Raw genomic sequence first — 65197 nt, forward strand, 5'->3', positions numbered from 1 at the left:
GGAGTTGGTTTCAACTGAGTTCCCATGATACAACTAGGCTTGAACCTCAATATAGTCACAGCTTCGCAAGAATAGATGACATCTCCTACACCAGAACTCCGCAAGCCAAAATAAGGAAGAGATAAAGGAGAAATCTGGAGAGTCAGAAATTTGTATCTCTAAAAGACGGAATAAGGAAAAGATTTATAGATTTCTTAGAAAGATCAAAACGGTTTATGATAAATGATATTAATGGCAGATTGAAATAAGGATGAAAAAGGTCCTAAATGGTCACCCACCTTTGACTGTACTCAAAGGCCTTTAAAACCGTCTAACAGTCACAATGCACCATAAAAGCATATTAAAACCTTTTAAAAGGCCAAACAATCCGAAAACGAAAGGTCAAAACGGGCCTTTGCACCTCATATGCACCTCGTGAAGTGTGTCATCAAAATGCCACATTGTGCCTCAAGCGCCCTTGCGCACAGACGCGTGCGCGCATGTGTGTGAACGATGTGTTCGTTCCTGCACGATGCGCAACAACATCCGCAAGCCATCCCAAGACACATAGATTACCAAAGTAAAGAATAAAGAACAAACCCTCTATTTAAACCACTCGAAAAACTTATTTCTCTTAGATATGTAACTAAACTTATTAAAGCACTTTTGGTAGAAACAAAATCACCAATTTTAAAACTTTTTTAACAATCCCCCACTAGTTTTAAAATATATTTGGCTTGCATAGAAACTTATGCATCAGTGAGAGTGTCTGCAAGACTTGAACTCCCACTTATTGAAAGAAAACCTAAATTAACCAAGGTGCTAAGTGGACTTACCTTGAACTTAGCTCCTTAAATTGTTAACGGAGTTTTCAATCATACATAGGTCTCCAAAAGTTCAATTGTGTGGATTTCACGTTGGCACATTTAGAGCCTTATGCTTTCCTGGATTCATGAGTGCTCTAGAGAATTGCCAATTCTCATAAGAAGCGGCTCACACTTCTACACTCACATAGGTGAGTTTGTTTAGGTGTGTGTACTGTAACACACACCCTAGCCTTAAGGCTTACAAACTCATTAAGAGCTATTAACTCAACCCTCACATGGTTACAACTCATGAGCACATATCAGTAATGGGATTACATAAATATGCTCAATATCTGTCATTCACCAATTCGTTTTTCATTGAAACTAGGCATGTGGGATCTCCAACGCTCTAGGTTGGGTATCCTTAGGTGATGACTTAATTGCCTTAATTCCCATTCACCTCGATGTTTTATTGATGACATCTCTCGAAAGGCCTTTCGTAAATGGGTCTGCCAAATTTTGACATGACTTCACATATTTCAATGATATAATATTGTCATCAATCACTTATAAAACTGTGTCTTAGACTAATATGTCTAGACTTCCCATTGTATTTCATATTACCTGCTTTATATATAGCTGATTGGCTATCACAAAACATTGAAATAGCAGGTATAGGCTTCTCACCTAGTGGAATATCTACTAGCATATTCTTAAGTCATTCAGCTTCTCTACAGGCAGAAGCCAAAGCAATAAACTCATATTCCATTGTAGAATGAGTTATACAAGTTTGTTTCTTAGATCCCCATGCAACTGCTCCTCCACCAAGGGTAAAAACCCAACCACTTGTAAACTTGGAATCTTCAAAGTCGGTATTCCAACTTGCATCACTATACCCTTCAATAATAGCATGAAACTCAGTATAGTGAATTTCATAGTCTAAAGTATGCTTAAGATATCTAATAATCTTGTTCACTGCATTTCAGTGTTGATGACCAGGATTATTACTGTATCTAACACTTTACTCATTGCATAGGCAATATCAGGCCTTGTGCAGTTCATTGCATACATAAGGCTACCTATAACACTGGCATATTTTAATTGTTGAGCACTTGCACTAACATTAGGAGTCAATTTCATATTTGGATCATATGGGGTGCATGCTGGTGAACTATTAAGATATCCATACTTTGTAAGAATTTTTTTAATATAATGTGATTGACATAATACAATGCCATTATTATTTCTTACAATTTTGATTCCTAAAATAACATCTGCAACACCCAAGTCTTTCATACAAAATAAGAAAGACAAAAATCTTTTTGTTTAATTTATGCATTCACTATTGTTACCCAAAATAAGCATATCATCAACATATAAACAAGTAATAATAATTGAGCTACTATCTACTTTACTGTAGACACATTTGTCAGCATCATGAATTTTAAAACCATTATGTACCAGAGAACTATCAAAATTTTCATGTCATTGCTTAGGGGCTTACTTTAATCTATATAAAAATTTCTCAAGTTTGTAAACTTTGCGCTCTTGTCCTAGCACTACAAAACCTTCAGGTTGCTTCATATATATCTCTTCATCTAATTCTCCATTCAAAAAGGTCGTTTTCACGTACATTTGATGGATTTGAAGCTTATATATGGCAGTCATGGCAATCAAAATTCTAATAATAGATATTCTGGTTACAGGAGCAAAAATATCAAAATAATCAATACCTTCTTTTTGTTTAAAACCTTTTGCAACCAAACGAGTTTTAAATTTATCGATTATACCATCAGCTTTTAATTTCTTTTTGAAAATTCATTTGCAGCGAATAGTTTTGCAACAAACAGGTAAACCCACTAATTTTCAAACATTATTAGACATAATTGATTCTATTTCATCATTAATAGCTTCTTTCCAAAAGGCAGCATCTTGAGAAGACATCGCCTCTTGAAAAGACACAAGATCATTCTCAATTAGAAATGTATAAAAATTAGAACCAAAATTGGTTGTTTTTCTAATGCGTTTACTGTGCCTAACTTCAGTTTCTGGTTCAATAGCAAATTCATTAGAATATTCAATCATGTCATTAACAGGATGTTCATCTACTATAATACGACTGCCATTGAGAAGAGAATCAAATGCATTTTTATGTTCTGTGAAAGATGCATCTTTAGATTCAACAATAACATCATTAACAATGTCTAGAAATCTATATGCTTTACTATGTTCAACATATCCGACAAATGCATATTTAAATGCTTTAGGTTCAACCTTCTTTTTTTTATTTTCTGGAATTTTAACATATGCTAAACAATCTCAAACATGAAAATAACTAAGATTAGGTTTCTTACCAAAGCACAATTCATAAGGTGATTTTTCAGATTTGGAATAAGGAACTCGGTTAAGAATATAGCAAACAGTAAGTATAGCCTCGCCCCACAAGTTGGAATGCAAATCCGTATTAAGAAGCATAGCATTCATCATTTTTATAAGTGTTCTGTTTTTTCTTTCTGCTACTCCATTTTGTTCAGGAGTTCTAGGTGCTGAAGTTTGATGGATAATACCATTATCTCCACAAAATTTATCAAATTCTCCACCTAAGTATTCACATTCTCTATCTGTTCTTAAATCTATAATCTTTGTTTTAAACTTATTTTGTACTTCAACTAGATAAAAAAGAAATTTGGAAAATTCTTTAGATTTATGTTTCATCAAATAAACATAACAGAATTTCGAGTAATCATCTATAAAGGTAATAAAGTACTTATTGCCGCCACGACTCAAAACATTATCCATTGTACACACGTCAGAATGCACTAATTCAAGCAATTTATAATTCTTTTCTACACTATGAAACACAAGTCTAGTTAGCTTTGTTTGAATGCATGTCTCACACTTATGATTATATTCTATTCTAACATAATAAGGAAGAAGACCAAAGTTATTCATATTATGAATGCAATGAGAATTTATATGTCCTAATCGTGAATGCCAAAGAAAATAGGAGACAACCATATAATCAGAAGTAATAGCTTCATTTATGCTCATCTTGAATATACCACCAGTGGCAAACCCTTTTCCTACAAAGATTTTTTCTTTGGTCACAGTTGCAATCCCAGACTAAATACCAATTTTAAAACCATTTCATGACAGTAGATCTGCAGAGATTAATTTTTTTTGAACTTTTGGAGCATAGTGGACATTCTCAAGTGTTAGGACTTTTCCGGAGGTGAACTTAATTTCCACACTTCCTTTTCTCAGCACTTTAGTGGAGGAAGAGTTTCCCATAAAGAGATTGCATCCCTCTCCCACTACTTCATACGACTTGAACAAGTTCCTGGCGTTAGCCATATGAACAATGCTTCCAGTATCTAGGTACCCGTCCTTATTAGCAGCCACCATGAAGGTTTCAGAGATTACAACAACAAGCCTCTCCTCTGTCTCATTTGGCTTAGGACCAGTCCTCTTCCTTTCTCTGCATTCTCTAGCAAAATGGTCAAACTTACCACAAACATAACAACTAATTTTCTTTTTATCAGTTGACTTTTTCCCTTTCACGAAATTCTTTTTGATTTTCTGAGTTTTCATGATTTTGCCACCCTTGTTACTAACAAAATTCACTTTAGGATAACCCTCTTTAGGACTCAAATTCTTTTTTTCACGAAGACGTATCTCCTCCTCAATTCGGACGTCCTTAAGAAGATTATCTAAAGTGATTTTCTCATTTTTATGTTTTAGGTGATTCCTATATTCTTTCTAGGAATCCGGTAGTTTCCCAATGATGACAGCAACTTGGAGGTCATCATCAAGATACATACCTTCTCCTTTGATCTTATAGGTCAAAATTTGCATATCATGAATTTGAGCAAGTATAGGCTTATCATCAACAATAGAAAAAATAACATACTGATCTACGATAAACCTTTTGTTATCAGCATTTTCTGCATTGTACTTGATCTCGAGAGCATTCCACAACTCTCTAGCCGACTCTAATAGAGAATATAAGTCAAAGAGAGAATCAACTAAAGTGTTCAGGATATGCCCTTTGCATCGGTAGTTGTCAGTATGCCACTTCTCTCGCTCTTTCTTTTGTTCTTCTGTCTCAACTTCTTCAACAACGACAATGGGACATGCCTTTTTGAGAACATAGTCGGTATGCAGCTCGGACAACAAGAAAGAGACCTTTGATTGCCACCGCTTGAAGTTTGACCCATCAAATCGATCTAGTTTTTCAAGGTCACGGCTAAGCAGATTGATGGAGTTGGATGTTGAACCAGAGGCCATATTGAAGTTATAAAATTGTTATTGTTATTCCAACCTTGTGATAAAATGGATTTAGGAAAAGAGATCTCAAGCCTAGAGGCATGTTCTTAAGATCGCTATCTTTAGAACTTCAATCGCTTCACTCTAGGAATTTCGAAGATGCGAAAAAGGGGTTAGTTTTGACTGAGTTCCCAAGATACAACTAGGCTTGAACCTCAAGATAGTCACTGCTTCACAAGAACAGATGACCTCTCCTATACCAGAACTCTGCAAGCCAAAATCGGGAAGAGATAAAGGAGAAATCTGGAGAGTCAGAAATTCGTATCTCTAAATGACAAAAGAAGGAAGAGATTTATAGATTTCTTAGAAAGATCAAAATGGTTTACGATAAATGTGATTAATGGTCATAAATCTGACGTTTTGAAATAAGGACGAAAAAGGTCCTAAACGGTCACCCACCTTTGACTGTGCTCAAAGGCCTTTAAAATCGTCCATCAGTCACAATGCACCATAAAAGCATATTAAAACCTTTTAAAAGGCCAGACAATCCAAAAACCGAAAGGTCAAAACAGGCCTTTGCACCTCATACGCACCTCGCACCGCTGCGAGCGTGCAAAGTGCACCATCAAAATGCCACATTGTGCCTCAAGCGCCCTTGCACACACATGCGTGCGTGCGTGTGCGCTAATGGTGCATCCATTCTTGCACGATACACATCAACGTCCACAAGCCACCCCAAGACACATAGATTACCAAAGTAAATAATAAAGAACAAACCCTCTATTTAAACCACTCGAAAACTTATTTCTCTTAGATATGGGATTAAACTTATTAAAGCACTTTTGGTAGGAACAAAATCACCAATTTTAAAACTTTTCTAACAAAGACAATTATATAGTTAGATTAAAGTAGGCTTAATCTAGATCCACACTCAACAAGACATGTTATCTATCATTTTTAGTGCGGTTAAATCTCATTTTGATTCCTTCATGCTTGAGATGAAGAATAGTATAACCTGGTTTTACCTCGTCTCGTCAAAAGATGCCTTCCATAAGCTTGTCACTGAAGGTGGACACCAGGCTTGTCTAGGTCTTCTCAATCTAAGGCAAGTTTGATGGCGACGAAATGAACATTTGTTACACATTTTGTAACAATGTTGAATGTGGAGGATGCTTGGAATGTCGTCTGCCGCGCTAATATTTCAGTGTAATTTTATTTTTCGCTCCACCCACCCTCCTGACCGGGTGGGGACAAAAAAAAATGTAAAATATTGCCCCCCACCCGTCAATTTTCCCTCTCATTCTTACTACCTCTCTCCCCGAACCCTCTTGCTCTCACTGCTTCCCTTTCGACTTTGGCGATCGACTACCGCTACTCCTTTGTCACCGTCGGATCTCTCATCCACCGATCTGGATGCCATTTCTTCATCATCCATAGACAAAATGAATACGAAAAGATAAAACAAAAAATGATCCAAGAAAGAAAATTTTAAAATTTTCAAAAATATCTTAGTTCGGTTTTTGTATGTTTTGGTATTTGGATCTAATTTGAGATCTATGTTGAAAAAAAAAATCATGATTTTAGACTTACCTTTATAATTGAATTTAATATCTATTATAACGTTTGCTGCACAGTTGTTTTATATGTTTTGGTATTTGAATCCAATTCAAGATTCATATTTAAAAAAAAAATCATATTGAAGGTAAAAATTTATGATTTTAAATACACTTTCATAATCAGATCTCTATCCGAGCTAAAAATCAATAACAAACCTATTAAAAGGTGTAAAATGGTGAATGAATCGAGTCATACTATTCAAAATGAAGTAATTCAGCACATTATCCATGACTGTACATGTTGTCTGCACAGACAACCGTGTCCAAACAAACTTTGAATCCCGTACCATTGTTAGGGAATGAACAGTTTATTTTTTTTTTTTTTCATTTCTTCCTTGCGATCAAGCATGCTCTTACGACTTGATAGGTTGATCCAGGTCTGCCAAGACTAGTGTTGGGACCTCATTAATCCATTTACATGTGCCAGAAACGACGTGTCAGGGAGATTTTCTAATCTCTCGTAGTCTTTTTCCTTTCTTCCGTCACAGAACATCACGTCTCTTGCTTATTGGTTCATCAGTTTATTAACATTTCTTTCTCTCTATGTTTGTCAAACAACGTTCGCTCCACTCTGTTTCCATCTCTCTCACACATTCCCTCTCAACAACCACCTTTTTCTCGTCCGCGCCCAGCCAATTCCCTTTGCCTCTCTCTCTCTCTCTCTATATATATATATATATATATATATATCATAATTTTTATCACATTCCGCATTTCCTTACCATTAAACTTCTTTGCATCTGCATCCTCCCCATTCCACCCTCTCTCTCTCTCTCTACGGACACTTAGCTCGACCACCATTAACCTAATCTCCGTCCTCCTGATCGAGCACGATCCTCACAAGGTAAGAACTCGATTCGTTCTGACTCTTTTTTATCCATTTTGCCGTCGCTGCTGCTGTCATTTAGAACATTTGGATCTCTTGGGTTTATGCTTTGTTTTATTTTCATGGTCCTCATTTATTGTTTACTGATATCTTGCAGAAAATCTGATATATTTAAAGCAAAATTTTCCTTTTGGTTTTGTTTTTGAAGTGTTAGAAGAAGTCGGTGGAGATGCGTTCAATCTCTTTTGTATATTTTCTGTATTTTACTTTTATTATCGTAAAAGAATTAATTGTGATCTGTGTGTGTGTGTTCGGCGGTAAATAACGGCGAATTTGAAGGCAAATTGGGTTTCTTCATTCTTTTCATAAATATCTCAAAAACAGCAAATTAATTTAAGTAGGACGTAAATCAGGTTTCTTCATTCTTGCCACTGTTACCATTTGGTTCCCTGCAAGGAAATAAATTTAAGAAATCGTTTTCTTAGAGTCCCGAAAAAAAGAAAAAAGGGGAAAGGATATCGTTAATTTCTCAAAGCTAACATTTGATATATTCTTGGACATGTCCTGTTCTTAATTTGGTCATATTCTAAGATTTAAAGGGGATAAAAAAAACTGACTTTTGGTGCTCTGTCTTTTGAAGTCCTTGAAATCTGGTGTTATATGTGAACAAAATGGAATAGCCGAACGAATCTGCACTGCTGATTATGTTATCTTGAGAGGAAAACTAAAATCCCTTGATACTGAAAATTATTGAGAATTTCCAGACATGGCCGCGAGATTGGGAGACTTTTCTGTGTTAGCGTCACTCGTTCACATTTGGTTGAGTTCAGTTTAATCATCTAAGTTTGTGGAATTGGGCTCAACTGTTCAGGCTCTGCTGGGAGAGTTCCCGTTTGATGTGGACATGAGGGGCTCTTGGGGTCATTTGTCCTTTAAAAAATTAGGGAGAAGTCCACCTTTAAATTGGTTTCTTCTGTTCATCATTGTCCTTCTGGCATTGTCTATTGTACTGGGTTCCTCACATTTGAGTTCGTCGTTTCCCACGTCTCCTGTCTCTGCTTCATCCGACATTTATGGAAACTACAGAAGGCTCAGGGAACAGGCAGTGGCTGACCTAACAGAAATACGGTCTCTCTCTCTGGGCATGTTGCGTCCCCAAGAATTCGAGCTATGTGGAAAGGAATTTGAAAATTATGTCCCTTGCTACAATGTTACTGCAAATCAATTAGCAGGATTTCACAATGGGGAGGAATTTGATAGGCATTGTGACGTTTCTGGAGTGGGTCCACATTGTTTGATTCGTCCACCAAAGGACTATAAGATTCCTCTCAGATGGCCTGCTGGTCGAGATGTCATATGGAGTGGCAACGTGAAGATCACCAAAGATCAGTTTCTTTCTTCTGGAAGTATGACAAAAAGGTAATGCTTCTGAAACCTGGCATGTTAATAGGATTTTCATTTATCTACTACATTTCCTGTAGAATATGGTTTCCCACGAAACCAAATAAGAAAGGGAAGCTATTATTAGTTATTGCATTCAAGTCATTCCCTAGGTGTTAGTGAAATTCTCTTTCCTTGTTTCTTTACAATTATTTCATATTTTAATGTGTAAAAATCTCATTGATGAAGTGTTTAGGGAATGCCTTTTTTCTTATGAATATTCTATTCATTTCCTTCCAACATGATCTGGAACTGTTTAGGTTGATGTTATTGGAGGAGAATCAAATAGCCTTCCACTCAGATGATGGAGCGATCTCTGATGGTGTCAAGGATTACTCCCGCCAAATTGCAGAAATGATTGGGGTTACCAGTGATAGTGAATTTTGTGAGGCTGGTGTAAGCCGCACCTCTCTCTGATGCTAAAATCTGATCCCTTATTCATTCTCAATTTTTTCTTTTTTTTTCTAATGTTTTGAGAGGCTGATTTGCGTAGTAAGCAAAACAACTACTAATGCTTGAACGCAATGTGGTGGGTAACCTGAGAAGATAATTGAGGGGCAGATAACATGAAATTCTTGATTGATTTTTGCATCAAACTTGTTAATTATAGCATCTGGGTTTATAAAATTTTGACACAGGTTTGGTGATTTCAGCATATGAACTTTATTGTTATTATTAGCAGTAGAAGATAGATACTTGGGTCATTTCAGTTTTCAAGCTGTTAAATGTTTTACGTGTGTCAAGAATATTTATCCTTTAATCACTACCCAGATCATGGACTATGATCATTTCTTAGATGGAACATGCTTCTGGGGAGCTGGGAGATGTTTTCAGAGTTCTATTTGCATGTATTTTGTGTGTTTCTATCTCACAGGTAGTGTAGACCTTATTTACTATACGCTGCTAAGATGGGAATGTTATGCTTAAGCATGAAACGTGTTGGGGTTCATAAGTAACTAAATATACACGTCTGCATCCATGCTTATGAAATATCTCACAGTGATGGTGTAGGAGCAGTAAATTGTGTTCAGAAGAGAATAATTTCCTCAGATCGCAGGCTCCTTTGTTTGAAAATTTCTGGCCATGTAATTTTCGTTAGGGGTGCTTGGTATCTATTTAGAGATTGTAATGATTTGTTTGGACTGTAACTGTATCTGTATCTGCTTTCCTTGGCAAGTGACTTTCTGTTGTCCTGTTCAAGTGGACCATTTACTTCCTGCTTAAACTTACCTATGCTTAAACATCTCTTGATGTGGAGATATTTGGTATGTACTTTTATCTAAGGTTAATGTTTCCTGATTCATTGTTTGCAGATTCGCACTGTGTTAGATATTGGGTGTGGATTTGGCAGCTTTGGAGCTCATCTATTTTCGGTGAAATTGACAACAGTTTGTCTTGCTGCTTATGAGATCTTTGGCAGTCAAGTGCAATTGGCTCTTGAGAGAGGCCTTCCAGCAATAATTGGAAATTTTATTTCGAGGCAACTTCCATATCCATCCGTGTCATTTGATGTAGTGCACTGTGCTCAGTGCGGAATCAACTGGCATGAGAAAGGTATATATACTGTAAATGGGAGTTTATCATTCCCAAGTTAGTTTTGAAGCTGCATGTTCGACAGCTGGATTGTTTTTATTTTGATGTGTATAGTTACCGTGATAACAAAATGGCTACTACCTTAAATTTGATGACCGCAAACTGTGCTTGACTTCATTTTAGAACCTGAAAAATCCACAATCTTATAGTTGAAATCTGTGGATTGACAAGGTTTGGACATTTGGTTCTTTAAGCAACTATGTTAAGTACTAATGGGAAATAATAAGACACCAAGGGCTTGCAACACATATTGACAAAACTATCCTTTAATATTAGTGCTAATAAAATGAGATGAAACTTTCAGCCTAGTTGTATGCTTTTTCTTTTTCATTCTACCTTATATTTTTTATTATCCAATAGTTTTAAGAATCATTGCGGCATTTTTCTTTTCAGCAAAAATTATTTACTGATTGCTGATGTCAAGTTTCCTACTTCCTGTCATTTGGTGTTTCTCCTAGACACGTCTCATTCTTCTCACTATAAAGATTTTTTGGCTGGAGATATGTACATTCTACCGTATCATATTGCGTTCTGGGTGTTATGTTCTTTCTATATTCTTGTGCATTCTTTTGTGGGTATTGTATTCATGTAACTTGTATTGATTTTTTTTGTTAGTGAAAACAGGCCTTTCCTCACTTTAGTGTATACTTTTGAAAACCATGTATTTTAAATATTTTTATGATGAGTGATTAAATAAGTAAAATTTTGATATTCATTAGAAACTTTTGAAGTGACAGATTATGTCTTTCCTTGGAACAAAATCAAGAAAAAAGAAAAAGAAGCTACAACTTCAAAAGAGTCTAAAATGAATGGGAGGAAATGAATATGAATATGTCATCATGACATGAAGCTGGATGTAGAATTTTCTGGACTTTATTGTTTTATGTTGATTCAGTTTTCTGCAAGGAAATGATTTTTCTTGGTCTCTTTTTTGGTGCATTCTTGAAGGTCAACTTCATTATCTTTCATTCTAACAGTTCCATGTCTTAACAGATGGTGCATATTTAATTGAGGCAGATAGAGTTCTCAGGCCAGGGGGCTACTTTGTCTTGACTTCACCATTAACAAAGTCACAGGGATCAACACTTAGCATGAAGAATCAAAATATGGTGACTTACATTGAAGAGTTTGCTGATAAAATATGTTGGAGCTTATTATCTCAGCAAGATGAGACATTCGTCTGGCAGAAGACAGCAGATCCCCATTGCTATGCGTTTCGGTGAGGATTTGCTAGATATAAGTACGGGATATTGTATTTGATTATGTCATTGTGCATAGAGATGCTTCTGTTATATATATATATATATATATATATATATATATATATATCTGTGTGTGTGTCACAGGGACTCGCCAACTAGGTGCCGCACCCGATGCGGTCAACCTGACCCTGGGTGCAGTCAATGCACCAGGGTCATTTATGTCCAACTTTTGGACTTTATATATATAATTTTTTATATTTTTGCCGCACCCCCGCACCCGCACCCATGTGACATATATATATATATATATATATATATATATGTGTGTGTGTGTGTGTGTGTGTGTGTGTGTATTTTACAACTTAAATTTGAACTGTTATGGTTTGATCTTTGATGTCTTATGATGATTCATTTGATCCTCTTCTGCAACTCTAATGCTTTCTGAATATGTTTGAAGACTGTGTATATCTTATTTGTGTGTGTGTGTGTGTGTGTGTGTGTGTTTTCTTCTGTAGCAAGCAAGGAGATGTGCCTCCCCTTTGTAAAGAAGAATCTGATGCGAATTCATATTATCAACCACTCGCATCATGTATAAGTGGAACTAATAGTGAGCGGTGGATCCCGATACAACAGAACAGGTCGCAATCTCGGCTGTTTGCAATTCATGGAAAGTATTGTTTCAACTGTTGTTTTTATGATTTACTGCATGTGCAGCCAAATTTTTTGTATAAGCAAATTTGTGAAAATGGATGAAACCTTATGTCACATAGACACGATCAATGGCACGAGATATGGCCAACAAACTTGGTACATGAAGTTAGTTTTGTGCAACTGGGGTACAAGGATGTGACTTTCTTTGGTTGAGTACTATCTTATCAATAACCAACAATTCTTAGCCATTTTGTACAGTAAACGGTGTGTATGCTTGATTGGGCCTAGATTAAAATAATTTTTTGAGAGAAAATTTCACATTTTGAATCATAAATTCAATATTTTATTTGTTTTAGTGACTTTGCACAGTGTTATCTGGGCAAGTGGGCATTCATTGGCTTGACTAATTCCTAAAGATGGTTGGTTTAGTTGGTCAAAATATAAATCTATCTTGAAAAGGATGGATTTGGTTGGCATGTCATTTACTTTGTCAAATACATTGTTGGCTATGTCCATCAAGTTATAGGTTCCCTATTTTTGTATTGATGTCCAGTCATGTTCACACTCAACACAAAGGCCAAATGACGTGTCCTTGTGACATAGATTGAGACATGTTCTTTGGCTTCTGATATTCAAATATGAACAGCACTAATTTCTATTATATACTTTCTGCAGGTATACAAAATGATGACTTTAACGATGACTCACATACCTGGAAGTCAGCTGTCAGTAATTATTGGTCGCTTCTGACACCTTTGATTTTCTCTGACCATCCAAAAAGGCCTGGTGATGAGGATCCTTTAACCCCATTCAACATGATACGTAATGTGATGGACATGAATGCTCACTATGGAGGGTTCAACAATGCCCTCATGGAAGAAGGGAAATCTCTCTGGGTGATCAATGTTGTACCAATCAGAACTCAAAATACACTTCCTCTGATAGTTGATCGAGGTTTTGCTGGCATCTTGCATGATTGGTAAACATCTTCTCGTGAACTTTCTTACTTGTATCCTTGACGAAGTGTAACCTTGGCAGAGTTCTGTCACTCTATTGATGAAATTTACAATGTATTTGTAAATATGCTGCAAGATCTTATGCTAAGATTGAAATGCAAGTATTGACTATATGTCGATCCCATTCCCAAGCATTTAATAAATGGGAATATGCATGGAACCATCTAACGTGTGTTAGATAGTCCCAACATATAAATGTTTGAATCATACACTTTCAATGTACATAGGTGCATCATATTCCCATTTAAACCAGGATAGATATTAACTTTGATTAGTTCCATTGACTTGAAATCAAATGGATTGATTTAAGTTTCAAAAGATTCACATTTCTCATGTTTAAGGCCTTATTATTTGTTCTTATATCCACCCAAACCTGTAACTTAGAAGAAAAATGAGTTGGATATTAGAAGATCGAAGAATTTCTTGTGCAGTTTTTCCTTGTGCTACACTTTTTCCTTTTAAACAAATCTCAAGTCTGTTCTGGAACAAGATCCTGTATTCCAGAACTATAATGTGGTAAAAGGCCTGATCGATGTAAGAGACTGTACAATCTAATTGGGTTAAAAGAAATTCTACCTCCTTTCTTTTCCTCTCAAACTCATGCTGCTGTTGCAGCTTTTCTGGCACACATACTACGCCAACTGCAAAGATTTTGGGAGTTGACTTCTCATTCTTTTTCATTCCTAGAACAAATTTCAGGAAATGAATAAGTGGAATGGTCCTGCCTGGCCCTACTTGTGGATAAAATTTTGCTTTAATATTATTTAGATTGGCTGATTGACCAGCTTGCAAAATGGAAAAAATAATCCAACTCTAGATGTGATATAGGATAACATTTATTCTGTGTTATCAATGTATTTAGATAAGAAATGTACTGAGAATAGTTTAATCCTTGTTTTATTTTGCAGGTGTGAACCATTTCCTACGTATCCCAGAACATATGACATGATTCATGCAGCGGATCTCCTTTCCCATCATATAAATTCTGAAGGATGTGATTTATCAGATTTGTTACTTGAGATTGATCGAATGCTACGGCCTGAGGTGAGTTGGTTGTTCATTAAGAAATGCACAACTCGAGTTTCCACCTCTGCTGAACTGGAAGCTATTTGTCAACTTTTGTGTGCTTAGATATACAAATCCTTGTCATCTTAACCAGGCGATCTTATGCTTGATTCCTATAATGGTGTATTCAAAGCAATAGAATTGTTTGGGCACCAGTTTTTCTCCTACTACCTCTTGTCTATCATGGACTGAATTTGGAATATCTTAGAAAACCAACATGAATTGATTCACGTAGGTGTCATATTAGGATGAGAAGATCTTCTTGAAACTGGAATAAAGTGACGTGATTGGACATCCACAATGATTTGGATTTGAACCAATTCAAGTGGAAACCCAAAGCAGTGTCCAAGATTTTAAGCTCCCATTTGTTTTAGAAGTCTCACACCAATTTCTCATGATCGCATTGCTTTTGTCCTTTTCCATCTTTTTTTCTTGAGAAACTTATTCAACTGCTTTTCCATATTGATGAACTGCTGAAAAGTTACAAACTTTCGGTTGCAGGGATGGGTTGTTCTTTCTGATAAAGTGGAAGTGATACAAAAGGCTCGCATAATCGCAACTCAGATTCGTTGGGATGCACGAGTTATTGAGCTTCAAAGCAACCATGACCTGAGGTTACTTGTTTGTCAGAAGCCAGTCTTGAAGAAGTGATAAATGTAAGCTTCACGGACTTTGCATTTAATGAAGTTCTCTTATTATGGTAATTGCCGACCTGATTCCTCCATGTGCTCTCTGTAGAACATGACATCTGAATACCTTAGGAAAGCAATGAAAAGTTAAACTGGCCTTCAAACTCTTTTTGTTGCCAACTGTAAGGAAACAAGGTCCTCCAAAATATATTCACTAAAACAACAAGAGTGGACACTCAAAGAGTTCCACCAAAGGAATACACAAGCCACAAAATGGGCTTACACACAAACACCCACTAAAGGAGCAAAGCACAAGGAATAAAATAATATTTTATTGATCAATCTATGCAAGAAGGCTTACATTTGAGAGGGGGGGTTTCACCCCTATTTATAAGCACATAAGAGTCTCTTAAGAGAGACATTGGGAGAGGTCCCAACGGCTTCCATAGAGCCATTGGGGTCTCTCTCCAATGCCTCTTTAGCAAAAAAGGTGGCTGAAACAGTAAAAAGATAAAAGCCAAAAAGAAATTAACCTAGTTAGACACTAACCTAGTTACTAGTTACTATTTACTAGTTAGGTACTAACCTAACACACACACACACACACACACATATATATATATATATATATATATATATATATATATATATATATATATACATTTTTAACACTCTCCTTCAAACTTACGATTAATTAACCGAAAGTTTGTCCAAAAGAAAGTGGAATCTAAGAGCAGTGAGATGTTTGGTAAAGAAGTCTCTTAATTGATATTCTGAAGTAACGTAGGGAAGATCAATAGTGTCATGTAAGTATTTCTCTTGGACATAGTGACAATCCGTCTCAATGTGTTTGGTTTGTTCACGAAAGGTTCGGTTGCTGGCAATATAGATGAAATTTTTGTTGTCACAACACAGTCGTGATGCTTCCATGCTTGGAATGCCCATGTCAACCAAGAATCTCCTTAACCAGACCACCTCCATGGTGGTTGTAGCCATGACTCGATATTCTGCTTCGGTTGATAAGAGGAAAACTTTTTGTTGCTTTTTGCACTTTCATGAGATCAATGAGTCACCTAAAACTTTTTGTTGTGTGAACGACATGCGTAATGTTAGGTCTCGTAATTGAGCGATATGACAGAGCTTCGACAAGTTGTCTGAATAGTGTTGGATTTTCAAGTGGTTCTCTATTATCAATCTTCATTTTGACATTTACAACTTCAGGAATGTTGACCTTCTTATCATCTAAAATATCTGACCTGACAACTATCCAATACAAATTTAGATTGAGTCACCAAATAACTTCTAAAAGAATAAGTAACTTTTATACCAATAAAATACTTTAAAACCCCAAATCAATCATTTCAAAATGTGTTTTGAGAAGTCTTTTAAAACACCTTGTTTGTTGCCTCCCTTGATGATCGTATCGTTCACATAAAGAAGAAAAATAATACTTGCATAAAAAATTTTAACAAATAAGGTTGTGTCAGGTAAATAAGATTGAAATCCAACATCAAATATAACTTGACTAAACCTATAATACCAAGCCTTTGAAGCTTGTTTAAGGCCATCAGAACCTTATCTAAACGAAGAGTCTTTCCCTTAGGAATAACTATACCAGTCGGTGCTTCCATATAGACTTCAACCAATTCACCATTGAGAAACACATTCTTAACATCCATTTGGTATATATGCCATTTATTTACAGAGGCAAGGGCTACTACGGTTCTAACTATGGTAATTTTAGCATAATATATTTCATACTCTTCGGAGTATCCCTTGGCAACTAACCTAGTTTGTACCTTTCAAAGGTTCCATCATTCTTGTTTTTTATCTTATAGACCCATCGACAACCTATGTTTTTTTTTTAGGAAAATATCTTAGATAGTTCAAGTATTCGCCTTTTCTAAATCATTTAATTTTATCTTCATGACTTCTACCCATTCAGAATGTTTCTTTGCTTCAGCATAGTTTGAGGGTTTTATGTATGAATGTATAAATGCAATATAAGTTTGATACTTAGGTGAAAAGAACTCATAGGACACAAATTTCTCAGGGGTTTTAATACTCACGATGACCTTCTAGTTTGTGTTTCTCCATGATTTTCATTAGTATATTTTTCAAGGGAATATGGATGTTCAGAACTATTATGCTTAAAATATTGAATACAATTCTAATTTTGAGATTGTTCTTCATCTCATTGTCTTGAGATTCTTCTTCACTCGCGATATCATTTTTGATAACTTGATTTTTGTCAAGATCAATATCACAATCACCAATCTTTGGAATTAGATCTAATAGAAAAGAATACTCATATATGTCCTTAGGATTTTCAAATCCATTTTTTTCTAAGAAAGACACATTTCTTGAAACATATAATTTCTTATTTTTAAAATCAAAGCATCTATAGCCTTTTTGATTATTTGCATATCCCAAAAAGGCACAAGGAATAACATGAAGAAAAAGTTTATCATTTTTATCAGTGATTACAAAACATTCGCATTCAAAAACCCTAAGTCTAGACTACTGGTAATATACTTTTCAAGATAACAGATAACATTATGTTAATAAGATAAATTGCGATCAAAGTGGCTTCGGCCCAAAATTCTTTAGGTGCTTGATTTGAGATAAACAATGTTCTTGTGATTTCTATAATGTGCCTATGTTTTCTTCCTGCCAAGTCATTTGATTATAGGTAATCTTTAAAATTTTTTCGATAAAAATTCTGCCCCCGAATCACTGTGAAAGATAGAAAAATTCTTTTGAAATTTATTTTTGACAAATTTGTGAAATATTTGAAAGTATGAAAGAACTTCAGATTTATGTTTGAAAAAATGAATTCACGTGTATCCAGTAAAATCATCAACAAAGATTATATAATATTCAAACTCACCCTTAAATACAATAGGTGTTGGGCCCCAAACATCCAAATGTACTAACTCAAGCTGATGTGTAGAGACAAAAGTTCCTTCTTAAAATGACAATCCTTTCATCTTGCCAAGAATACAATCTTCACATGTAAAATTTTTAAAATTACAAAAAAAAACATATTTGGAAAGTGTTGGATTTTATATACATTAGGATGGCCAAGTCTTTTATGTCATAAATCCAAATTCAGTTTTTGAACATTATAACAAAATGTATTTTTGGGTATTTCAAAAAAAATTATGTATTATAAGTCTCCTTCCCTATAGCCTTCCTCAATCAGGCGATTCTGCACTCGACAACCAATGGAAGATAAGGAAACATTGTACCCATGGTCAAATAATTGAGAGACAGACAAAAGATTTAGGTTTAACTTGAGAATATATCTAATTTTTGGAATAAAAAAACTTTTTAAAATATTTTCAATTTTTTTTCCTTTATCTCAACGGATGTCCCATTAGCAATAAAAATATTTAACTCGCTCGAGTTACGACATTTGAATAAGATATCACTATTTGACCTCATATGAAATGAGGCACATGAGTCAAAAAGCCAAACAATCTTACCGGTGTTAGAGAAGCCAATAGAAGAGACCGCGACTCTGGTTGATGAAGTTCTTTTAAGTAGAGGTTGGAGAGTTTCTACAAGTTGAGTCAAAGACATGCTTCTAATGTTTGATTCTTGTATAGCTTTGAGCTCACATGACTTTTGTGCAACCGATGCTACCTTTTTCTCATACGACCTCTTTTAGTTTATGACAATATGTTTTGACATGTCCCGGTTCACGACAATAATAACAAATAAATTTTTTATTTTCAAACTCATTGTCTTGTTTTCCATAGTTATCATTGTTTGGTCTCCCGTGTGGTGGTATGTAAGCATGAACATGGTTTCTTGGCCTAGACACAGGTAGGACCGAATCATCATCTTCTCTGGATGTCTTCTTTTTTAGTTCATTTTTCTCCATACGTAGCTCTTCAATAGAGAAAACTTTTCCTCTGTGAAAAAGAGCCGATTTGGTAGACTCAAACTCCGGCCTTAAACCATTGTTAAATTGATAAAAATGCTCCACATCAATTTGTCTTTGACGAAGTTCTTTGTCTTCGGGACAATGCCATTTTGGCTTAAGAAGAGCCAACTCATTCAAAGGTCGGACAACTCACTAAAGTATTGTCTAATACTTTTTTTTCCTTGAGTTATAGTGCGTTCTTTGTCTTGTAAGTTGTGAATGTGGGCAATATCTTTAAGATAACACATTTTCTTAAGATATTCTCATACTTTATTTGCATGTTCAAACTTGGTTAAACTTGAGTACTTTTTTATATCAAGACTACTAATGAGTCAAGACATAATCTTGGCATGCCCCATTCTCCATTATTTATATGTATTTTTATATGTGGCCATAGTTTTGGTCTTTTTCACCTCCGTAAGAGTTTCATCTTTTTCTCTTTCTATCTTAGTAAGAATTAATTTGAGTTTCAAATCCAACCCATCCACTGATCATCACAACCCTTTTTCCCATATGAAATGCTTCATGATTGAAACCATGTTACAAAGTTTGTGTTAGTTTGATGAGTTTTATGGTGACATTATCATTGTCATCCTATGTCACATAGGTGCATGGGTGCGGGTACGGGTGCGGGTGCGGAGCAATTTCAAAAATTTTGGACACGGGGACACAGCTATATATATGTATATATATATATAATAAGATTGTAAATTCTAAAGTAATAAGTTGACCGGCCAAAGTTGACAAAATATATATATATATATATATATATATATATATATATATATATATATATATATATATATATATATATATAACAATCATAAATGGACAAAAATAGACTCGGTCAAAGTTGACCGAGTCTAAAATTAATTTTAATAAATAGATAAAAATAGACTCGGCTAAAGTTGATCGAGTCTAAAATGTGGACGGAATTGGCCCCAGTGCATTGACAAAGTCTGACACTTAGTTGACCGTGTCTGCCCCGTGTCCGAAGCCGCACCCGTGTCAGAGCGTGTCGACGCCGATGCGTCAACCTTTTAGCCGAGTCCGTGTGACTTAGTTGTCATCTATGTTTACAAGGGCTAAGAGAAGGAATAGAAGGTAGAGCGGAGGAAAAAAAGTATCACGAGCACTCCACCACCAAGAGAGTACCTCAAATGAGAAACACAAATACAAACGCACTCCACCACCAAGAGAGCACCTCCAATGAAAAAGACAAACATACAAGCACTCCACCACCAAGAGAGTACTTTCAATGAAGAATACTCCACTACCAAGAGGGCACGACAATCTCACAGGCACTTGAAAATTTTTTGCAAAAGAGACTATCTCTTCAAAATCTTGAATGATTTGCTTCTCTAATACCCTGCAAGGAAATAAAGTCCTCCAAAATATATTTACCGAAATAACAAGAGTGGACACTCAAAAAGTTTAACTAAAGCACCAAACGGCCACTAAAGGAGCAAAACACAAGTAATAAAAAAATATTTTATTGATCAATCTATGCAAGAAGGCTTGCATTTGAGAGGGGGTTTTACCCTTTTTTATACACACATAAAAGTCTCCTAAAAGCGACTTTGTGAGAGGTTGGGCTCTCTCCAATGCCTCTAGCAAAAAGGTGGCTGAAAAAGTAAAAAGAAACTAATCTAGTTAGATACTCAGTTACTATTTACTGGTGAGGTACTAACTTAACATATATATATATATATATATATATATATATATATATATATATATATATATGTACACATATACATTTACATAAGTGCTGATTCTGTTCAATCATCAATGATTATGGATCAGATCATAATTTGGAAAAGCAAACGGCCATACATGGGAATGGCATATTTGGAAGCTGAGGTTGGAGAAGAGAAAAACAGTGAGGTACACATGGTGACTAATGATGAGCAAGCAGAGCATGCCCACTTCCATCAAGGTATTTTAGCACGATCCTTTATATATTCCCACCGGTGACAAGGCCAAGTTGACATTTATTCAAGCTATATGCAACGGAAATTCATAATGAAATTGATTTGTTTAACTGGATTTGATTGATTCATTTTTCTCTCAGGCTTAAAGGCTTGAATCAGCCTTCATGTAAATTTTGTATTTTGTTCATTCTCAATTCTTTATTTACTTCATTATTATTCTTTTCTGGGAGGAATTTGAATAAAGATCATCTCAGTAGACGTTATACACATTAGGTGTCATTTTTGATAAATGGTTTGTTGCAGATGCAACATAGTTAATATCAGGAATGATTTGCGTTCTTCCTACTTTGATAAGCACCATTCGATAGCAATTTTTCTTTTTCTTCTTCTATTGTTCTGTCTTGTGTGGATCTGCTAAAGTTGAAATATTCAGTTTTACTTTCATTATTATTATTTTTTTTCAATTTAAAACTTGGTTTTGGTAAAGTTTTGGAGGCAGTGGGATTTGGATCTGATAAGGGTTCAGCCGGCCTGACTACAAAAGTCCTCCAAGTTGTGTACCACAATGGTTCCCCATACGACAGGGCATCTCTTGCCGTAAGGTTGAAGCTGGATGTGCAGGAGGATGAGGATCCAAGGGTGTTACTAGCCAGAGGCCTGCCAATGTGTGGTCTATGATGGGTATTTTTTTCATTGACTTTGTGAAAAAAAAAAAAATCTGCGAAAGGCTGATAAATATTTGCATGGGGCTGCTGTTGCTTTATTACGGTTGGGGGATGTAAGGGTGGGTGGTCGTGTCCTCAACCCCGGAGGTTTACCTGGCAGAGAGGCGGGGCCCATGAAGTGACCCATTTCTCGGTGAGGGCTTTCTTTCGTCATAAAAAAAATGGATAAATATTTGCTGGGTCAGCTCAGATGGCCGAGTCAATTTTGCGATGGTTCAGTAACTTCCATCAAACCATGAATATATGTGCAAAAACAGGGAGTTTGTGAGAGGTCCTGTGGGCAATAGTGTGGCACATACATAGAGGGGCTGTTTCTTGGAAGCCACTTTTCATTCTGGTTCCCTCGAATGGCATCAGCAGTCTTTACCAAATCTTATCTGATTATATTCGATATCAATATCTGTCAGAATCCGACTCTGTTTAATCTGATTTGGTAAGCCAAAACCATATTCTATTATAACAGATGCAGACATGGTTTTGATTATTCGCTACTGCATCTGATGGATATCTAAATTTGATAGATATCGGAATCTGATAACACATAAAAAGATCGGATTTGGTATGATCTTTTCACCCAAAATCAAATCTGAATCTAAATCCGTTTAGCCAACATCCTGATTAGTTGGATCTGGTATTAGCCACATCTGAACCGTTTACATTTGAAGAGGAGAGCGTGTGCATACTGAAATAGATCCAATGGGACCCTCTTTAGCATCTGCAAGCTCGGTTTTTATTGCAGCCATCCATTTGGACAGGGCTGGGCATAGGCTCTGGTGGCCCATAGGCACCCCATGACATGACCCATTTGTGTCAGCCTTGGTCAGCATCTTGGACATCATTTTGGCCTGACCTGTCCACGGATCATGGCTGGCCGGCCAGTAACGAGTTGGTTGGCCTGGTTCAAAATGGACTTGGGTCAGGCCAGCGCAGCCTGCCTATAGACAAAGCAGGACTAGTCTGTGGTCCATCAATCTGCAGATCAGCCGGGTCCAAAATGGACATGGGTCAGGACAGCAGCCTGCCACTACAGTAGGAGGGGGGGGGAAGACCATGACCATGCTTGGCTGAGCTTTGGTTTGAAACTAAACTAGCCCGACTGGCTGTGACCAGACCCATCCATTTGGACATTGACGGGCCAGCCCATTACCCATCCCTACATCAAAATGCAAGCAGGGCTCGAATGCTAGTCCGATTCAGATTTCTAAACCTAATCCAATCCATGTAGGTAATCGAATCTGATAATCCTTACTGAACCCAACTAAATGGATTTGAATACGTATGTAAAATATCCTACTTACTGTCCTGACATCAGCCAGGCAATTCTTACTGGCTAATAGGAGATCGTCACTCGTCATGCTGGTATTTAGCAGGAGATTTTTGAGATTCTGTTTTCTTACTACTACAATCTCGAGGGGCTTCACCTAGGCTGTCAGACGGGTGGTCAAGATTCAATTCTTGCGAGCGTCTCTCTCTCTCTCTCTCTCTCTCTCTCTCTCTGGGCCCTTCTCCAAGATCTCGGTTCTTGGCTTGGTTAGTTTTGCATGATAGGGTTCAGACTCACAGTTATTTAAAGAAGTTGGGCTTTCAGTTTTCAAGTTGGTGTGTGTTGTGTCAAGCTGCTGAAGAAATTACTTTTCATTTATTTTGGTCCTGCCCACGTGGAGATCTCCGAACGTAATTGTCAAAGAAGAGTCTTTTGCGCTTGATCTTCTCCTGGGCCCTATTGAAATTAGACGATGCAAGCGGTGGAGACTGCTCTGGAAGACATGGTTGCTTACTACTTGGTGGTTTGTTTGGATGGCACGCAATGATGCTACTTTCCGTCAAATTCCGGTCATCTTTAATCATCTTGTCCATAAAATCCTGGTTGATGTATATGCAATATTACGTATGCATCTTAGAGACCTCTCCTCTCATCTGAACGACGTTCACTCAGCGGTGATTTAGCGGTGGTTTCTTCTAATCCTGCGGATCCTGGTTGAGTAGGCTTTGTTGTTTTGTTGCTAGTTGTCTGTAGTTTCTTTTCTTTAGCTTTGTTTTTTCTATATTTTAGTTTTGTTTCTTCTGTGTTCTGTTCATGGGTTCAACATTTTGTTGATCTTCATGAGTATTAATGTTGATCTTCTTTCGTCTCTCTCTCTCTCTCTCTCTCTCTCTCTATATATGCCCAGCATAAGCCCTAGGGGTGAGGGTCCTAGCCTTAGAGTTTTAAGCTTCGAGGTCGACAATTACATGTATGGCAGGCTGAGCCAGTGCGACCAGGTCTTCAAGCTGAGGCACTGTCTATTCAGGAGATAAAAAAAAAACTCATCCATCGAAATAACTAAAGGAATATAAAATAAAAATAATGTTAATTTAATAAGCAGGAGAAGTAAGAGCAAAGTAAAATTTTGCTGTTAAAGACACGTAAATATTATCTTCAATTTTACTCTTAAATTTGTAATATTTTAATAAATCAGTGATATATTGAACATTAGACATCTAATAAAGTTTTTTTTTAACCAAATTTTGAAATGTGGCTGATACACGATCTCTTTCAGACTTTGAGCCCTTTGACGTGGGGAGCCCAACCCAAGTCTTTGAATTTGAGTAGGCGAGGCTCGACTGGTTCGGCCTAGTCTTACTCGGGTCGATTCAACCCGAAACCACCGATCCATGGTCCAGCCTCCAATTACCTACTCCTGTTGGATCCTCGAACCGACAAACTGAACGGGTTCGACCGACTTTTTTGTTTTTTTTAGGGAGGGGTTTAACCAACTTTAACGACTATGTCACAAATATCATCGATATTTTATATTTTTAAAGGCTAGTACATACTGAAAACACGTGCAACTTTTAGAATATTATCTCGTTTTTATCATGACATTAACCCATTAAAAATGTATTCTACTATATTTTATGCTTTATTATTATTATTATATTATATATATAAGAAATATTTTCTTGACAAAAGCCAACTTTGTCAAAATACTGCCAGATTTTCTATTACCATTCACCAAGATTTTGCGGAAATCAATGGGTCGGGTTCAGTGTTGTGAGAGGGTATTGAGGCGTACGCTCAAGGTATTGAGGCGTTGCAATGAAGCGTTTCAGGCTTGAAACGCACGTTTCACTCATGTGAAGCACATGCCTCAAGTCGAAACGCGCTTCGTTTCTGAGGCGTGCGCTTCATGTTGAATGTCGTCTCCGATTCTCGATTCTATTTCGAAAGAGATCAGAAGAGGTGAAATTGTTGCAGTGAGGAAGCTATGGTGTTGTAGACGATGCTTGTTCCACTCGTGCCCAGGATGTAGGCCGAAGCCTTGAGCAGCCGCTCCAGCTCTAGCTCCGGCGGCTCGACGTCCACCAACACCAGGCATCCCGGTTTCTGATCCCGCGGCTCTTCCTCCGATTCCGAGACGGAGCTCGAGCTATCCGAGATGCTATCGTCGTCATCGCCTCTCCCTTTTCGGCTGGCTCGTAGGCACGACCATCTCCCGGCGTCTTCATTCTTCTTCCGGTCTCCGGAAATTTCTGCCACGGCCGCTGCGTCGGCCTTCTTTCTCTTCACCTGGTACCGGTAGATGAAGACCATAGACACGAGGCTCAAAGCCGCGAAGTTTCCGACGACAATTCCGGTGATAGTTCCGGGAGTCAAGCCGTCTCTCCTCTGCTGCGGCTTCTCCGGCTGAGGGCTCCCGTTCTCCGTCGGCTGCTTCGGCTGGCTCTCGGTATGGCCGCGATCGCCGGCGGCGACGTCGCGGTGTTCGGCGGTGGGTTGGAGAGAGTCGCCCCGCTGAAGAGGCTCTCACATTTGTTTCTAATTTTAATGACATGACCTCTTTATTCTAATCCGTTAGAGGACCTCTCTTAACCGGTTCAAATATTTTCATAGTTAAAAGATTAAACTTTCAGTATTAACTTATATTTGTTGATATAAGTCATGGCTAACTGAACGTTGTGCATAAGCTGGCCAACTTGTAGCATAACTGAAACTACTTTGTGACTATTAAGAGAGAGAGAGAGGAGTGGTTTGTGAGAGAAAGAAACCTTTTGGGTTTTTAAGAAATTGCAAAGTGTCATGTAACACTTTGTTTATTGAAAGATATATGATACACAAATGCCCAAATAATTTTAAAATGACATTCTTAAGACACATGATAACAATGTCAATTAAAAGAAGTTAAATAGAGTCCAATTTTTGGCCCTTGATGCCCTTGCTTCTGCTTTATAATATTTAGGAAAATCCAGAGCCTATCGGATCTGGTACAAGTCGAGACCAGATCTATTATTCAACGAGAGGAAGCGCAGCAAGGGAGCGGTGGTGAAATTGTCTACCGGTTTATTTACGTGCTTCAAATAAGAAATTGTCTATGTATTTTTTTACTTATCTTTTTTGGAGCTGTTGGATCGCTTGGTCGGAAGGTTGCCGGCAGTGGAGCACTTGCGCTTGAGGGTGGAGTTCCAGTGGTTCTTGATGGATTTGAAACTTAATTGATCTTGTGAGGACACAATTTATTTTATACTGTCATTTATTATTTATTATTAGTTTTTATTTAAAATTTTCATTATTTTATTAATATTATATATTTTATTATTTTGATCATGAAGCTTACGCTTCAACGCCTCGCTTCATAACAGACTCAATGCCTCGCTTCGCCTCATCGCATTTAACAACCTTGGTCGGGTTTGACTCAGACCCCACTCGTACCAAACTAGTGATAAAAAGGTCTGATTAGAAACCAGGTAGGATCCAAAAAGGGTCCGATTAGTATATGAAAGCCAGGTATCGTTTGTGAAATTTCGTACTAGACTCAGGTCTAATCCGAGTTCAGATTAAAAACTCATGATTTTTTAATATAAAAAGATAAAATAATTTTTTTATTTTATTTTATTGGGTATGAACCGGGTCTTGTTCATGTAATGCTTATAGGACTCAGATATGGTTTTTCTTATTGCTGACTAAGGACTTGATAAGACCTGGGTCCGGACTCAATACCAACACCTCAAAGACAGATCCGGGTTTGGACTCACCTGGGTCCGAACCAGTTCCGAGTCCGAGTTATCCAGAAAAGAGGGATAATATGATAAGTTGCATTCTATGTCACTATGCAGTATGCAGTATCCCTTCTACCATGTGTTAAAAGTTTTGTTCCTTTTCCGGTTTCTTGTTTTTTTTTTTTTTTTCCTTTTTCCTTTTTTTGGGGTATCTTATCTCCATATCATCCTTCTCTCTTTGTTTCTGATGCGCTTTCTTTTTGCTAAGTTTTGTTCTTACTATATAATGCTGGCTACCTTTTCATGTAGAAACTACACAACTAACCCATTCTTAGGCTGAGTAATATGCATATTTTTCAGTTTTATATTTTTTGTTTGCTTATTTTGTAAATAAAGCACCGGGAACACACATACACAAACATTCTATCTTTACCTCTGTCAAAGAATAAATACACTCTTAATTCATGTAGAGAGGAGTGTGTTTCTCTTTATTTATAAACTTTTCATGTATGAATTACATTTATACAGGAGTATTTTATTATTTTCAATCTCCTTGGAATCCTTACACATAAAAAAGTTATTATTGAAATGAGTTTTTTCTTTGGTGAGAGTCTCTCAGTTCATACTTTTTTTAGGTAAATATAAGTAAATGGGTAGGCAAACCTAAATAGTTTTGAGCCTAAACCACAACAAAATATCACAGATGATTTATCCTAATCTTATCTTTAATCTCATAAAAGCATACAGATGGGTAGTGGAGGCCAAAAAGTTGTTTTATACATTTTTCTTTAATGACATTTTCTCGTGTGTTATTATAATGTAGCTAGTTATAAATTTTTTGAGAATTTATCAATATTTTCCAAAAATAGATGTGTTATTTACATAGCACTTATGTAATTTTTTAACAAAATTAACACCACTTTTCAAAGAGTCTCTCTCTCCAACCCTACTCTGCTAAAAAGGTTTACCTTTTCATTTCCTGGCAACCAAACTTATGCATGACATGCACATTTTAATTGAGAAAGTGATTATTATAAGACAACTAGTTATTTTTGCATGGTCAGCCCATAAATAGATGGTTTGTAAAATGATCCAACTCATCAAGAGCAAGAAATACCACTACAGCTGGCCGTGTCAATTTTCCAATGAAACGATATCTATCTCTCAATTCATATACTAAATATAATTAATGGTATGCAGTTTCTTTTTTTATATTTTTGCCATAAAAATGTTTTAAAATTGTTTTTTTCTTTTTTCTTTCAATTGTTGACAAGATGCTGGGTTAATCTTTTTAGAGTTTTCTCTTCAACTACAAGTGGTATAAAATGATAGTTGTTGTTTGCTTTAATATTTTTTCATATACATGTCTAGAATAAAAATTATTTTATTTAAAATTCATTATTTATTAAGAATTTGTAAAATTTTGATGTAAACCGTACTTATTTTCTCAAATGACATCTTCATCATGTGTTCTTATAATGTCACTATAAATATTTTTAGGCATTTTATCAATTATTTTTGAAAAATGGATTTGATACTTAGATGGAACTCATGTAATTTTTGTACAAAATTAACAGACATCTCACTATAATTGGTAGGTAAAGAGACATAACCCACCAAAAGCAAGAAATACCCCAACAGCTGGTCATGCCGATTCTCTAGCTAAACGATAACTTTCTCTTAATTCATATATTCAATATATATCATCAATCGGAGAACCTACTAAATGAAACATGCTATTGAATTTTCATGAATTTTTGATGTTTTTTTTTTTAATTCTCACCATACAAATTTAATATATATACTTGTTTTTATAGGAATCACTTTTTGAAACATTTGATTCAGATGCATGGATAAGCTTTTATAAGGTGAGGACTAATCTGCTTTTGCAAGAGTTAATCAAAAGGTGGGGATTAGCGTGCAATATAGGTAGGGGGTGTCAACGGGTCGGGTTTGGTTCGAACCTAGATGGAACCCGACCTGGCCCCGATTTTTGGGTATGTTATCAGGTCCAAACATTTGATTTTGCAAGACTTAATCAAAAGGTGGGGATTAATTTGCAAGTAGACAAAAAGGCAGGGACTAATTTTGTAAAAAATCCTTTTATTTAAGATGTACATCATTAAATATTCAATAATTTTGTGTCTTTGAAATAAATTTCAAGGTAACTATGCAAAATTTAAATGTATGCATATCCTTTCTTTATTTTTCATTTAAATTTATTATCAATGCATACAATAATTAAATTGGCTTTGGCTAAAATTATTGTTTGCCTCGGGCTGCTATAAGCTCGTCGATCTACCATTCAACTATGGGTGATTTATGTATTTTATTTTATTCTTAGAACTCGGAATTCACCAGCACCAAGGTCTAGAATCTTGATCACCGTGGTTAAGCACTGGTCCACCCTAATAAAAGGCAAGATCTACAACAACAATACTTTATCGTCAACTGAAAAGAAGTCCATCAACAACTTAGCACGATTTCACGGGTTGGTGCAGTGTTTTTAAAGGCCACTAAAAAATACATGAAAATCTTCTTTCTAAAAAAAAATACATGAAAATTTTAAAATATCGGGTGTCTCTCTCGATTACACTAACAACCTATTTTACAATATTACTTTATTTGTATTTTTACATATTACAATATTTTCCCGATATTTTTCTTACAGTAACCGGATTTTTCAAAATATGGTGCGAATTTCCATCGACGATATTTTGCGACGGGCGTGATTCGTGACATCGTTTAACGCAAAACGATCGAGTTCCGAGTCCGAATCCTTGCACCTCGTCGCTTGGCGTCCTCGTAAGCTGAAGAGTTTCCGATTTTCTTCCCTCGTTTTCCCATATAGTTTGTATGAGAAATGCTGCTTCATTCTCATAGGGAGTCGGATGTCCATTGTTTAAGCATGCCCATGATCGAGGTCTCTCTCTCTCTCTCTCTGAAAATAGTGATTTTCTTTTCTTGTTGATGTTTATTCTGTTCCGTGGTTTGTTGTTTGAGCGTAGCTATATTTTCTGTATATAAAAAATTCATAATTTCATATACCAGTGAAAGGAATTGGTCTTAATGATCAAAGTATGCTATGCTGCAAGGTTTCTGGATGGTCCTTGTTTCTTCCTTTTGTTTTTAACTTTCTTTCGAGTGCCCATGAATGTTTTTCTGGTCATTCTCCCATTAATGGTGTTTTGGATGCGTGCACCCACTTATCCAGAAAACCGGGATAAACTGGGAAGTTACATTCTGGGTCACTATGCAGTATCTCTCCCTTGACACGGTCTCTTGCTCCTTTCCAATTTGTTAAATTTCGTTCCTTTGCCATTTTGTGTTCGAAGCTGTGTACTTTGGAAATCTTATCTCAACGTCCATTTTTTTTCTCTGTTTTTCAGGATTTCTGATATCGAATTTTCACTCATTTTGGAAAAACCAATATCAGTTTATGGCAAGATATCATTGTGTTTGTTTATGTTATTATTTCTGGGCTCTCTTTCCGTTCGGTAAATGTTGTTCTTACTTAGGGGAACTACGCGATTAGTCCATTCTTCTTCGCTTGTTCATTTTCCTATAGTTTCTTCTTATATTTGGAGAGCCCATGTAAGCTGTATCTTGGCAATTGCAGTTGCTTTAAGTTCACAATGAAAGAAACGTTTGATGCTTTAGGTGGTCTAGATGATTATGCATTCTTGGTCTTCTTTTGTTTTTGCAGAGGAAGGAGTTTGGGGCCGTATAGGAAGCTGAACCTAAAAGAAATGGCCGAGTGTGTTGTCTCATTGGTGTCTGAACACTTGCAGCAGTTCATCGATGATCAGCTAGGGGCGGCATTTGGCATCGAGAAGGAGCTGAAAAGGTTGAAAGCAAAACTGGTACCTATTCTACCGGTCGTGGAAGATGCAGAAAGGATACAGTTAAAACTTATCACAGCGAGGGACTGGTTGAGAAATCTGATTGATGTAGCTTATGATGTAGAAGATGTATTGGATGAGTGTAGAAGCCCAACGCTCTTTTCTAGCTATCAGGGTCCTGGGGCTCCATGTAGCAGAAAGCGAACACATGAATTTTCTGAATCTGGTTCCAATTTTTCAACGGATTCAATGGTGAACTATAGGGAGAAGATAAAGGAAATCATGGAAAGACTGGATGAGGTTGCGAATGTAATGTTGATGCACCGGTTTAGAGATTTTGCTACTACTGAGAGGATTCTTGAGATAAGAGAGCGGCAGACTAGTTCATTTATCGATGAAAAGGAGGCTTTTGGCAGGATCCATGATAAGGAAAGGATAGTAAAATGGCTGTTGGAAGAGACTGAACTTCGGCTCCAGACGATCTCCATTGTCGGCATGGTTGGTCAAGGGAAGACAACACTTGCTCAACTAGTTTATAATGATGAAAGGATAAGGAACCATTTTGATCGAAGTATGTGGGTTTACGTTTCTCAAGATTTTGATGTGATAAGGCTAACAAAATCATTGATCCAAGCTGCAACAAGAAGAACCACTGACTTGACTGAGTTGGATCCTTTGCAACTTTATCTTTCTGAAATATTGAAGAATGAGAAAATTTTAATTGTATTGGATGATGTGTGGCTTGTGGACGGAGAGAAGTTGAAGCTTTTAATAAATCCCCTTAGGACTTGTAAAAGTGGAAGCAAGATTCTGGTCACCACTTCCAGTGAAAAAGTTTCATTAGCATTACAAACTGCTTATTTACACAAATTAGAAGGATTATCAGACTCTGATTGTTGGATGTTGTTCAGTCAAAGTGCATTTAATGGTTGGAGAGAAGAGGAGCGTCTGAGGTTGGAAAAAATTGGGAAGGAAATTGTAGAGAAGTGCAAAGGGGTGCCTCTCATGGTGAAGACCATTGGCAACTGGTTGAACACCATGAGAAGAGAAAGGGAGTGGAAGATTGCTCTAGAAAAAGAGATACGTGATTTGCCAAGCATTTTCATGCATATTATGCCAACCTTGCTCATGAATTATTATGACCTACCTTCTTTTCTGAAGAGATGTTTTGCATATTGCTCTTTATTTCCCAAAGGACATCAATTTTACAAAGACAAGCTAGTAAAACTTTGGATGGCAGAAGGGTTTATTCCGGTTAGGGGAAGAACTGAGTTGGAGAAAACTGGTGAAGATTATTTTGATGATCTCGTTTGCAGATCACTATTTCAAGTATCCAATAGAGGGGTTTATTTGACTAGCTACAAAATGCCCGATTTGGTTCATGATATTGCTCAATTTGTTGCAGGAGATGAATGTTTTTATTCATGGATAGGTAATGAAAAATCCAGCCTGATTCCTGTCAACTCTCGTTATGCATATATACATATTTGTGGAGAAAATTTAAGCGATGATGCAATGGCATCTCTCTGTAACATGATACACCATGCTAGGGGTTTGCGCACACTCAAATTATACATAGACAGTGAGGTCATATTGCCGGAATATTTATTTGACAATGTAGATAACTTGAGAGTGTTGGATCTGAGTGACTCAAAAGTATCTGCTTTGCCTGATTCGTTGGGGAGCTTGAAGCGTTTAAGGCACCTCCTAGTATCTGATTCTTCAATCACCGAACTGTCTGAAACTATTGGTAGTTTGTACAATCTGCAGACATTAGATGTTTCGTACTGTCCAGGACTTGATGAGTTACCTCATAAGTTAATCTATTTGGTTAAGTTGAAGCATCTTGTAATCTGTGGGACTGCTATTATGCAGTCATTACCGAAGGGCATTGGAAGATTACAGAGCCTTGAAACATTGAGCCAATTTATTGTGGGAGACAGTTATGGTCATGGAATTGGGCAGTTAAAGAATCTTAATCATCTTGAGGGCAATTTAGATATACACAAGTTAGAGTTGGTCTCTTGCGAGGACGAGGCAATTGAAGCTCAACTTCACAAGAAGGAATTGCTTCGCAGTTTAAACTTTAATTGTTCATATGATGCCCATGGCATGGAAGACGATGATGTGCACAGTGTGTTTGATGCTCTCAGGCCTCACAAAAACATTGAAGTGCTATCCATATGTGATTACATCGGCATGAGGTTTCCGTGCTGGCTATTGGATTCCTCTCTCAACAATCTAGTGAGTGTCTCGCTTTATAGATGCTTCAAATGTGTACATTTACCACCATTTGGGCAGCTACCACTTCTTAAGTTTTTGCACATTCAAGAAATGCCGAAGGTCAAATGCATAGGTCGTGAGTTCTATGGGGATAGCACAGTAGAAAATGCATTTCCAAGGTTGGAGGATCTTCACCTCTTTGATTTTCCTAACTTGAAAGAATGGTCGGAAGTGGAGGGGGCAATGCCAATGCTACTCAAACTGAAAATTATGCACATTCCAAAGTTGGAGAAGATTCCATTCTCATGCCTTGGTCTATTGAGGCATCTACATCTAATTGATGTGAACCATGTGACAGTACCAGGCATCCCCTCGCTAACTTCTTTGGAAATAGACATGTTGTCACTTGGACTTGTGATTGGAAAGCTAGAGAAACTTGAAAAGCTTGTAGTTCATGGGTGTCCTGAGATAAAGTCCCTGGATGAGATTTTGCTACAAAATCTCGTGAGTCTGATTGAACTATACCTTTATCAATTTCCTAATCTGGTGTCTCTTCCAGAATGTCTTCAGCGCTTTAAAAAGCTTCAGCTACTGGAGATATCGGAGTGTCCACTCTTGAGCGAGCGATGTGTAACAGGGACAGGTGAGGATTGGTTGAAGATTGCTCATATACCTATAATCAAAGTTGATCAGCCATCATTCTGGCGCTTTGCTGATCAAGGACTTTGAGCATTCAAATATGATATGTATCTTTGTTTCTTGGTTCGGAACATTTCTGTGCCGCTGTTTACCAGAGAGAACTTATCCATTTACTGTTCTTTTACCCTGTTTTTAGGTCATCTGTCGTTTTGTCTACCTCTTGCGGGCTCCTGTTCAATTTTTGTTTGCTTGGAATCTGCTTGCAGAGATTCTCTCTTATACTTTATCTATAGTTTCTAACATTTTGGGCTTGATGTGAAATTTTCCCTGTTGACATGTCTACTTATTTGATATGATATTCATGCTGTGGGAACTTTTAAAACGGAAGTTCTCAACGGTCCATGTTTAGCTTGTGATGCCTCTTGCTTCTGTAAGAGCCTATAAATTTACTCTGATTTTGTGTTAGTTCATCGCCAGTTTAAATTGTCAAGTTATCATCATATACCCAAATTTTTTCTCCCTTTTTTACTCGGAGAAACCATCCCAGGAACAGAGACCTACTCGTGCTGCTTCTGCCTGCCATACTTAAGGTCGCTGTCCTGGCAGAGTAAAACTCTGAGAGCTTACCCGGGGAGTCGCCAAGCTTTGGTGAGGCCCATGGGATTCGAACCTAATAGCCCTCCTAGCGGCCTAGGCTTCCCTAAAGCAACAACCAAATTTATGGAAAATGAACCGCCATACATTAGAAATGATAGGACAAGATAAAAACATGTGCTGATGCACCTCTTCAATGGAGATTACAGAAAAACATCTGTCCAAATTTTTGGAGCCGAACCAAAGTAGGTAACTTACCAGCCGAAGCAAGAAAGAGCGTCCATGATGCTCTTGGCAAGCTATGATGACCCCAAACGAACTTGCACCAAGGTATAGCGTGAAACTTAGGCCTCAATTGATTCCTAACTTGCTTCCTTCAAATAGCACAGTGTGTGTGGCAAATTAACCCAGGTAAGCTTGTCAGGAGGAGAGCTTAAGGATATCGGATTAAGAGAAAACAAATCCTGCTAGGGAGAATAGATAAAATCTGATGATCATTCTTGTAAACATGAAGAGCATGCTGCACATTGAAATGAAGCTGCCGGTGAATTAAATCATAAGCAGGTGGATCCAAATCGTTAATAATAGGACGTTGTGACCATGGATCTGACCAAAACCTCACAGAGATACCATCTCGAATAGTCCACGAAATCAAATGGGAAATGCAATTCCAAGCCTCAACTGTACCTTTCCAAGCCCAAGAGCCATGTGATGTAGTATGAAAGGACCGAAGGCTTTTGGTGTGAAGATATCTCCTTCTCATGAAGTTTGCCCTGTGGGAGGGATTAAAAATGTCAGATTCACAGAGTTGACATCTCGAAGTCTCCGAATGTCAAGTCCACCATCCAACTTCTGCGACATATTAAAGACCATTTCATGAGATGCAATCACGATTGTCCATCACTGTCATTCCATAAAAACTTGGCGAAAGTGTGCTCAATGGAGTGAATATATAGTAGCTGGTGGCAACTTAAAAACCAAGACCCAGTGAAGTGGTAGGCTGGCAAGAACATGTCAGATGAGGCATAAGCGACCAGCATAGGAGAGAAAAGAGGATTTCCATCCCTGCAAACCCTTGTCAATGTTGAGAATCAACTTAGAGAAATGTTGGACCTTTAAGTGGCCTGTAAATAGTGAAAGGGCCATCTGCCAGTAAAGGGTCATTGAAACGAGAAGCTTCGTGGTGGGGTAAATTGAAGGGAATCAAACTAGACTTGTCTGCATTAATATTCACCCCTGCCAAAACTTCAAACTCCTGAAAGATATTTTTTGAGGTAACCTATCAAGCGTTGCTGAGCATTGCAAAAAAACATAGCATCATCAGCAAAAAATAACGCGGAAATGTTGTCTGGAGATCGGGGGAAACTTGGGAATCACCACATCACCATGATCAATGGAGTACTGTAGCCTGCGAAATAAACATTCCATAATAATCAAAAACAGGTATGGAGAAAAGAGGTAGCCTCATCGTAAACCCCTGGAACTGGTAAACTAAGAACCCAGAGCAGCATTGATAAGCAGCCTAAAGGAGGTGGTGGTAACACAGCATTATATTCTGAATCCAGTCAGGGTGAAACCCAAGAATCTGAAGGGCCATATGAAGAAAGTCTCAGTCCACTCTATTATAGGCCTTAAAGAGATCCATCTTATCGCACAAAGTAAGAATCTTATAACTATAGAAGAGTGAACAACCTCATGAGCCAATAAAATACTCTCTTGAATGGTACGAGCTTGCATACTCTGATTCCAGAGAATGATACGAGTTATGATGTCGCGCATGCGATTAACCATGAACTTATACAAGAAATTATATAGGGAAATGGGCAGAAAAAGTTATGTCTCTACACACTTGGGAATCAACACAATGTTAGTAGCATTGATATCACGAACAATCTTCCCCTTAATGAAAAAAACTTCAATAGCTTTGGTAACATCTGATCTGATATTGTCCTAGTAGAGCTCGAAGAAGCAAGCAGAGAACCCATCTGGCCCCGGCACTTTATCAGGATTAGCTTGGAAAACAACATTCTTAACTTCCTGATTCGAGATAGGAGCAATAAGCGCCTCATTCTCTTGAGCTGAGCAAGTGGGCCCTGAGGCTATGGTAGGATATCCCCATAGGAAGGATCTTTGGTAAAAAGAGATTGAAAATATTGCAGGCAGGCAGATTGAATTTGATCAAAATTTCCAAGTTAACACCTTGATGGCTGGATGGTTTTTTTCTGCCTCCTTGCTCGCAGGCGGCATGAAAGAAAGCAATGTTTGAGTCACCTTCCTTGAGCCATTGGACTTGAGATTTTTGATGGATTGCCTCAAGAGAACCACACTCAACCTGATCCTGGATAGAATGCGGTTCCTCTCTCAGAGAGAACTTTATGCTCAATATTACCAAATTTCTGTACGTTCCTCCAATGGAGATTATGCTGAACTTCCTGGAGCTTTTTAATAACACGAAGCATGGAACACCCAGTAACTCGAATTCTCCAGCTCTGTTGAATTACAAGCCTACATTCTGCTTCAAGAGTCCACATTTTGAAAAAATGTAACTGCTTAACTTGCGAGGAAAATCAAGAACTTAACCAAAAAAGAAGAGGGTTGTGATAAGGAGTACTGGATAAAATTTGGAGTGTACCATCAGTACCAAACTAAGGCAGCCGGTCTTGTGCAACAAAACACCAATCAAGGCAACACAAAATCTATGTTGAACTAGGTTAATTATTAGAACAAGTGAAACAAACATGCAGATCTAGAATCCTAACTAAATTGCAGTTAAAGATTGTTATTATTTGGCTCAAAATTATACCTTTTTAAAACTAATGTTGGGCAAAATAACCATTTTCTTTGCCTAGTTTTTTGAGAATTCATTTTGAGGGAAAAAGCTTACTTTATGAAAAGTGTTTAGTCCCAAATTGAACTTCTTTCAAAAACTCTTTTGAGTTTAAAATGTTGAAAGTTGGCTTAGAGGGCATGGGGCTTTGGGCTTGTCAATTAAACTTTAAACTTTATACTTTGCACTTTGGACATTAGGCTTAGATTTGGATTTGGATTCAGATTTGGTTTGGCTTTGGACTTGGATTCATATTCATCCCGGCTCGGTTCAATTTGGCTTGGTTTAGATTGATCTTGGTCTTGGTCCAGATTTGACTTTGACCAAACTTTTATCATTTATTTTAGACAAATTTGTATATCATGAAACCACTTAATAAGATTTTATTTTTTCATCAGTTTAAATTTTAATGGGTGCATGCTACTCGTTTGAACCTTAATGGGCCTTTATGGACCTATATATGCGAGTTAGAGTCTATATAAACCCCAACTTTCATAGGTCAAACTATCTTTGCAAGTTTCTTCTCTTTCTTTCTCTATCTCTCCCTTTGTTTTACTGTAAAGCTTTTCAAGGATAACCATGTCGTGGTGGCATGTCTACTCAATGCAAGGAGTGACCGGTATTGCACGAGAAGTGCACACTTGATTGTATCTCAGAAGAAAGGTTGTGCTATTGCACTCGGGTTCAACCTCGGTATGGCAATTGTCCCTTTTAAGAAAGTATCATTTCTGATGTGCTTCCAAAGAGTCCGAGGGAACTGCTAAAATGTTCCAAATTACAAACAAAGAACTCATTAAAATCATTGCATGAACAAAGTAAAGGATGCCCTCCTGTCTTATCATGAAGTCATCTCGTAACATTGAAATCACCAGTAAGAATGGCTGGGTTTCCAACTCAATCAATTAAATCTTGAAAAGATACAGCCCACAGCCCGTTCTGTGAGATAAGTAGATACCCAGGGTTGTGAACTGATTACCGCTACACGAAGAGGCAAAGTCTGCACTTATATAGCAATAATGGAGAACGGAATGCCTCAAAAAAAAAAAAACTTTTCTCGGGTCCCACATGCAGACGATACGACAAAGGTCCGCAGCATAGGACGCATTAGATTCTCGCGTATACAAAGGGGAAAACGTTTGCGTAAGCCTTCCAACTTATCCAAGGGGAACTTGGAGTCAATAACAAAGACAACAGTAGGTCAAGTCCTGTAGATCTCTCAGGGCCACTGAGTTGCCCGGGCCACGTGCATTCCATGAAAAAATGTTCATGGTGAAGAGCTCGCAGGGGTATTAGAAGACGATGAAGGTGAACATGTCTGAATGTTCAACTCTTTAGGGAGAAGGGTCACACAGCTGGGGGAGGGTTCGGAGGTGTAGGAAGACACAAAACCTCCTGTGTGTGCTGAGAACGCCTTTTCTGGGGACAATCATCGAGCTCAGAAGGGTGTGGGTGGGAACCCATAGTCGAAACAAAAGATCCATCAAGGAAGACGGCTGAAGCCAGAGATGAGGACCACCTGGTAGAGTGAACGTCTATCAGCCTGATGGAGCAAGGGGCAACCTTGCCGGGAGGCTGAGTCAGTGGCCTGCCAACGAGCAATATCCCTCCTAGCTTAGGGGCTTGAATAGTTTGCAGAATCTGAGCACCAGGATCAATTTGAGTTGAGGACTTAGAGCAGTCTTGAAGAACCCTCTTTCCTACGAGATGTGTGTTTAGAAACCTTTACTAGGTTCCATTCATGGACACTGCACGCTGCCGTTGAAAGGAACGTAGAACCACACCAGTGACAAATAAGAACACGCCCTTCATAGATCACCTCTTGAGAGAACTTTCGATTGCAACTTCAACACAAGGACAAGGCGTGAAATTTAGGGATACCTCGATACAGATCATCGCAAAGGATACACATATCATGACATCACATAAGGAACCATCTAGGTTGTGTGAAACCCCTGAGCATTTGAATACGCACCACCATAACGCTATCAACACAAACAAGTCATAGAAGGGTTGCAATTAGTAGACGAGCAGCTGAATCAGCCGAAGAGCTTTAGCAGGCATACGACCAAGTCCTCTTGGACGCAAACAGATGATTGTTAGCTCGTTAAGGAATTCGGATGAGAAAACGTGGCATCAGTGCGACTGATTGATTTGTCTTTAACGCTCGTACTATGAATCAAACGTTTAATGATATGTTGATAACGAGATACCCATTTGGAATTAATTAGATGGTACGATACCAAAACACATAATCCAGCGTAAGAATAACAAAACAAGAAAAGATCTAATAAATAGGGGAAGAAATCAAATGCGGTTTTGAATACAAAGTAGTCTCCATCCTCTTTATAAAGAAACCCGTGTCCAAACTCATCAATCACCATGGTAAATGCTGTTTGCTCATATTACGGACCAACAAAATCATATTAAACAGCCAAAAAGGAAGATATTCGTCGCTGTTCCCTCTGTCTCACTGATCTCCTGGAACACTTTTGATAATATCGGAGTCACCTGAAACAAACAACCACACAAGGGAACAATCAGAACCACAAACACTGCATCTATAGCAAAATGAGGAACAATATTAGGGAGTAAACGATTCCCACCTGGATCCGTGATGCTGAGACAGCACACTCGGAAGTATTTACCACATGCTGTACCCAAATCCACATTATCTGAACAAGAAATAATCATATGAGAGGAAACCAAATGACCCTATAAGGGTGACAGCCTAGTTTAGCAATTATTTTTGGTCACATGCATGCACACACCCGCACAGAAAAGTAATGGCAAGCAATTATTTGTGATCTTAAAACTGTCTGAAAAAGAATATTACATGTTGGTGATACTAACACTTCTGTAAGTTTTTAAAAATTTCATGTTTCTTTATATATTATCTTAAATTTTCATCACTGAAACTTGTGCCTATTAAACTCATCATGAAATCAGTCCCTTGTTTACCTCGTAACTCTTTTCCAATTGGAATCCTATGTGACGCCATTTTAAGATGAGTGTAAAAACCATCACTTACAATTCAAGGAAGCGATAATAAGATCAATTTTCACATTTTTGAGAACCAGCATTTATGCATGCATTCCTCTCTAACAGGCAGGTTAAAAGTCATTGTGCTCACCACAACCATTACATTGAATCACAGTTGATGCCATGATTGAGAATGTAGTTAATCTTTTGCCTTAATGTATCTAAAGGAGTAAATCAACCTTCAGCCAACCACCCATACTGTTTATAAATACTCCACCTTAAGAATTGTGTCCCAACAAAAGCAAAGATACATCACCAAATTGTGAAAATTACCCATTGAACATCAATTCTTGCCGCTTCATCAAAAATGATTACTGATTCAGTGGACGTCAATAACATGTTCACTCTCACCTACTTTTCTCAGCAGGGGTGGGGGGAGGAGTACACCACCAGTTTCATTTACAATATTTTGCATGTTCATGCAACAGGGAAATATCAAGTCATTAATCCTCTGGTGCACATCCTAGACCAGGTTACAGCAATGGAAGGATATCCATGAAAGTACCATTCTGGAAAGGTAGTCTATATGAAGGAAGTTCTATCATTTAACAACTACGTCACATAGGTGTGGGTGCAGATACAGGTGCGACACTTTAAAAAAAACTTGGATGCGGGGGTGCAGGGAAGGTGTGTGTGTGTATATATATATATACACACACACACACACACACACATATACAACAATTTTAAGATAACACTAATGAAATAAAAATAATTATGATATCACCAATTCATCATGCATAAATTCATGCAATAAATCAAATTAACAATCTACAATTGCTATTCCTCATCAATAGAAAATAACACCACTGGTGCAGATATATATATATGTGTGTGTGTGTGTGTGTGTGTGTGTGTGTATTTATATATAATATAGATAAAACTGAACTTGATTAGGGTTAACTGAATCAGCTTTTGGACAGAAATGGACCTCAGTGTGGTTGATTTCACCTGACACAAAGGAAGCTGTGTCCAAGTGTCGCACCCGCTTGGGTGCAGATGCAACACAGGTGTGGTGTCCTGTTAGAAGTGTCCGTGTTACATAGGTTCAGAGAGTACAACACGACAATTTCAAAAAGTGAGGATACAGGGACGCATATATATATATATATATATATATATATATATATATATATATATATATATATATATATATATATATATATATATATATATATATAGAGAGAGAGAGAGAGAGAGAGAGGTTGGGTATGGATGATGTGTGGTCAACATTAGGATCCATATATTAAATTTGAAAACAAAAGCCTCTGAATAAAAATAAATAAATGGAAGGGGTCAAATGAAATTTTTTGAAAGGGGAGGAACTTGAAATATTTTTTAATAAAAGGGGGTGGGGGAAAGAAAAGGTCTCTCTCTCTCTTCCTTCTCCTCTTTCTTTTTCTTCTTCTTCCATATCCTTCTCTTTCATCTTTTTCTTCATACTCCCAGCCCATCAAACTCAGGTCAAAAGTCAAAAAAAGAAAAAGAAAAAGAAATGGTATTTGTGTAGGGTCAAGGTTGGACCCGACCCAATCAAAACCAGCACGTACCCATGCCATGTCCGGTGCCCATACCCATGTTGGGGATTGTAGACACGGGTCAGGATGATTGTTTGACGTGTCCATGTGACGTAGTTGAACAATAAGCCACTAGCTTGCCAACACTGAAGTATCCTGATCAACATCCTTCACAATCTCTAAAACCATCTTTTTTCTTCTAACATCTGAAGGCATTACATACTTTTATATTAAACTTCACAATGGCACACCTGAATTAAGCTAAAAAAAATGAAAAGCTATAAATAGCAGAAACCGTACTTCTCCGAAGATCATCCTCTTCTTACAGAAACTATGAGCCTAACATAATAGATTGCAGATATGGGACTTTGATTTCTAACAACTGTTACAAGCATTTGATCTTTGGAGAAGTATGGTTCTAATGACACGTCTAAGAATAAGGTGCTTTATATGTTCCTCAATAAGCAATTCAAGACCTGAATACAAAGATAAAACCACCAAATATACAGATTGAATTCGAGAAAACAACTTGCAGGGAATGATGCATGTTCAGCATAATACGAAGGTTAAATAAATAATCACAATCATCAACATAACTATGATCATCCAATAATGATAACTAAAATTACTCTATATTGAGCATAAGTCAGAATGGATATGTATGTCCCATGAGAATGATTAACAAACCAAATAAAAATAGTGTTGAGAGAATTTCTATGATAAAAATAATCCGCAGGCATAGATAATTATACATGTGCAACTGAAACTAAAGCAGAGGTTCGAAACATAAATGAACACCCGGAAAAGAGAATACAACTAGACAGCAACAGACACCATGAAGACAAGATAAATAGATGGCCAAAGAACCTCTACAGAACCCTTTCTCATAAGCAGAAAATATAGTGCGTAATCTAAACAATGAAGTGAATAATGATGGATGGAAGCACCAAACTAACCAATGTAATAGTGAGGCATGATAATAAACTTACTCCCATTGAAATGGTGAACCCCCACTTTCGCAAGCATGGCATAGTACTCAATTTCAGACTTCCTGAGGGGCTGGCAGTTGTTCGCGATGATGATCAACTTTGCTGTCGTTGACAACAGAAAATCAACCGTTAAAGTTTGCGTACAGGTTTGATCCAGGGAAACATAACAAAATCACAGCATCAAACAAACACTCAAAGTACAGGAGCAGTTATAACACAACCACCTAGCCAAAACTAATGTGGATAAGAGGGAAATTGCTCTTCGTATTATCACAATATCCAAGATAATCCCACTTTCTAGCGTAAGCGGTTTCATTCACCCAACCCCCTCCCGCATCACAATCACAATGCCCTAGGGAAGAAAACAATCAACACATGAACCAATGATCATCTAAAGTAAGCATCCTTCACAACGGAACACGATAAAAACTGAAAGAGGAACATAAATCCACCAGCGAACAAAAGATCAGAAACAAAACAATCTACGGAAATAAGCAGCACAGGACATATCAAGAAGATATGGAGACAAAAAGAAATATAATGGTGTCGTCCTAACAGAAAACACATCGCATGAAACCATTCTGGGTAAAAATAATAATATCGCCTAATCGAAGCTAATTATCCGTCGGCGGATGATCACAGATCATGCACACGAGGACATGGAAAAAAACAAAACTGAGATAATCGCAGAGATTACACTACAGAAACACGAAATAAATCACGATTTCAGCAGTAACCAAGGCAGAAAGATCGGTACCAGCAGATATACCTTTGGAGCTCCTGAGGGATCTGAGGACGGTCTTGTAGCCGAGGGTGTACTTCCCGCTCTTCATCACGAGAGCGAGCCGATTGTTGATGCTCTCATGAGTCTTCTTCTGAAGAAGAGAAACGGGGAGAAAAACGAAGACAGGAAACACTCGGAATTAGACGGAAACGAGAGAGAGAGAGAGAGAGAGAGAGAGAGAGAGAGAGAGACTCACCGTCTTCTTCGTGGAGGCCATTTTGATGCAGCTTCTTCTTCGACGGACTGAAGGCCTAACGAAAGACGTGAGAGTGGAGGCCCTGAAACCCTAACCCTAGATGGACCCTCGCCATTATATCGAAGCCCCTGGGGTTGGGATTTAGCCTTTAGGATGCCAAAAGAAGAAATATCCGAAACACCCTTCTTCTTTCCATTTTAGTGTTACGCTGCTATAATTGTTAGAAATTGCTATAGGGCCCCTTGAGTTAGGAAAACAAACGTGGCTTGTGTGGCCGGAACACTCGGCTTGGTCCGACTCAGCGTTGGCTCGAACTCAGTTGAAGTGGATCCATAGCTTAGTGAGTATGAGTATGGTATGGGCATGGATAAATAAGGGCTGCACTTGGTTGAAATCTTGATCAAGTCCAACTTACTAGCCCTAACTAATCAGCTTGTCAGTGATCGAATCGCAAATGGGTCTTGGTACATTGAGATTAGCTGCGACTAAGCCCTGACTAATATATCGGTAACTCGACCAGGGTTTTTTCAAGTGATAGCCTGATAAGAATCAACAAGGTTTAATTAACTCAGAGAGAGACCAGGAAAGCTTCCAGCCCTGACTGGCCGCAAGTTTTTAGTGGAGTTGGATCATATAAAACGTAGAGGTCTCAACGGATAGACCCTGCTAAAATGGGTGCATCTGGATCCGAGTCCAAATAAGTGGGGACGTATGAAGTCTGGATTTGAGTCCGACCGGATTTTCCATTAAAAAAAAGTACCCAAAAATATTTTGTTTTTATATTGAAAAATTGCATATCTTAATCCGAACTCGGGAATAAAATTTCATAAACCATACCTGGCACAGTTAATAACCGGACCTCATGGATCCAACCCGGATAGTTAATTGGGCCCTTTCATTTGTAACCAAACCCTGACCCTACCGGATCCAGTAAGAGTGGGTATAGGGTCATACTGAACCCATTGACACTCCCTATCATAACCGGACCTGGTCAGCTGACACTGCTTAGAAGGAATCCCTTTTCGCCGTATCATATTCAATAACACACAAATATTACGGACCAATTATCCTATCATGATATAGATATCAAAGAATTTTACTACAATTATGAACAAACAAGCAAGAGTAGAGAGACAGATTTTAGGTATAGAAGACGAGTTCATCTATTTGGCGCCATTCACATTCATCTCATTTGATCTTACTTGGCATGCATTGGATCTGGACCTATTTTCAGTTCTGGACCCGAACTCTATCTTATCAACAATGTCGTGCATACGTAAAGAGAAAGTGTTGGCTAGATTGGACCTCGACTTCAAGTTTTGGGACTACATATTTCCACAGTTTGGCAATTTTCTGTCATCAAGGAATTCACTCAAAATACATTTGCTTCTTAACAAGCAATCAAGACGATGACAGAAGGCCTAAGATATCAAGGCATCTAGGAAACTGAAACCGGATGAATGAAGATTGAAATCCCTCTCAATATTGGATTGTTGTTTCTTCTACAACAAGAAGGACAATGAAAGTTCAAAGCAAAAGAAGAAAGAAAAAGATGGCATTCATAAAATGAAACATAATACATATTGGCTTTCAAAATACAAGAGATGGGATTTTCCAACAAATTGTTGTTCTCGGAAAATACTGGCAGAATGTCAGCTGAATGATTAATCCTATAGTTTTTACTAACTCTGAAAAAAATGAATAGTCATATGGTGACAGCTAAGAAATAAAAAATACAAAAATCCAGCAGTTAATTGCGTAGTGAATGCTTTACAAGTTGGGTATCCCTCACAAAACAATGAAGAAACAGAAGGCATCTTGGAGTTGGAACTGCTTACACCAATTCAGGAAGTCAAGTTATAATCTATGCTTACATAGATATGGCTGCTGATACGGGGATACAGCCATTTTATGAAGTTTTCAATATAACTGGCATATAAGGGGACATGATAACGGGGCCAAAGTGGTGTATCCGTGTGACATAAGTTATAATTCATCAGGCATCTCATAGAGCTGGTTCATCAACAGTCCTGATATAGTGTCAGTGATGTCCAAGCCTATAGCAAGAACCTGATGCATCCTATTGGCGTTGCTTCTTCTGCACTTGCTCGGCAGGAGCGCCCGTCTGTTGACAAAATTTGCCAGCGGAATCAGTTCTTATACATGAAAATCATGTGTAATATCATGTTTCTTACATACTTTGCTACCCCCAGATTCGTAAGGGCATAACAAGGCTAAATCATAAGGATTGAATAGTTTATTGTCATGCAAGGAAATTGGTTCACAAAAATGAGGATTGGTTTGGGTCCAAACCAGTCTTATCTCCTACCCATCCTAAACAGTTTGAACTTTGAAGAGCATGGTTGTAGGCGTTTGCTTCATCTGAACTTACAGATATATTGTAGACAAAAACAGGCATTAGGTGAGATTTTTCACGTTCAGGTGTGTTTTTAGAACGAAGCAAAGTCAATGGTTCATAACATTTGATAATAAATACTAATAATAAATTTTCTGGTTAAATTGATTCAAAACAAAGCATGTTTTTCAGTAAATAAACAATCATAACCACAACCGCAGGTCCAAATTAACCAAAAAGCACCTACAACTATGCTTCTTTGAACTGGTTAGGACGATTAGGAGATAAGACCGGTTAGGACTTAGGACCACCAATATATATATATATATATATATATATATATATATATATACACACACAAATACACATACACGTGTGGGTGCATGGTCATAAAGTTTTGGCATATTGTGTCGCACTGAGTTTTGAAACCTTCAAAAAACCTGCTTACATGTAAACACAAGGTCCAAAACCTGTTTCCTACTAAACAAACCATGTAGATCACATCTGTAGGGTGAGACCCACAAAAAAATTGAAACGAATGTGAACAAAATGGTGTTGAGAAAGAGAGACATATATCTACTACCGTGTTTGATAGCTGTTCGCTGATATATGACATGGACCTCAACATAGCATCTAGAGTGTCTTTGGAGACTTGAAACTTTACTTCTCTTTCTCCAGAAGGCGACTTGGTATAATCTTGAAGCTGCAGCTCGTATTATCAGAAACAACAGTTAGCCTATTACCAGATACATCGTCAAGGGTAGAAGAGAAGTACTTGCAGGCACAGATGCAAATCTGATGTTTGCCCATCTAATCAATGCAGTTGCATGAACAATTATTCCCTAAGCTTCATGAGTCTATGGGTAGAACAAAATCTGCAATCAGTTATCAAAATGGTGATTTTAAGAAAGCAACAATATGAGAATAAACTTTCAAAAGAGGTTGGTTTGGTTAGTGAATGAAGTTACAGAAGGTTGGAGAAGACATTGTCACATCTCGTAGCTTCTCAATTAATACCGAGTCCAAAAAGGGCATTGAATTCCCAAAGATATGATCCTCTTCAATCAAATTCCAAGAATAATTCACCAAATTAGTTTTCAGTGTTTCACGCTTTCAACGAAAAGCTGAACTTTGGAACAGACCTTACAGGGATCTGCACAACCCCAGCTTGACATCTGAAGAAGGAAAGTGAAAGGAAATAACTGCATAGTATCCACTTTATACTCTCCTCATGAAGTTATCCAAATACAAGATGTTATGACATTTGTGTATGCACATCATGTCTTTGTACACACCATACACATGAATGTGCACGTCTGACTATTCACAATCCAATAGGAACTTTGAGTATGGAGGAAAGTAACAGTGTAGCCTATATAAGGGGAAAAACTCTAATTAGGAAATATAGAAAAAAACACTTATCATGATATATCATGACATTTAGAGAAAACCTTCACATATTTTATAATATTTAGCCATTTCAAAAATTTACTGATATTTGTATAGATTAAGATATCAAATAGAACTAGTTCCTAAGAATTTTTTATTGAGGTTGACTGAAAATATTACTTGAGTTTTTTATTTATACCAGGTTTTTTTTTACCTTGTGCTTGCTAGATTTTTATGTTTCTGTTCTGGTTTTGGTTTTGGTTTTGCACATAGGTTTTAGTCGTATTGGTTTGTTTGGATTGAGTATTAGGTGGTATCAAATGCACGATAACCCTTGTTTTCATGACAAAATGAATTTGGATTCAATAGAGTGAGTAGATATGATGGGTTTTTATTAGGTTGCTGGTTTAGGTTTAGTTCATGGGCTTTTTCTGAGTTTTTTGCTTCAATCCAAATAGATGTAGGTCTAGATCTTGTCAGGGAATGTTTTATTTTATTTAGAATATTAAAAGCAGATAAAACTAATCACCCACTGTTGTTTTCACATTTCAAATGATTATATTTCTTTTTATAGTATAATTATAATTTTATGCATTTCATATTTTAATAAAATGCTAAATTACTGATAATTTGGCAATATATAGGTGATATTCAGTGCTGATAGCAAACGGCAACTTTCCTATATATTGGCTTGTGACAACAGTATGTAGTAGGATTCACTGAACTCAATGTTGTTTAGCTAAAAAACTAAATATGGAAGTCAAACCCAGATAGGAAAAACCTGTCATGTCTACCCCAGATCGAACAAACCTATTATGCCTACCTGTTCACTAGACTGAACAAATACACCCAGACTTGAAAAGCATTGTATGAGGCAAAATACTCCCACAGTTTTGTGCTTCCACATGTAAAGTTCTGGTTAAGTTATTCTTGAACTCTTTCATAATTTCCTCACTACCCCTGAGACTGCACACATGGCAGAATGATGATGTTTTGCATTATGCCTGACTTCTACAAATTATTTGCAGTCTTAGAATAGTTAATTATTTATCCATTTAACATATTATTTTACACCCTATGTTTAAAAGACAATGTCTGTTTGTTAATATTTCATGTACTCAGAAAATCAAACAAAAGATGATGATTTAGAAGAAAGCCTGTCATAATTTTATACATGCAACAGAAAAAAAAACTGCCCTTTCCTCCAATTTGACTAAGAGTGTTGCACTAATTCTTCTCATAATAGTATTATTTTCTCCTCATATTCAATTTGAGAGTACTGTTAATCAATTTTAACCTATAGAAAGATGTACCAGTTATGGAAACCACCTATGTACTGGTATTCCTCGTTTTAGCTCTGACTCCAGTTTATAGTCTCACTTTTCTCACATTTTGTGTCTAGCTTCAGTTCTTTTTTCTTGTTCTAAAAGTTTTGATGTTTTATCTTGAGGCATGCGCCTTATAGGAATTATCATCTTCAATCCACTTTATGTTCTTAAACTCTGGCACAAAGTCATTTAGGATCAAAGAACCAATAGAGCAGTAAATTTTCATACCTTCAAAGTGATGATAGCCACTCTGTTAGCTGCAGTTGAATTCTGATTCTCTATTGTCCATGTCATCGACTTCAGGCGTGGGATAAAAACCTAAATGTTCCACATGGGATTAAACATATATAAGAAAGTCAGAACCTATGCAAATCACTAAGAGCTAGCAAGGTCTTCTTTGGCAACAAACTTTCGGAAGCTTGTTCCTTTGAAAAGCTGAAAGCACAAACCAGGCTTGCCTTTGGCATGAAAAGGCATATGAACTGAGCTAAAAAAAAGGTAGAATTGATATATTTCATACACAAAATGTACCCCAAAAATAAATATATATGTATCGCTTATGCAACCTTTATCGAATAAAGAATGTGCAGAGGGGAAAATAAATTGATTATAGTGAATACAGTTAGCGAGATTGATTTCCACATCCATCAGTTCTTTGAAATGCTCACAGTTGAAGGAAGTGTTAGGAATATCAAGCTTCTACCGGTAAAATGTCAAATTATATACTTGTGTTATTCTGGATGGCTTCAGTCTTACATTGCTTACTGACATAGAACATGTATATAAAGATGCCCTCTTAGTTGTATAACTCTCTCCTAGAGAAAGCATAGATACAATCTACTATCAACTATTTATGAGTCACCTCTCATTTATGTTTCTCTAAAATTCTTTGCATTTTTTCAGTTTATCTCATTCTATGCTTTTGTCATTCTTATTTTGTGTTGTTAAATATAATACTACAATGCAAGTAAATGCACAAACACTCAAGTTATGATTGTAAGTATGTGCTCAATATAATGTTTAGGGTACAATAACGTAGCTCACGTACCAAAATAACAATCAAATGAAATATTATACTTTTATTCTTTTCCAAAACTGTTATAACAATCTCAAAGATTCAGTGGAAAATATACAAACTCAAGCTATAACAACATGGAAGCAGGTAAAGAGGGTACCAATTTATCAGGAGGAACATCATCCTGCTGGGTAAGTACAGGAGGCATGCAAGACTGACTTTGGTTGGTAACCCGAGTTGTAGAATCATCAAGATTGTCATGGCTTAAATTACTGCTTGTATCATCTCGGCGTGGCCACATTTGTGATATCTCTGAAGATGACAAACTCGAGAGTGCAGGTGTGGGTGCAGAGTTAACTTTGAGCTGATAAGACACCCTTGTCTTTGGCCATAGGGGCTGAGAAATAAAGCAAATCACATATAGTCAGTGGATGCTATCTGTGGATGCTATCTGTGAGAAAAGGAGGATGGCTGAGTTTTGATGTAATAAATAGAAACTTAACCCCCAACAAAATTTTCCTTAGAATAATAAAGAGCTTACTTGGTCCTTTGAAGCCTCCTCCTTCCACTGGACCTGGTACTTCTGCAATAGCAGCACAAGATCATTCTGCAACTGAAGAGGGACCTCACTGGGAAACAGCTTTTGAATATCATCCACACAGAGACTCTCACGAGCGCACTTCCTGATCAACAATCGCAGGCAAGCCAATACCTAATAGTGGTCAAAAACTTTGTTTAGGTTTGAAGAACCGTTTCATCTTGTCATAAAGCAATAGGAAGCACATGAACAAAACCCAAAATTTAGTCCTAGAAATTCACAGATTAAACAATCAAATGCCATTCAATAATTGCAAAGATGGCTACCTTAAAGAAATGATGATTGATGACCCTCTTATCAAACTTAAACTCTGAATTGATACCTGGTGGTTGCATCACAGCCATCAATAGGGATATGGGTTTTTGGCTGCAAGCTGCAGCCTCCCACCAAAACTAGCAGTTTTCTCTTTTTTTGTTTTACTTATTCTTCTTGTCTTTAACTTCAAACACAATAATAATAATAATAATAATAATAATAATAATAATAATAATAATAATAATAATAATAATAATAATTCGGCGAAACAAATTTCAGCAACACTCAGAACTCTGAAATGCAGAATGGACAATTTTGTGAATTCTCAGAGCCCCAAAAGGTGGTAAAAGAGCAATTTTTCAAGTACCCACCATGGTAAAAACTATCTGTATGCAAAACCAACAAAGAAATGCAATAAAGAAACAAAATATACTAACCCAATACAACTATAACATGCATACAACTAAACAAATTTATGGCACCAACATAGGTCGGTGATTAATGGTAACCCAAAACGAATCAATTTATGCTTAAAAGGGTATGAACAACCATACAAAAAGGGTCAAAAAAAGAAAGAGGAGGAGAAGGAAGATTACATACTGTGTCGAGCTCCTTTGGGGATGGAAGGCTAAGGAGGCCCTGAATGTGGGATTTTTGTTGCGATTTCAACCCGGTTTTCCTCGTACTCCACAAAGTCTGGATGATCTCTTCCAGAACTTCATTGGATTTTTCTCCGAGGAGCTTTGGGAGGTGTAGGAACAGCGACTTATCATCCATGGTAGGGGCAGAAGCAGAGATTTTTCCACCGGCTTATCGTGGGCGTGAAGCCGCGAAGTGGCCAAGTAGGGCTGTGAATGGTATTGACTCGGTTCGGGTCGTGTTTTGGTATGGCCAGGAGCCGAAATGGCCCGACCCAATTTGACCCGTTCTTGACTTGTACCGGATCCTATAGGACCCGGTTTGGTAATCAATAAGGAGGTCTGATTAATAATTTGGGATAGACCCGATTAGCATACTGAGTACGGCTGGTAAACAAACCAAGAAGCTCATGACTGACTCAGCTCGGTTTGGCTCGTGACAAACACGTTCGTAATGGATTCATATAGCTGGTGACCCGAACCACAAGCAGTTTGTTTATTTTGAAAGGAGCCACAAACAGTTTGTTACTTTGTTTAGCTTAAACGAGTTGAGCTCAGACACAAGGTCTTGAGACTCCACTCGAATCAAGTGACCTCGTATGAATAAAATATGGGCATATATTCATATTTTACGTGTAATATATAAAGATAAGGATGCATGAAAAAAGCATATAAAAATATATTGGAAAATGATCGCACTTATGGAAGAAATGATACATTTTCCAAAAGGCCCCACAATTTTTCAAATCTTCCCAATGTTCAAATTCGCAAATTGCACACTTTTTTAGGACCTTTTCATCCAATGTTGTCGATATCGGTCCCGTATCAAAAATTTGGCCAACAAGTTGATACTGATACTCAAGTGAATCGTTCTGAATCGGCTAAAAAAAATTTAAAAATATTATGTGTCAATTAGAATGTGACATGTGTTAAAGCTATTGAAATAATTTTAAAATAATTTAAAGTGTTTTTTTATTCATTAAAAAATAGTTGATTCAGGGGTGAAGCATATCGATTTTCTGTCGGTTGATATAGGCCGATACACACTGATGCTAACAACATTGTTTTTTATCCTTTGCACGATCAAACTTTGTGAGGTTTGCATGACAATATATTAGTACTCTCTTCTAGTATCACAAATTCTCACTAAAATGTAGATTCACACATTTTTTTTTTCAAACCTCAAGATGTTTGCATAATAGAATTTATGAACCCTTTGTAATTGAAACATGCATAATTTCGCAAATATCATACTAAATTTGCATATATCATATGGAAATCCACACATGTATGTAGACATTTGCATATAATATGTTGCAAATTTTAATGAAGTTTGCACTCTCAAACAACCATCACAAATAATGTACGACTTTCATGAATCGTGCCTACGAATTTCCCTAGATGAATATGCTTTGTATATGCAGAATTATTGACTAATTTGCGAATTTGCTGAAACAATGAAAATATTGGGGATGAATACATTGCGAATTTCCTTCTTGGTTGCAGATTTGTGTACCAACATTAAATGGGACCTTTCAATTGTTTAAAACCGATTGTTTGCACCTTAAGGCTATTTTTTCATAAACTAGGTTTCTTGTAGTCCCTAATGTCCTTCTCTCTGGCAAAAGATTTTGACAACTATTTATGGCAATTCATCATTAGCACTTCATCATAAACTTGAATTAGCATTTTTTTTAAATATTGGCATGAGTTACATTGTTTTGTGGAAGAAGTACATGGTTTTTAAGTTATCTTTGTATATTCAATAGTTTGTTATATTTTTTCTTTGTTTAAATCATTTATGTGTGGGTGTCCTTTTGTCTAACTAGTTATCCTAAATCATTTATTTTCTTAACGATTCATATATCTCTATCCTCTAATTTTGTTGTTTATTTGTTGTGTATCTTATATTATAAAAATGATTAGGGAACACTGTTTTTCTTTCGTAACGATTCGAGTTTTTGCATTGTCAATAGGCTATTTTTTTTATTTTTTGCAATGATTTTTCAATAGCCTATAATACCCATTTGTTTACCTATATTCTTCATTTTATTATTATAAAATTTTTTAAATTTATTTATATAATATGGCAAATGAGAAGACGGTCTCAAATGGGCCACACTCACACCATCTGCTAGTGTTGGAACACATTAGAAAAAACCAAAGAAAAAAATTATACATTGGGTGCTACTTCCTAGTATGAAGTAGGGAGTAGGCTTGACACATGGGTAGAGAGGGAGCCCCCTCCATGGACAAAAGCCTGGGTGTAAGATATTTTTCACAAAAAATGCAGCATTATTAAGTTGAAACACAAAAATATGTGTTCAACCTCGGAGCAACTAGCACTTTCAGTGTAACCCAAATAGCAACTAACACTTTCATCGTGGCTTAAATCTAAGACTAAATCTGCAAAAAAAGTTGACAAGTATATAGCCACAATTATGTCTTATATCTCGAAAGTATCTAAGAAGGGGGAGGATGACTCAATGGTGAAGAAGTTCGAGTGAGTGGCTCAACTTTAGGTTCTTAACCTCAATGCCCGGCTAGACAAAGCTAGAGACACAACCACCTACAGTGGCAGTAATCAGATGGAGATGGAGAGTGTAGAGAACATAGAAAAAGGATCTTATACAAGGGCAGACGATATACCTCAGCAAGTAAAAAATAGAGAAGTTAGAGATGTTGATGTGGAGATTGATATCAAGGGTCCTTGAGAAGTGGAGGGGAGTGAGAGTCCTTTGGTTGAATCAGAGAAGGATCCTCAAGAGTCTGAAGTTGATGTCCTGGTAAATCAGTCCTTGGAGGAGAAAATGCATGCTCTGAAGAACAGGTCGTAGCGGGGAATAAGGTTTGGAGCTTGTGGACAAGTACTTTGTTTATTTGTTATTATAATATATATATATATATATATATATATATGTGTGTGTGTGTGTGTGTGTGTGTGTGTGTGTGTGTGTGTGTGTGTGTGTGAAACATGTTTTTAAGACAACTAATTTGATTCTTGTAATTTAATATTTAAAATATTATATATGTGTGTAAAATATGTTTGTAAGATAACTATATTGAGCATTGAAATTCATTGATTAACTATGTTGTGAAATTGATGGATCTGCAGCGACAAGATTCAGATGATCCAACAAGCCATATACATTGGTTTGATTGGTTTCAAGCACACAGGTGATTTCTAAAACTAATAGAGTAAGTAAAGAACATGATGGATCAAATGTTTTTTCAAAAATTCTTGAAAATCACACTGTGGAACATTTTTCATAGTCTCTTAGAGGTCATTGTGCAATTCTCGAATTCGATAACCAACACATTTCAGTTCGAAAATATTGAAATGACCATCACATTGAAGAACGTGACACAAATCACTGAATTTAAGTGCCATGGAGAGCCAGTGAGTGCACATTATTAGAGAGATTTTAAACACACTTTAGGTGTTTATCTACGAGCGAATGAGGATGTGTTTGAAGGTGAAAGACTTAAGTTATCATGGTTGATGAAGCACTAAGATCCTATAAGGGCGAGGAGAATGAAAGGAAAGCCATAGTATATAGGAGAGAAACCATTATGAAAATATATGAAACCTGCAACATAACATTAAACCTATCGAGTATGAAAGAACAATAAACACATTATTGAATAAATAACGTTATCCTAATATTTCTTTAATGTTCTTATCTCCATTAGTTGTGGATCCCATGAAATTGTACAACTTGAATTCCCTCGCATTCATATTCATTTTCCAAAAAACCTAGTGTTGGTTTTCTCAATTGATAAGAAATAAGATTTGCCACATAAATCAAGTTTAAGGTTGTGCACGTGAAAATTTATGTTTTGTATACCTTGTCAGATTCAAATAAATGATACTACAATTTGCCAATCTCCAAGCAAACATGAGCCCCCATCTTTCATCCCTTTAGTTTTGACTATTTGTTGTGAACAATTAATGTTTACCAATTATTTTTTATTAGTTGGTAAAAAAGATAACATAAACATCGCTTTTGAGATACATAAAGAAATACAGTGTAAGGTAAATGGTCTTTAGCAGTTTCACTCCTTTTGTCATATTCTGGTTGTAGGATCCTTAAAGTCTTTTACAAATCTTGCTAGATGCTACATAATAAATATATGTGAGATATTCATGTTAGATTCAAATGAGTATATATACAAACGTAACAACTGAACAAACAAATAAGTGTGCAAACCTAACACTTACATCACTTGCCAACATAGTTTTATCGTAAAATTCATGCTCTTTCAACTCTTTTGATTGTTGCACATCTTTTTCATTCTCATTAACATGTTTTCATCACCAATGGAAGTTGAATATAAACATGTACATGTCAGTACCACTGGTTGTATACATACGTGACTCAGGACATTCATTATACCTCATGCACCATAAATAGGCCCTTGCTTGGGGGTGAGTTAGGAGTTTGATTTCCTTTTTGTTGTCATATTTTTCTTTATGTATATAAGTATTTATCGTGAAATACTTAAGATATAAATAGAAGTCATAAGACATTGGAGTAATTCATTAAAAATAATAGATAAATATAAATATATAATTCATTAAATAACTCTTAACAAGTACACATTTTGCAATGTATAAGTATTCAAACATATTGTTATTCATGCTTTCGCCTGTTGCGGCCAACCTCACCACAATAACTACACTTTTATGACATAACATCATTATTGTTGAGAAACTCCGTTTTGATGTCACATAATATGATACACTGTCTCATTTGATTCTATATAATATGATAATATGCCTTCTTGAAAAAATGTTATATTATGACTGAATATGTTTTGCCATAAATCTAACGAGTATTTGATGCAAGGATATCTCACCCAAAAAGGATGAAGTCCTCCTGTTCAAGTACAACTATGGTGCAATCATACTCCTTGAAGAAAAGCTTGATGAGCCATGCATTACTAAAGAGCATCCAAAAAGTTCGGCTACCTCAAGATTGAAGATTGTATTTTTCTTCTTTAGAGTCATATGTAACAGAACCTTCAGAAGCATGCATATTGCATAGTACATAACCATTCATAAAAACTATATCATAAAAGTATATGATAGTTTCAAAAAGCTCCTTTTTGAAAACTAATTATTGTACCTTCTTACAACCCTTTATGAAAAAGATATTTTGTCATGTAATAATTGTACCTTACACTATATACAAGACAACATGAAAAAGAAATGTAGGAAAAAGACAAAAACATAAAATCGGCTACATAGAGAAAAACAAATATAATATAGTTTTGAAAAGACTCGAGTTACCTTCTTTAAAGAAATGTTTTTTAATATAAGAAGAAGACAAAAACATAAAATCGGCTACATAGAGAAAAACAAATATAATATAGTTTTGAAAAGACTCTAGTTACCTTCTTTAAAGAAATGTTTTTAATATATATAAGAAGAAGACAAAAACATAAAATCGGCTACACAAAGAAATACAAATATAATATATTTTTTGAAAAGACTCTAGTTACCTTTTTACAAAACCATAGAATGTCGACTTACTTGAAGTCATCATTCTCTTTGTACAAAGCATTAAATACCTCCTGTAACAAATCCTTGTTAATATCCTTCTCAAGGAATGTCGACTTTCCTTTAGTCCTCATTCTCTCTGAAGACTTTGAAAAACACAACATAAAGAAAACACTTGACATGACTATGTACAAATATACATCAAAGCACTCAGTGTACTTACACTCATTTAAAGTAAAGAAGTACTTATGTACCTCAAATCATTAATTAGAATAAAAACAAAACTACAATTCAACGTTCAATATACTATTGTAAGAAATAGACTTTTTACATAAAATATGTATTACCTAAAATATTACAACGACTAGTGTACCCCATACTTCACTGTTTATGGAAAAAGGCATTCTCGAATTTCTCTAAAGATGTTTTTGAAAATGACATGACATTTCACATCTCAAAAAGGCTACGATTTCAAAAAGCAACGACTACTTTTTCAAAAGCTATATAAACACACTCAAATAAACTATTCAACATGGAATGAAATAGACGTGTGAGCTTACAACGAGAAAAATCCCTATTCGATATTTGAAAAAGAGAGCCTTGAAAAGAAAGAGAAAAAGAAAAGAAAGAAAAGAAAAAAAGTCAAGTCCAGCTCTTTGACAAAGAGCATCCTCTGAGTGACAAACAGAACATTATGAGAATCCTTCATTCGTGCATTCATATCATTCTGAAGGTTCTATAGGAAGTATTGTAACTCTGTTATTCACTGTTTTCCTTCTTTGTTGAAAGAAGTAGACCTCTGTGAAAGAGGGTGTTGCCCTTCTCTGTTGAGAGAAGAAGACCTCTGTGAAAGAGGGTGTTGTCCTTCTCTGTTGAGAGAAGAAGACCTCTGAGGAAGAGGGTGTTGTACTATTTATCCGTTGACTCGGATGTTATAGTGGAAAGCTCAAGTGGTTTGCTTGGGGACTGGATGTAGGTCTGGGTACTGACTGAACCAGTATAAATTCTGTGTTTTATGTGTTGTGCCTTATTGCCTGATTATTTTATTTTATCGATCTTTATCATATTTCACTATTCACCCCCCCTCTAGTGGAATTTCATTTGGTATCAAAGCAGGTTTGCTGGTTTTGACATAACAAGTCTTCCAGCACAAATGACATCTACCTCTTATGCTCGTGATATTGAAGGTCAACACGCATCTCGTCCTCCTTTCTTCAATGGCTCCAACTATGGATACTGGAAGTGCAAAATGACTATCTTTCTCAAATCCATAGACTTTACTGTATGGAAAATTGTTGAGCATCCATACACATCTCCATCCGCAGACTATAACTTATGGTCTGATGAAGAAAAGAAAATGGCAAACCTAAATGCAAAGGCTATGAATGCCTTATATTGTGCCATTGATCAGAATGAATTCAACAGAATATCTATATGTGAATCTGCATATGACATTTGGCATTCTTTGGAGGTTATTCATGAAGGAACCAACAAAGTAAAAGAAGCCAAAATCTCATCTCTTGTTAGAAAATATGAGTTGTTCAAAATGAACAAAGATGAACCCATCACAGAGATGTTTACCAGATTCACCAACATCACCAACGATCTGAAATCTCTGGGTGTAACATATTCCCAAACAGAAAAGGTGAAGAAAATCTTGAGAGCTCTCACAACTGATTGGGAGAAGAAGACTACAGCTATTGAAGAAGCTCAAGATTTATCTAAGCTTACTTTGGACGACTTAATAGGCAATCTTATGGCCTATGAAGTCCACATGAAAGAAAGAAGGGAAGAAGAGCAACCAGTAAAGAAAAGTCTAGCTTTCCCAGCCCTATCTGAGAATGAAGACTCAGATAAAGAATCAGAAATTGCGCTACTTACCAGAAAATTTCAGCGCTTCATGAGAAGGAACCGACTTCCAAACAGGCACAAGGAAAGAAAAGATCCTAAAGAAGATCTCATGTGCTTTCAGTGTAATAAGCTAGGCCACTTAAGACGTGATTGTCCCCTTCTCAAAAGAAAGTCCAAGACTGAGGAACCAAAGAAGAGGTTCTTCAAGAAAAAGGCTCTGCATGCTCAATGGGATGATTCAGAACCATCCACTAGTGAAGAGTCAAGTGATGATGAAGCCGAAACTGCAAATATGTGCTTCATGGCAAACGAAAGTTCGGTAAGTGAAATCTCTGATTTTTCCTTTGAAGAACTTCTAGATGCTTTTCAAGAACTATTTGAAGAATCTAGAAAATTGAGTTTCAAAAATAAAGATTTAAAATCTGAAAATCTAAAGCTTTCCCAAAAGAATGAAAAACTCAGCAGTGAAAATTCTGAGTTGAAAAAGGAAAATCTTATGCTTCTGTCTGAAATTTCTTCTACTAGCTCCAAAACTAAAAATCTGCAAGTAGAAATTTCAGAGCTAAAAAGTAAAACTAAGAACCTCATGAAAACGGTTTTCAAGTTTACTAAAGGTAAAGAGAACTTGGATAAACTCTTATCCTCTCAAAAAGTCTCTTTTTACAAGAATGGTATTGGCTACTCTCATTTCAAAAAGCCTTCTTGTATGAATCAAAAGACCACGTTTGTGAAAAGTTCATCTGAACCAAATAAGGAGTATTATAATGATAATCTTTTTAACTCCTCTAAAGATATAGACAAACCCAAATCCAAATGGATATGGGTTCTAAAGTCTAACAAAAAAGGACCCGATTGGGTACCAAAAAAGAGATTTACTTAATGTTTTGCAGGCTCCAAAGAAGAAGAACAGATGGATACTAGATAGTGGATGTTCAAAGCACATGACAGGACATCCAGACCTTTTTGCTGTTCTTCATCATAAAGAAGGAGGAACCGTCACCTTTGGAGATAACAACAAAGGTTTGATAATTGGTATTGGTAATATTGGTAACATAGATAAACCTCTTATCAAAGACGTTCTCCTTGTTAAAGGGTTAAAACATAACCTACTAAGTATCAGTCAAATGTGTGACACAGGTTATAATGTTAGCTTTAATCATGATGCATGCCTCATAGCAGACACCAATGAAAACATCATCTTAAAAGGTATAAGAAAGAATAATATATATGAACTATACCTAGAAAACATCACAGAACATTGCCTTATAGCTAATAATGACTCTCAACATTTATGGCACTTGAGAATGGGTCATGTAAATTCTAAGTACATGTCTAAATTAGCTAAAAATAAGTTAGTACGTGGGTTACCCAAAATTTCTTTTAAAAAAGATTACTTTTGTGATGCATGTCAATTAGGAAAATTATCAAAATCATCTTTCAAATCAAAAAATATCATTTCAAGTAAAAGACCTTTAGAGCTTCTCCACCTGGATCTTTTTGGTCCTTCTAGAGTAGCTAGTCATAATCACAATAAATACGTTTTTGTTATTGTAGATGACTACTCAAGATTTACTTGGGTAATATTTTTGAAAAACAAAAGTGACACGTTTTGTCAATTTGAAATCTTATGTAAAAAATTACAAAACGAAAAATCTTGTTCTATTGTTAAAATCCGTAGTGACCATGAAGGAGAATTTGAAAATAAACTTTTTGAAAATTTTTGTAACTTGCATGGTATTTCTCATAACTTTGCCTTTCCTAGAGCTGCACCTCAAAATGGTGTAGTAGAAAGAAAGAATAGAACCCTTCAGGAATCTGCTAGAACTATGCTCCAACACAATAATCTTGCTAAATCTTTTTGGGCAGAAGCTGTTAATACTGCATGCTACATAACAAATAGAGTTCTCATTAGACCCTTATTAAATAAAACTTCCTATGAACTATTCTATGACAGAACTCCAAGAATAGACTATTTCAAAGTCTTTGGATGTAAATGCTTTATCCTAAACACAAAAGATAGCCTGGATAAATTTGATGCAAAATCCGTTGAAGGCATATTCTTAGGATATTCAAGTCATAGTAAAGCATACAGAGTTTTCAATAAGAGTTATAATACTATTGAAGAATCTATGCATGTTAGTTTTTGTGAATCTATTGATCAATATGTTCATAAGCAAACTAATGATGATGATGTTGAAAGTACAGATTTATTCATAGATAACACATCTAAGTCTAATGAAGATGATCATCAAAGAACATTTGTTGATATCAAAGATCATCCTCAAAAGCAGATTTTGGGAGACCTGACAAAAGGGGTTCAAACTAGAGCTCAGCTAGAACGGATTGCAAACATGACATTCATTTCTCAACTTGAACCAAAGAAGATTGATGAAGCCATCATTGATGAGTTCTGGATGCTAGCCATGACTGAAGAACTGAATCAATTCCAAAGAAATGATGTTTGGGATCTTGTACCAAGACCAAAGGACCATCAGATCATTGGAACAAGATGGATCTTCAGAAACAAGCTAGATGAAACAGGTAATGTTATAAGGAACAAAGCTAGACTAGTAGCTCAAGGATACAACCAGGAAGAAGGTATTGATTTTGATGAAACATTTGCTCCTGTTGCTAGACTTGAATCTATTAGAATGTTTTTAGCATATGCAGGCTATATGGATTTCAAATTATATCAAATGGATGTTAAAAGTGCTTTTTTAAATGGTTTTATAAATGAAGAAGTTTATGTAAAACAACCTCCAGGATTTGAAAATGAACAATATCCAGATCATGTTTTTAAACTAAAACGTGCTTTATATGGTCTAAAACAAGCACCTTGTGCTTGGTATGATAGACTTAAAACCTTTTTATTAAAAACTGGTTTTTCTGTAGGCAAAGCAGACTCGACATTATTTGTGAAAATAGTGAATAATCATACCCTAATTGTTCAAATATATGTAGACGATATCATTTTTGGATCTTCTAACAGCACTCTTTGTGAAGAATTTTCTAAGTCCATGCAGAAAGAATTTGAAATGAGTATGATGGGAGAAGTCACCTACTTTCTTGGACTGCATATTAAGCAAACCAAGGATGGAGTTTTCATCAATCAATCTAAGTATGCTCGTGAACTTCTGAAGAGGTTCAACATGAACTCAACTGCTTCAAAATCTACTCCTATGAGCACTACTACTGTTCTGGACAAAGATGAAGATGGTAAGTCTGTTGATACAAAGGTATACCGAGGTATGATAGGATCACTTCTTTATCTAACTGCTAGCCGTCCAGATATTATGTTCAGTGTTTGCTTGTGTGCTAGATTTCAGTCAAATCCAAAAGAATCACATCTTAAAGCTGTAAAAAGAATAATGAGATATTTAAAAGACACAGTTGATTTTGGATTATTCTATTCAAAATCCTCTACATTTGATCTAATCTCATACAGCGATGCTGACTTTGCTGGAAGTAAATCTGACAGAAAAAGCACAAGTGGAACATGTCATATGCTAGGGCACTCACTAGTATCATGGTTCAGTAAGAAACAAAACTGTGTATCCTTATCAACTACTGAAGCCGAATACATTATTGCTAGCCTAGCCTGTACACAAGTTATCTGGATGAAACAAACCTTAAAAGATTTTAGTTTAAATTTTGAAAATACAACTATTTTCTGTGATAATACGAGTGCTATAAACTTATCTAAGAATCCTATTTTACACTCACGAACTAAGCACATTCAAATAAGACACCACTTCTTAAGAGAACAAGTCTTAAACAACATAATTAAACTAGAATTCATACCCACTAATCAACAGTTAGCAGACATATTCACTAAACCATTGAAACATGAAGACTTTACACGTATTAGAAGAGAACTAGGAATATGCAAACTAAGTGACTTATAAATTAATCACACTTATTATAATACTTCTTATAAGTTTTGTTAAAATCTTATTTTAAATAGCTTTACTTCTTATCGATTTTTGTTAGTCAAACTAGGTTTCCATATTCACGTACACTTTAAACTCTTATAAGACACATTCTCTATGTCTTTCAACTTGTCATCTTTCAAGTACACATCCATTATGACTCCTTGTCTTATCTCCTTTCACTCATATCCATAAAAACTAATTATATTAAAAGCTATCATAACATTGTTCCCATCACTCATCTCATAACTCCTTTATTAGTTTTGTCCTTTTGTGAAAACTTCTCTTACGATAAATTGATTCACCTTCTACATGATAACATATTAGTTTATGAGAACTCTTGCTTTTCAAATTATTAGTTAAAAACAAATGATTATTTTTTTTTTGTTCTTTTACCTTTTTCTAAAGATCTAGTTGCTATGTTCTCACATAAATTTTTACTATGTCATTTGATATATCATAGATTACGTACACTCTATTATATCTCACGTAAATTTTTACTATATCATCTTTTATATCATACCCTAACGAACTATCTATTATCATCTCTTCATGCTTTACATCTTTTACAAAACGTATCATAAAAACACTTGTACTCCACCCATTAGTACATTTTGTATCACCTTTTTTATCTCTCTCTCTCTATATTATATGAAGCTCCTTCTCATATATTTTATATCTCTCTCCAATCGAGACTCATTAAAACCTTGTCCTTCATATTTTTTTATTAGTACCTTTAGTACTTTCTCTCTCTCTCATACGAATTGAGTCCCCATTCTTGTCAATTCTTGTTTGTGACTCCTTTACTAATTTAAAACTTAACTTTATTCTCTAATAACTATGAACTTCCTCAAATCGAGTTTCTTTAAAAATATGTTTATCAAATAAACATTAATTCATGTCAATCATAACTTTATCTCATATCAATCGTGAATTTTTTATTACTTCTTATCCTACTCAAAAATCCATATATGTCATCTCACTTCTCTCTATGACTACTCACACTCCTTCCACGCATATCCACAAAAATAATTCTTATGTAAGCAATTATTACTCTTCACTCATGAATATCTTTTTGTCTCATCATCTCTCTCACCACTATTCATAGTCAAAGTATGTCCCTCTCATATTTACGTATACTCTTAGAAATCACAAATGTGAAGACACATTAATCATGACACATTTTTTAAGGCATTCTTTTCTTTCCAAAATGTCATATCTTTCAAACCACATATTCGTATCACCCTTCTTTATGTCTATTCATTCTTTTTCCACACATATCAAAATATATACTTATTAAATAACAAATTATTGCCTCTCACTCATACCCCATGGGTTGTCCTATTCTAAACTCTCCATTCACGAATTAAGAATACTTCCACATAAAGTAAAAAGTTGCTTGTTTTATTAGGCCATTATTTTTAAAATCATTCACTCTTTATAATTCAACATGACACCCCATACTCTATTAATGGCTTCTCTCACTAGTCGATAAACTCACCCATAGTAAAATCTATATATTTCAAAACTATGTCCTTCTCAACCCAATATAATACACTATCTTCAAACATTGATTTGATTTGTCATTCACAAGTCTCTTAACTTACTACTCACGGATTTCCTTATTTGACTAAATTCTAAAAATCACTCACTTCCAATGTCATTCAAAACCTATCAAAATTATTTTCATTCCTCTATTTAATGGATTGGTTCATCACACACCAATTCCACTCGTATCTCTCTATCATCCTACAAACTATTACCCACTTCAAACTCGCCCTTCTTAGTCCTCCTTTTTCCTTACAAACTCTTGCAATGGCCTCTTCCTCCTCCAACAATGTGATTACTGCAACAGATCTAAGGTATCCAGATCTGTTTCACAACTACAACTTACTATGCTCTCGCCCCATTCATGAAGGTAAATTGGTTAACTTCGACGACTTCATGCTATTTGACTTAGACAACTATCTCCCTGAACTCAAACCTCTACTAGAATCTTCATCTCAAGCTGCCTATTATCCCGAACTAGTTCGACTATTCTATACCAACTTCTCTACTGATCATGAACAAACCACAATCACCACCAAAGTTCGAGGCAAGCTGATGTTTTTCGATGCTTCCGACCTAGGTAGAATTCTAAACCTACCTTCCACCGGCACCGACCTCAACACCATAGTACCTATCGAACGATCGGTACTTCGAAAAATTCTTATCTGTACCAACTGCTACCAACTTCCATGGCACATGAGGAATCTCCAACCTCATGCTCAATTACTTGCCCAGATTCTTCTCCACAACATCTATCCCAAGCTTCCCCGCAAGAGATTAGTCCCACGAAAAATCTCTCTCCTTATCTACACAATTTTTTCTTCTATTCCGATAAACTGGTCCTCCATTCTTTTCGACCTTTTTATTCGTTATAAAAAATTCGAGCATCTTCTTTTTGGGTGTTTCATAACTCCCATTCTCAAATACTTCAAAGTACCCCTTCACAACGAAGTCATCCTCCGTCCCTCTCAGGTCCTCGATGCTACCACCTTCAATCTAAGGTCCCTGCACATGCCCGGCTCTGATGAAAATGATCCAACATCCACCTTTGATTACTTTTCTGCAATGATGGATATCGAGCACTCTCAGGATCGTATCCTTCGCAATCAAGCCCTGTTGCAGCAGACTCGCAAGCGGAATCGTGCCGACCGAACACATTAACCTCCTCCACCTTCGGGATAAACTTGTTTTTTTTCGGTCTGTAATAACCTTTAATTCCTCTTGGTCTGTAATAACTTTTAATTACTTTTGGACTGTAATATTTATCATTTGTCTGTAATAACTCTCTTTACTCTGATCCCTTCCTTTTTGTCTATGACAAAGGGGGAGAAAACCTGTCTCCATTATTGGAGAAATACTCTCTTTAAACATTTTTCAAATATTTTATCATATTATTATTTCTATGCATAATGTCTTTTTGACAGGGAGAGCATATTTTGTCATCATCAAAAAGAGGGAGAATGTTGAGAAACTCCGTTTTG

At 36.4% G+C, this 65197-nt stretch overlaps 4 protein-coding genes across 4 annotated transcripts; 2 read left to right on the plus strand and 2 right to left on the minus strand.

Annotated features, from left to right (window-relative positions):
• The first annotated feature begins 8397 nt into the window (after nucleotides 1-8397).
• Nucleotides 8398-21216, plus strand: LOC149826922 (putative methyltransferase PMT5). The gene is made up of 9 exons (XM_090018397.1): nucleotides 8398-8912; nucleotides 9194-9329; nucleotides 10247-10487; nucleotides 11520-11745; nucleotides 12244-12366; nucleotides 13026-13358; nucleotides 14304-14439; nucleotides 14962-15116; nucleotides 20827-21216. Exons 1-8 carry the CDS (start codon nucleotides 8398-8400, stop codon nucleotides 15109-15111), a joined length of 1860 nt encoding a protein of 619 aa, XP_089874523.1. The 3' UTR covers nucleotides 15112-15116; nucleotides 20827-21216.
• A 9189-nt stretch (nucleotides 21217-30405) lies between these two features.
• LOC149826923 (putative disease resistance protein RGA3) lies at nucleotides 30406-33450 on the plus strand. Its single transcript, XM_090018398.1, has one exon. The coding sequence runs from the start codon at nucleotides 30406-30408 to the stop codon at nucleotides 33448-33450; it is 3045 nt and encodes a 1014-aa protein (XP_089874524.1).
• A 5596-nt stretch (nucleotides 33451-39046) lies between these two features.
• LOC149826924 (large ribosomal subunit protein eL30) lies at nucleotides 39047-43435 on the minus strand. Its single transcript, XM_090019053.1, has 5 exons — nucleotides 43307-43435; nucleotides 43096-43201; nucleotides 42327-42428; nucleotides 39385-39453; nucleotides 39047-39289 (listed from the first exon to the last, which is right to left on the minus strand). The coding sequence occupies exons 1-5, from the start codon at nucleotides 43325-43327 to the stop codon at nucleotides 39249-39251; spliced, it is 339 nt and encodes a 112-aa protein (XP_089875179.1). The 5' UTR covers nucleotides 43328-43435; the 3' UTR covers nucleotides 39047-39248.
• Nucleotides 43436-44917: 1482 nt separating this feature from the next.
• LOC149826925 (uncharacterized) lies at nucleotides 44918-51043 on the minus strand. Its single transcript, XM_090020173.1, has 6 exons — nucleotides 50848-51043; nucleotides 49936-50106; nucleotides 49555-49791; nucleotides 48608-48697; nucleotides 46246-46365; nucleotides 44918-45431 (listed from the first exon to the last, which is right to left on the minus strand). Exons 1-6 carry the CDS (start codon nucleotides 51022-51024, stop codon nucleotides 45387-45389), a joined length of 840 nt encoding a protein of 279 aa, XP_089876299.1. The 5' UTR covers nucleotides 51025-51043; the 3' UTR covers nucleotides 44918-45386.
• Nucleotides 51044-65197: the final 14154 nt, after the last annotated feature.

This window comes from Nuphar pumila, chromosome 10, assembly GCF_984573655.1.
Source record: "Nuphar pumila chromosome 10, dmNupPumi1.hap1.1, whole genome shotgun sequence".
NCBI classification, from domain to species: Eukaryota; Viridiplantae; Streptophyta; class Magnoliopsida; order Nymphaeales; family Nymphaeaceae; genus Nuphar; species Nuphar pumila.

What these genes read in the sequence shown, in the direction of transcription:
- LOC149826922 (XM_090018397.1), top strand. Translation starts at nt 8,398, where the DNA reads ATGAGGGGCTCTTGGGGTCATTTGTCCTTTAAAAAATTAGGGAGAAGT. An exon ending in CCCCATTGCTATGCGTTTCG is followed by an intron (nt 11,746 to 12,243) that starts GTGAGGATTTGC and finishes TTTCTTCTGTAG; the next exon opens with CAAGCAAGGAGATGTGCCTC. An exon ending in ATCGAATGCTACGGCCTGAG is followed by an intron (nt 14,440 to 14,961) that starts GTGAGTTGGTTG and finishes TTTCGGTTGCAG; the next exon opens with GGATGGGTTGTTCTTTCTGA.
- LOC149826923 (XM_090018398.1), top strand. Translation starts at nt 30,406, where the DNA reads ATGGCCGAGTGTGTTGTCTCATTGGTGTCTGAACACTTGCAGCAGTTC.
- LOC149826924 (XM_090019053.1), bottom strand. Translation starts at nt 43,327, where the DNA reads ATGGCCTCCACGAAGAAGACG. An exon ending in ATCCCTCAGGAGCTCCAAAG is followed by an intron (nt 42,429 to 43,095) that starts GTATATCTGCTG and finishes TGTCAACGACAG; the next exon opens with CAAAGTTGATCATCATCGCG. An exon ending in TCTCAGCATCACGGATCCAG is followed by an intron (nt 39,290 to 39,384) that starts GTGGGAATCGTT and finishes TGTTTGTTTCAG; the next exon opens with GTGACTCCGATATTATCAAA.
- LOC149826925 (XM_090020173.1), bottom strand. Translation starts at nt 51,024, where the DNA reads ATGGATGATAAGTCGCTGTTCCTACACCTCCCAAAGCTCCTCGGAGAA. An exon ending in CCCCAAAGGAGCTCGACACA is followed by an intron (nt 50,107 to 50,847) that starts GTATGTAATCTT and finishes GACCACTATTAG; the next exon opens with GTATTGGCTTGCCTGCGATT. An exon ending in ATGTTCCTCCTGATAAATTG is followed by an intron (nt 48,698 to 49,554) that starts GTACCCTCTTTA and finishes TGGAACATTTAG; the next exon opens with GTTTTTATCCCACGCCTGAA.